At 43.4% G+C, this 72,089-nt stretch overlaps 1 protein-coding gene across 1 annotated transcript; it reads right to left on the bottom strand.

Annotated features, from left to right (window-relative positions):
• Positions 1–24,357: 24,357 nt before the first annotated feature.
• LOC133363360 (H-2 class II histocompatibility antigen, E-D beta chain-like) lies at positions 24,358–55,404 on the bottom strand. Its single transcript, XM_061582762.1, has 3 exons — positions 55,195–55,404; positions 26,314–26,371; positions 24,358–24,668 (listed from the first exon to the last, which is right to left on the bottom strand). The coding sequence occupies exons 1-3, from the start codon at positions 55,402–55,404 to the stop codon at positions 24,358–24,360; spliced, it is 579 nt and encodes a 192-aa protein (XP_061438746.1).
• Positions 55,405–72,089: the final 16,685 nt, after the last annotated feature.

Here is a 72,089-nt window from a genome sequence, read left to right as displayed (position 1 = left end):
ATCCCCCTCAGCCAGTTGGAGGGTGATCTGAGGTGATCTCACAGAGGCTATTGTTTGCTTTCTGATATTCTGTTGTTTTATATGTTTTGTTATGTACATCGCTCAGAGTGGCTGGTAAATCCAGCCAGATGGGCGATTAATAAATTGAGTAAAATAAAATAAAAATAAATAAATATCCAAGCATTTTAGAACCTTGGGAAATTAGAGTTCTACCTACAGGGGCTGCACGTTTGGCACATGAGAGGGACTTTTCAGTGGTGGCTCCCCATTTGTAGAATGCCCTTCCCAGTGAGGTATATCTGTCTCCAGTATAACTGACTTTTGGGAGGAATTTGAAAACATTTCTGTTTATCCAGGCATTTGATGGCTAAAGGAGACTGTTCCTGGCAACCCAGAAATCGCTGAATGAAAGAATGTTTTTAACTGTAAACTGCTGTTAGAATGTTTTTAACTGTTTATAGAATGCTTTTTTATTGTTGTTAAATTGTTGTGTTGATGTGTTTGCCACCCTGGACTCTTTCAGGGATGAAGGGCAGGATCTAAATTCAATAAATAAATCCTGCATGAATACAGGCGGCTCCCTACTTTCATACATTCACCCTCCAATTCATGGGTAGCAATCACAATAGCACTGGGGTGGGGCTTTTTTAATTTTAATTTTTGCAAATATGGTTAGTGTGTTGGACTATGACCTGGGAGACCTGGGTTCAAATCTCCACACAGCCATGAAGCTCACTGGGTGACCTTGGGCCAGTCGCTGCCTCTCAGCCTCAGAGGAAGGCAATGGTAAACCCCCTCTGAATACTGCTTACCATGAAAACCCTATTCATAGGGTCACCATAAGTCGGAATCGACTTGAAGGAAGTTCATTTCATTTTTTTCAACAGGAAAAGTATAGAAATAAACATCTGCCATTAACAATAAAAATATGGCATGGAGCGTGACTCAAGCCATGTAAATTAATACAGGTAGTCCATATATCCAAACAGGTGTCTAGTTGAGATTGAAGATTATAACCTATACATTCAAATGCAGAAAGGGCCGTAAGATCTTCAGACTAGTGAGTAGTAGATGACAGCCGCAGGTGTTTGTCTTTCAAGCCTTGCAATGTAAGTCTCTTTGCCACTGTAAGGCCTCACAAGATCCACTTTTGCTCTCCATCTTTTAGTCCCCACACCACAGGGATGTAATTTAAGAGTGTCTGAGCATCTGCAAATACCAAGGATTTCCCAAAACTAAGTGAATGTGAAAAATAATTTTTGACCAGAACAAAGACATCCCAGGGCACACATCGTATGAGGCATGATCAGCATTACAGTGCCAGCCCCACCCTTCCATAGAGGACCTCTATGCAAGCAGGGCCCCTTCTCACAGTTGTTAAATATGCAGCCAGTGGGCCCACTGGCTGCAGAACCCCTGGACCTTTTCACATGTGCTTTAAAAGTGCAAAGTGGTTGATCAGAAAGACTCCTGAACACACACACTATCCTCAGGCCAATTTTCAAAGCACCTGAAGGTTGCAATTGTAAACATATTTACCAGGAATAAGTCCTGCTGAACTCACTTCAGAGTAAACTCGCTTAAGATGGTGCTGTAAGTTAGGTTTCCAGTGCATGACATCAAAATATTAATAGGTGGAAGGACAAGAGAGAGAAGTGGAAAATTTGCATAGCCAACTTGATTTTCATTGAGACTTTTCCCTGTTCCTCCATCCCATCTGAAAGCTTCACTTCTAAACTTCTGTATGACAGGCTGCTTTTGAAAGGAATAAGAGCAAAAAAGAAGAAAAAGTTTCTGTAATACAGGGGACAGCTTTCAGGTCTCCGAATGATCTCTGATCAAGCCAGGATATTAAGGGCTCAGGCCTGGACCCAAGTTGTGTAAGGCTTTGTATTTTAACACAAGAGCCTTAAACATAGCCCAGTAGCATATGGGCAGCTAGTGCAGATGTTTTAGAAGAGGTGTTACATACTGCTGGCCACCTCTCTCTGTCAGCAGACTAGCTACTGCATTCTGCAGTTACACTCACTTAACAGATAGAAAGTGTGTGCCATGCATAATAATGGTTGGTTTTTTTTGGTCCCCTGGCACTTTTGTTGTCTTTATAATAAGCCAATGTCTCCCAGTGGCCATATCTCTCCATGATTCAGAACCATGTATGGTGACTGCAATGGAGCTGCTGCACGATAAATATGTCTATATCTTTAAGAGAGATTATAACCACCTCCTTTCTCCAGCCAACAATATAGATAGCCTTATTGGTAGGGTTGCCATATTGCCTGGTTAGCCGGGTTTTACCCGGATTCTATGCATGCCACCCGGCGCCCAGCTAGCCCTTTAGGTGGCCCGCATTCTCAGCTTTAATTTAAAAAAAAATTAAGTTTCTAGGTGGTCCGGTTCTCAAGATATACATAAAAACGTCAGCCGCCGCCCCCCCGACTGTTAAATCTTTCTTTAAACAGTACTGTATAGCACTTCGTAGCTTTAACCCTGTCCGTTCAGGATTGCAGCCAATCAGGGATTGTGTTTCAGTTTCATTGACCTTAGGCAATGTCTAGAAAACAAAATGGTGGTTTCACCCCCTGTTTATCTGAAAATCTCATAAATTGGGTAAGTATATACATTTCTGTTTTTTTTCCTCTTGTGTGCAGGAGTCAGATCTTGGGCAGTATTTTGAAAACCTTCCCAATGCTTGCTTTTTGTAAAAGCAATGCTAATCCCATATGCCCAGAGTAAATCCCATTGAATTCAATAGGACTTACTTTTGAGTAGACATGGTTATGAATGTGCTGAAAATCAATGGGACTTTGGAGTGAATGTAAAAAAGAATTGTGTTTGTGCCCTCCAGTCCTATTTTAAAGCAAGTAGGCAGGGCTTACTTAGGTATTACAGTTTTTATTCTGTAGGAAAGTAATATTGATTTTTTTAAAACTAATACTGATTTTTCTGCCATGACCAACTGGTTTGACAATAAACTATTATATGGGCTGTATGTATTTATACATCTGCAGTGTGTGCGTGTGCGTGTATGGAGTCTTTCCAACACCCCTGTGAGGTAGGGTTGGAAACCAAGGCAGCTCACAACAAGAAATAAAGCCATTTAAAATCCAATAACCATAAAAACAAGTATAAACAGTTGCAAAACAGCGTAAAGTGGCATGATTTGGAATTTTACACCACCTATCTTCTATCGGATCAATATACTCAAATCACGTGTAGTGTTGCAAGATTCTGTGCTATGGCAATCATCCATCGCAGAACATTGTTAGCCCAACTGCCTATACAGCCATGATTATAGTTAGCAAATGTATGATTTTTAACCAGTTTTATATGATGTTTGATATTGTGTACTGGTCTATGACCGCAAGAATAAATTCAATTCAATTGAATTCAGTAGTACTTACTTTTGAGTAGACATGGTTATGAATGTGCTGAAAATCAATGGGACTTTGAAGTGAATGTAAAAAAGAATTGTATTTGTGTTCTAACGCTTTCTGTCCCCCCTCCAGTCCTATTTTAAAGCAAGTAGGCAGGGCTTACTTAGGTATTACAGTTGTTATTCTGTAGGAAACTAATACTGATTTTTTAAAAACTAATACTGATTTTTTTTAAACTAATACTGATTTTTCTGCAATGACCAACTGGTTTGACAATAAACTATTATATGGGCTGTATGTATTTATACATCTGCAGTGTGTGCGTGTGCGTGTATGGAGTCTTTCCAACACCCCTGTGAGGTAGGGTTGGAAACCAAGGCAGCTCACAACAAGAAATAAAGCCATTTAAAATCCAATAACCATAAAAACAAGTATAAACAGTTGCAAAACAGCGTAAAGTGGCATGATTTGGAATTTTGGGTTGTGTGAATGAAGTTGCTTATCACTTGAAGTTGCATTTCTGTCCCTGTTTGCGTAAGCCCCACTGAATACGCTGGGACTTGCTTCTGAATAAATAAACCTAGGATTGCACTATAAATATCTTTACAGTTTGTGTAAATAATAAATATATTTGATAGTCATGCTTTTATATAAATATTTCTTCATTTATCATATTTTTGGTTGTGAGATGCTTACTTTTCTGCCTTACTCATAGGAATCTTGTTGTGGTTGGTATGGTATTACATTTAGGAAAGTGTTACTGCCTTTTGTGTGTTTTTTTCCTATTTGCATTTCACTTATCTTTAACCTCACTCCGTTACAGCCATAGAAGCAACAGCAGCATGTGCAAGATAATTAACTCCCATTAGTGATAAGAACAAGAATTTATAATTATTATTTCAATTAAAACAAGAGGCTTATCAATACTTTGAAGAGGACCAGATATTTATTTTCTTTCTGAGCCCAAGACTGGGTCTTTCATGATGCCCGGGGGGGGGAGCAGGAGAGTAGTCGATAAGACAGACATCCTGGCATTGGTAATCTAATTAGCAAGGTATGTGTGGGGTTGTTGCACACTTCCAGGCCCAGTTTCATTTTGAGTAGGGAGGTGGAACCTGTGTAGATGTGGTTGATCAAAGGGAGAAGAAATTTTGAGTTAAGCAAAGCTCTGCTTTTATAAAACCTAAGAAACATACAGATATTTTGAATGTCTGAGTGCCTGCACCAGTGGAATACTGGAGGAACTTGTAAAGCTTGCTGCAACAGTATTTACAACTGAGCATGTGGTGTGAAAGACTCCTTTTCCTAACATTTTGGCTTCTTGTTTTTCTCCACCCACTACATCTTTGAAATATATCGTATATGGTTAACCATACTGTTGCCCTGACTTACTTTATGTTTGTTACTATTTTGTGTTTTTATTATTTTTTTATATTGATTGTGTATTTTTATTGTTTTTATTATATTTGTAAGCTGTGCTGAGCTCTGTTTTTAACAGCAAAAGGGCAGGATATAAATTCTCTTAATTAATCAATAAATACTCCATAGTGTTGGAAACTAGAGTCTAGGCATTTAAGGCTAAAAATGTTGCTTTTAAAAAAAAGATTTCTCACATCTTTCCCCAGTTTTTGGTGGTAATTCCTAGGCACAAAAACAAAACAACTGGACAATCCAAGTATTAATATGCAAATATTTGCATAATATGCAACTACTTTACATAATATGCAAATTAACCTGCCCGGATTTGTGGAACTGGAATATGGCAACCCTACTTATTGGTGAACAAAGTTAAGTAATTTCAGTGAATGTGTATGTGCTTGTCTGATGTCTGGCCGTGAGAACAATTTTTGTAGGATCCCAAATATGAGTTGCCGATGCCTTCTCAATGCGCAAGCATTAAATGAATAGGAATGCAACGTAGGCTACTAGGCATAGATTTTTTTTCATTGTTGTTGTTGTAAATGTTCTCCTGTATACATTTAATAAAAACATAACAAGTTGGTTTTATTTACAGAGCAGAGTAAGGTATTTGCCATATATCTGGAGTCCTTAATCCTCCCCATAGACAATCAGGATAAACCCTACCCCAGCAGAATAGGACAGCCAGTGTGCACCAGAGTTTGCTTCCTCTATTATTTATTTAATATCCAGCTGTTCCTCCCAAAAGGAGCCCAGGGCGGCAACCAAAAACTCCAAAACCACTCTAAAATATCTTAAACACAAAAGACTTTGAAAGCATATTAAAAAGTCTTTGAAAACACATTTAAAACAAAAAAAGGTTTAAAAACATATAAAAGTAATTCCAACATAGCAGCAGACTGGGATGACTTCTCTACTTAAGAGTCTTGTTGAAAGAGGAAGATCTTTAGTAGACACTGAAAAGATAACAGAGATGGTGCCTGTCTAATATTTAAGGAGAAGGAATTCCAAAGGGTAGGTGCCACAACACTAAAGGTCCGCTTCCTATGTTGTGTGGATCATAAGAACATAAGAACATAAGAAGAGCCTGCTGGATCAGGCCAGTGGCCCATCTAGTCCAGCATCCTGTTCTCACAGTGGCCTACCAGGTGCCTGGGGGAAGCCCGCAAGCAGGACCCGAGTGCAAGAACACTCTCCCCTCCTGAGGCTTCTGGCAACTGGTTTTCAGAAGCATGCTGCCTCTGACTAGGGTGGCAGAGCACAGCCATCATGGCTAGTAGCCATTGATAGCCCTGTCCTCCATGAATTTGTCTAATCTTCTTTTAAAGCCGTCCAAGCTGGTGGCCATTACTGCATCTTGTGGGAGCAAATTCCATAGTTTAACTATGCGCTGAGTAAAGAAGTACTTCCTTTTGTCTGTCCTGAATCTTCCAACATTCAGCTTCTTTGAATGTCCACGAGTTCTAGTATTATGAGAGAGGGAGAAGAACTTTTCTCTATCCACTTTCTCAATGCCATGCATAATTTTATACACTTCTATCATGTCTCCTCTGACCTGCCTTTTCTCTAAACTAAAAAGCCCCAAATGCTGCAACCTTTCCTCGTAAGGGAGTCGCTCCATCCCCTTGATCATTCTGGTTGCCCTCTTCTGAACCTTTTCCAACTCTATAATATCCTTTCTGAGATGAGGCGACCAGAACTGTACACAGTATTCCAAATGCGGCCGCACCATAGATTTATACAACGGCATTATGATATCGGCTGTTTTATTTTCAATACCTTTCCTAATTATTGCTAGCATGGAATTTGTCTTTTTCACAGCTGCCGCACACTGGGTCGACATTTTCATTGTGCTGTCCACCACAACCCCGAGGTCTCTCTCCTGGTCGGTCACCGCCAGTTCAGACCCCATGAGCGTATATGTGAAATTAAGATTTTTTGCTCCAATATGCATAATTTTACACTTGTTTATATTGAATTGCATTTGCCATTTTTCCGCCCATTCACTCAGTTTGGAGAGATCTTTTTGGAGCTCTTCGCAATCCCTTTTTGTTTTAACAACCCTGAACAATTTAGTGTCGTCAGCAAACTTGGCCACTTCACTGCTCACTCCTAATTCTAGGTCATTAATGAACAAGTTGAAAAGTACAGGTCCCAATACCGATCCTTGAGGGACTCCACTTTCTACAGCCCTCCATTGGGAGAACTGTCCGTTTATTCCTACTCTCTGCTTTCTGCTTCATAACCAATTCGTTATCCGCAAGAGGACCTCTCCTCTTATTCCATGACTGCTAAGCTTCCTCAGAAGCCTTTGGTGAGGTACCTTGTCAAACGCTTTTTGAAAGTCTAAGTACACTATGTCCACTGGATCACCTCTATCTATATGCTTGTTGACACTCTCAAAGAATTCTAATAGGTTACTGAGACAGGACTTTCCCTTGCAGAAGCCATGCTGGCTCTGCTTCAGCAAGGCTTGTTCTTCTATGTGCTTAGTTAATCTAGCTTTAATAATACTTTCTACCAGTTTTCCAGGGACAGAAGTTGCTAACTGGCCTGTAATTTCCGGGATCCCCTCTGGATCCCTTTTTGAAGATTGGCGTTACATTTGCCACTTTCCAGTCCTCAGGCACGGAGGAGGACCCGAGGGACAAGTTACATATTTTAGTTAGCAGATCAGCAATTTCACCTTTGAGTTCTTTGAGAACTCTCGGGTGGATGCCATCCGGGCCCGGTGATTTGTCAGTTTTTATATTGTCCATTAAGCTTAGAACTTCCTCTCTCGTTACCACTATTTGTCTTAGTTCCTCAGAATCCCTTCCTGCAAATGTTAGTTCAGGTTCAGGGATCTGCCCTATATCTTCCACCAGAGCTTGGAAAAGTTACTTTTTTGAACTACAACTCCCATCAGCCCCAGATAGCATGGCCACTGGATTGGGCTGATGGGAGTTGTAGTTCAAAAAAGTAACTTTTCCAAGCTCTGTCTTCCACTGTGAAGACAGATGCAAAGAATTCATTTAGCTTCTCTGCAATCTCCTTATCGTTCTTTAGTACACCTTTGACTCCCTTATCATCCAAGGGTCCAATCGTCTCCCTAGATGGTCTCCTGCTTTGAATGGATTTATAGAATTTTTTGTTGTTGGTTTTTATGTTCTTAGCAATGTGCTCCTCAAATTCTTTTTTAGCATCCCTTATTGTCTTCTTGCATTTCTTTTGCCAGAGTTTGTGTTCTTTTTTATTTTCTTCATTTGGACAAGACTTCCATTTTCTGAAGGAAGACTTTTTGCGTCTAAGAGCTTCCTTGACTTTGCTCGTTAACCATGCTGGCATCTTCTTGGCCCTGGCGGTACCTTTTCTGATCTGCGGTATGCACTCCAGTTGAGCTTCTAATATAGTGTTTTTAAACAACTTCCAAGCATTTTCGAGTGATGTGACCCTCTGGACTTTGTTTTTCAGCTTTCTTTTTACCAATCCCCTCATTTTTGTGAAGTTTCCTCTTTTGAAGTCAAATGTGACCGTGTTGGATTTTCGTGGCAATTGGCCAGTTACATGTATGTTTAATTTAATAGCACTGTGGTCACTGATCCCAATCGGTTCAACAACACTTACATCTCGCACCAGGTCCCGGTCCCCACTGAGGATTAAGTCCAGGGTTGCCGTCCCTCTGGTCGGTTCCATGACCAACTGATCTAGGGAATAGTCATTTAGAATATCTAGAAACTTTGCTTCTTTGTCATGACTGGAACACATATGCAGCCAGTCTATGTCCGGGTAGTTGAAGTCACCCATTACTACCACATTTCCTAGTTTGGATGCTTCCTCAATTTCATATCTCATCTCAAGGTCTCCCTGAGCATTTTGATCAGGGGGACGATAGATCGTTCCCAGTATTAAGTCCCTCCTGGGGCACGGTATCACCACCCACAACGATTCTGTGGAGGAGTCTGCCTCTTTTGGGGTTTCGAGCTTGCTGGATTCGATGCCTTCTTTCACGTATAGAGCGACTCCGCCACCAATACGTCCTTCCCTGTCCTTCCGATATAGTTTATATCCAGGGATAACCGTATCCCACTGGTTTTCTCCATTCCACCAGGTCTCGGTTATGCTCACTATATCAATGCTCTTCTCTAAGACCAAGCACTCCAGATCGGACCTTCTGATAAGATGGTATCTGCAGGAGGCCCCCACCTGCAGAGCGCAGTAATCGACTGGGTATATAAGAGTTAAGATGATCTTTCAGGTATCCTGGTCCCAAGCTGTTTAGGATTTTGTACACCAAAACTAGAACCTTGAACTCGGTCCAGTAGCTAATGGGTAGCCAGTGCAATTCTTTCAGCAGCAGGGTGGCATATTGGTGATACCCTGCCCCAGTGAGCAGTCTCGCTGCTGCATTTTGCACCAGCTGCAGCTTCTGGACCAACCTCAAGGGCAGCCCCACATACGAGTGCATTACAGTAATCCAGCCTAGAGGTTGCCAGTGCATGGACATCAGTGGTCAGGCTATCCCAGCCCAGAAACAGCTACAGTTGTCTTAACAGGTGAAGCTGGTAAAAGGCACTCCTTGCCACTGAGGTCACTTGGGCCTCAAGTGACAAAGATGAATCCAAAAGCACCCCCAGACTACAGACCTGCTCTTTCAGTGGGAGTACAATCCCATCCAAAGCAGGTAACTGACCAATTATCCGAACTTGGGAACCACCAACCTACAGCACCTCCATCTTGCTAGGATTCAGACTCCAGTTTATTGGCCCTCATCCAGCCCACCACCAAGTCCAGGCTTAGCATTTATATACAGAGTGAAGTTTAGGAGACAAGGAGCAAAAGGCTGTGCTCAGGGTGATGATGAGGCAGAGCACCTCAGTAGCAAGTGTTAAGGACTTAACATGAAAGAGCTGGAACAAGAAGTTGGAATGAGAGTTTATTAATTCCTGTATTAATTGCCAGGCCAGCTTTTATGGATACTTGCACCCAGAACAGTAGTGTTTGTAGCAGACTGGTGCTAAATATAAAACTAATTTACGTTCAGTTGCAGAGAAATTTTTGTCTCCCATAGGAAGCTATAATTTCTCTGTATTAAAATGCTAGCTGTCTTGGCTCTAATTTTAATGAACACGTTGCTTAATTTTAGTTTATTAGCTGGAGCTGATGGGAGGGTGTTCAGGAGACCTTAGTGGGTAGAGCGATCATTCCCTATATCTGAGCAATTTAAATTGTGTCAAGCATGTTTTCTTCTTTTTTAAAGGAGATTATCTTGCAGCGACGCCCAGTTATATGAATCAAGTTCACCAACTACAGAGGGAAAGCACAATTTGAGGTGGATGCAGAACAGCAAAGAATCAGCATACACATTTTTCAAGCAGATCTGCATTGCAGTTTCTGCCAGCAAGAGAAGAGCAAATCAAGTTTTCTTTTTTAAAAAAACAACACAAAAAACTGGTAATAATTCTTTTGGCAGGCTGTACAATGGCTAGCAACCATTTCCTAGAACTCTTCTGCAGTTCAGATCTATTAGGTATGGAAAAGAATTCCTCAACATACTAAGCATGGTCTTTAAAAGATAAAACACTCTACTTTGTTAAATTTGTGGAAACTTTCTAATTCTAAATATGATGAAGTATCATTAAGTTTTCTTTTAGAGTGCAGTTCTAGGGTCCCTCTGAGGGTATCCCAGGGGGCCATAGGAACAGAGAGGACGATCTGAATTCACCAGCCTCCTATCGGTTGCTGTGGAAAGGTTTGCAGTCCATACCACTGCAACATCAGAACTCTGATGTGGGACAAAAAGGAGACCTGCCACAAAGCATCTCCCATTCCTCTGGCACACTCATGGAAGGAGGTGAAAACTCTATCAGCCCTGCCATGGGTGTGGGTTATATTCCCTCCCTTTAGGAGAATGGGAGATGTTTTGGGAAAGGACAAACAGTTATAAAAGGCCACAGGGAAAAAAGCTGCCTTCTGCTGCTGCAAGCCTGCAGAACACAGGAAAAAGTGGCTGTTCCTCCACCTCTCCGATAGGGTTGTTCACTCCCTGCCTTTGTACCTTCTCTTGGCCTGGAGTCTTTCTCAGCCCTACCTGAAGATGCTGGGGTTTAAAATGGGGACCTTTTGCATGGAAGGCAGATGCTTGGCCAGGGAGCAATGGCCCTTCCCAAAAGGAGGACTGCTTCTGCTGTCCTTAATTCTGCACAGTCAAAATACATCAGGGTCATGTGCCCAACTGTTCTTCACGTTGGTTCAGTTTTTGGCCCCTGGGATCTGGCATCAGGCAGGTTTACTTCCTCCACCTATAGGGTGAGCACTTAAAGTTTGCTAAAAGAAAGAGGCTGTGGATTTGCATAAAATGAGCATTATAATTTGCATATCCTATATGTATAGCTGCAAATGTAGAAGTCATTATTATAATTTAAAAAGAAACTTAGCAGGGAGGAGGATGGGGACAGAATTAGTTGGCTCTGGCTTCACATACTGTTCACCACCCTGCCTTCTGCCCTACTGGTCCCAATGGGCACCAGCCACTACTGGGGGCTGTTTCACACATAATGCTAAACTGTGGTTTGGTGCTATGTGGAGAAGTCTCATCCTGGTTGAAGCATCACACTTCAATCTCCTCCTCTGTGACTAAGAAGACTTTTTGCCAAGTTTTTCTCAGCCAAAAAAACCACAGTCTGTAAAAGCAGATCCAGAACAAACTGAAATCGATGCCAGCCTGTTAGGTCGACAGAATGTTTTTGAACCAGCACCAGCCAAAAGATCCCATTCTTAGTGCAAACCAGGAACCTGGGCTTACAAGAAGTCATGGTTAGTCAAACAAGTCAGTTTCATAATCCATGACTTGAAGCCGGCTTGTTAGTTTTTCTCAGACAGGCTTCTTAGTTCACACGTAATGCTAAGCCAAAATATTCTTTGAAACTGAAAGTAAACTGGGCAAAAGTCCTCCTAGCAAGGGAAGAGGGGATCCAGGAGCATGTAAGCCTCATGCTTGGCTTGAGCTCTCTAAGACTTGTCTATATAGCTTTAAGTGTGAAACAGTCCATTGTGTTTGCGTGGGCCACAATGGTTAGCACTAACTGCGGTTAAGCATGAATGTCTCTACTGGGTCTATATGTTTTAAAATACAACAAAATCAACCCTAGGGTCTTTTTGTTTTGTTTTTATATTTATACTGAAAAGCTCCTGTGTTTCTCTCTGCTGTTATAAAAGGCATGGCTTAGGTTTCAGAAATGCATTGTGCTTGGTCATGAAGTTATTTGATCTACTTCTCCAAAGCTGGAATCCCTTTAATCTTTCAATAACATAATTTCCATGTTTTTAGTCTATGAACTCTTGTAACTCTTAGAGGATCAAACCAGCTTCTCTTCTGAAGATCCATTATGGTTCAGATGTAAATAACAGTCGTACCAGGTAGCACTGAACTATGAGTATATAAGAGCTTGGCAGCACATCGTATGGAAGTTAACAGCAAATCAGAAGCTATATCTTCAACCACCAGGATCCAGGGAGGGGGGAAAAATGAAGACTCCAAATTTAATAGTGATCAATGATAGATGACTAATCTCGCTCTTGTTCATGAAATTGTGCTCCAGTCCACTTGTTTGTAAATGGTAATATGGCTTGGCATGACCTGATGAAACCATCAACGTACTTCAGGGCACATTACAGTGGGGCCAGATGTATTTGATGTTCTCTCTTTGATCTTGTGTGTAATCAATGCACTTTAAACGCAGATCTTGAATACACATCTCCAGTAAACAAGACTAGTTCCTAAACCTTTTGATCTGCAAAATGACTCATTCATACACAATTCCACACCATGTTAGCACTTAAGAAGTAAATTGCTCTCCTATTTTAGGGGGTTTCTTTGGCATTTGCTACCAGAGCAAAGCCCCTGCATCCCAATGGTGTTTTATTGTCATCACAGGATCTCTTCATGTAGACAGGTGGAGAATTGTAACCGGGCTTGGCTGCCTTGAAGCTCTGGGGACTTTTTAGGGGTTTTTTTGGGAGGAGGGGTAAAAATGTGATGAAGGGCAGAAGTTTATAAAATTCTAAATGGTAAGGAGAGAGGGAGAGAGATTCCCTCTTATAATAGTAAAAGTACTAATATAATATTTTGAGGGGGGTTCACCCCTGTAATTGACTGGTTGTACTTCTTCACACCATGTATAAATTGACTTAATGAGATTCACTGCCACAATTTATAGCAGTATGACTTTTAGCAAAGGATCAGGCACATTAATAGAGAGTAGGTTCTTCAGTGGCTATTAGCCATGATACCTAAATGGAGACTTTATGTTCAAAGGCATTGTTTTAAGAGTCCCAGGTAAGTGCAAACAGACTCTTGTGCATTGTGGATTTTTGAAGGGATATTTACTGAGACCTTTCAGGAGTGCTCTAGGTACTGATGATCACATTGGCACCTGTGGGCATCACTTTGTGGCAATGCCTGGTCTAAAGAAAGCTGGAGTCAACTCCACCATGTGCCTCCAGGGAAAGGAGAAGCAATGCAGAACAGAATGCAAACCTGATTTCATTGATAGGCCACCACCCACCCACCCATGTTTCCCCCAGAAAGTGAAAAATGGCTGCAGTATTTGCAATTCTCTCAGTGACTCCTAGGAAGCAGGGAGGGATCACAATAATCTCACAGGCCTTGTATTTTGCAGGTCTGCATACTGAGGGGGCTAATATATAATCAACAATGGAACAAGGAGGGCTCAGAGTTGGTTAGATACCTTTGAATACATTGCCTTTCCAAGCTGGGTACTGCATCACACATCAGCTTAAAAGCATAGGAGGGTCTTTTCTGTGTATTTTCTATGGAAGCAAGAAGATGGACCCAAGCCGGTGTCATACTGCTAAGACCTTTGGTGTGATGGAGCTGGAGCAACCAATGCCATTGTGCTGCACTAGTCCCCTGCCACAATGTTGCTGTGGTTTGCCTGTCTGTACTTTACATGCACTCACACAGAGATGTGGCAGCCACATCTCCTTGGTGAGATACCAGGAAAGATGTGGTGTGTGTGAATGAGTGAAACGAAATCATGCCGATAGATCTAGTTGCATGAGTTTTCCTGTGGGACTGGTGTTGCACCAGGATGGAGGGCAACGATCAAGAAGGAAGAACACAACTTCTCAGCAGCATGAGATTGTGCAATGGGGGAACAGCTCCCCCATGGTTGTATGAATAATAATTATATTAATTAATTAATCAATTAAATGTATTAGTCACATTTCTTCACAGAAGTGAAGCCAAAGCAACTTACAATCAAGTAAAATATTATAACCAGTATAAAAAGCTAAAATAAATAAAAAGTTAAAAACACATAAATATAAATGGCAGTGGAACAGCCCACTCTCTAAAAGGAGCTACATTCAAATTCAAGAGCTGAGTGCCTGAGAGGACAGAAATGTTTTTGCCTGGCACCTAAACATAAATAATGATGGCACCAGGCGTGCCTCCCTGGGAAGAGCATTCCATAAGTGGAGAGGCCACTACTGAGAAGGCCCATTCCATGTGAAGGAAAGATCAGGGAGAACGTAAGTGCCTGGTGGATCGGACCAAGGCCTATTTAATCTAGCAGTCTGTTCCTACATGGCCAACCAAATACCTATGGCAAGGGTGGGGAACCTCATGCCTGGGGGCTGAATGTGGCCCTCCTGGTCTCTCTATGTGGTCCTTGGAACTCTCCCCAGGCCATATCCTTCACTGCTCCACTTCGCATTCTGAATTTTTTTGCCTGGCTGGAAGGTGTCCTTGAACGCGGATAATATTTCTTCTTTGGGTAGAGGCGATACAGAGGGGTGCATGACTGTGTCTAGAAATTATTCTTCTGGACAAAGGTAAAATTTACATACATTGCTTCACCCGTGTTTGCCTCTGGCCCCCACCACTACTGGCATGTGGCCCTGGGAAGGTTGCGCAGAAGGGAATATGGCCCTCAGGCCAGGGCCGGATTATCCATTAGGCTTAGTAGGCTGAAGCCTAGGGGCATGGAGCTCTTGGGGGCCCATGGGGCACTGGCCTGAGGGCCCCTGGAGCTACAGGGGGCCCTCTGCTCTCCTTCCGCGATCCACAGAAGCATCCACAGACCGCCATCCCCCTGCTATCCCCCCGCCTTACCTACCTTTCTGTTGTTTTTGCGGTGCGCAGATTTGCCATCAATCAAGATGGCGGCCGAGGTTTCCTTAAGGGGCTGAAGCCTCTGCCGCCATCTTGGCTGATGGCACACATGCGTGCTACACGCGCGCATTGCTGCCATCAACAAAGACGGCGGCAGAGGCTTCAGGTCCTTAGGGAAACCTCTGCCGCCATCTTGATTGATGGCAACCTGCGCGCTCCGCAAAAAACAACGGAAAGGTAGGTGAAGCATGGGGATAGGGGCCCCCAAACACCAATCAGCCTAGGGGCCCTCCTAGCTTAATCCGGCCCTGCCTCAGGCTGAATAAGGTTCCCCATCCCTGTGCTGATCACTCTGTTGTAGTTGTGGGTTATAATAAGAAACTGCAACAAATGTTCTTCAATTCAACACTTGAGGTATGTATGTCTTTCTTTACTTTTGTCGTTTAATCTTTAACATATCCAGGAGTGGGCCTGTGAAATTTGCCTCCCCCTGCTGAAAACCCTTTGCTGTCTGCCAACAACCCACTGACGTGTGAAATTGCACCCCTCTCAAAAAGGTGTCATGTCAGCAGGAGGAGCGTGGTGACTTTTCATATCGGGAGGAAAAATTGGTCCTTTTAAAAAATAGCTTTAGAAGTATTGATCAGCCAGAGTTTTCATTAGCACTGTTAAGCTAAGTAAGCTGTCCTTTGTAAAAGTAAGTAAGATGACATTTTCTGCTTTCAAACAGAAAGACAGAAATGTTAGAAAAGAGTACAGTAGAGAGAGACTTTGTATTATTTGTTCCGACAAGAGGCTTGGCCGGCAACCAGTGCTTCAGACTTGATTGTTGGCTTACATCAAGGGTGAGGAACCTGTGGTCCTCCAGATGTTATTGGACTCTAGTTCCCAGCATCCCTGTCTGTTGGCCATGCTGGCTGGGGCTGATGGGAAATGAAGTCCATCAATGTCTGGAAGGTCGGTTTTCCCACCCCTGCCATATGTGGATGTCTCCATATTTCAAAAGAGATTGCTACAGAATTTCCACTCTTAGAATCAGGTCAGAATTCCACACTTACAGCTCAAACGTCAACTGCCGCTCTAGTCATGGAGGCTGAGAGCAACGGCAGATTCAAAAGTCTACTTCACATTGGACAATTGAGGCTAACATTGGTTCACACAGGAACTCTGGACATGGCCAGAAGCATATGCTTTTTTCTTCTTGGAGGAAAGAAATGCTGCACATGCTCAGAGGCAAAATGTTTGAAAACCAAACTTGGCCACCCTGGCAACATATCTCCTTGTGTTTTAAAATGGAGAGCCAATTCCAATTTTGTAGGCAACATCCAATGATGTAATCCTATTTGTGCAATAGAAATCCTCTTGTGCAATGAAGTTTCCAGTTTCTATACTTGTCCCCTCCGGTCCCTTGTGTGTCACAAAAAATCTGCTGCAGGAGGTTCCCTGACCCTTTAAATGGATTTGGGGTGTGGGTGGGGGCTCGGGGTGAGGAGAGGAAGAAGAAATCCCACTGTGTAAGCAGATGCCCACTCACACCACATCAGATCTTACCCAGTGCCCGTCACATGTGGTCTAGCTATTGTGGTGCACTGGCTTGAACGTGGGAAATCATGCTTTGGGAAACTAAGTACACATTTGGCCAACTGGGCTCCTACTGGGAGGAAGGGTGGGATATAAATCCTATAAATAAAAGATGTGGAAACCACTTTCAATTACTCTGAATGACAGCTGGTACCACATGGTGAGCTGTGTGTGGTCCGCAGCTCATCACAGGAACGGGCAAATTGATGCCACACCATTACAAACAAACATAAAGGAATAAGATGATGATGAGGTGAAAATCAGCTGATCAGAGTGGTGAGACACAGTAGCCCTGCACATGGTGGAAGTTGGAAAAATAAGCTGGTCTTTACTCATTAACCTTCGGCCACCGTGGGAAGAGAGCCCTTTGTCTCTCCACAGTCCACTTGTGGCCCAGTATGTTCCAGATGGACTATTACTATGAAGTTACAGCGCATCCTGTTTATGTGTAGGGAAGTCAACTTTCTTATCTCTTCCATCCCTGTTTCTGAAAGCTAGGATAAAGTTTTGATGTGCTAGACCACCGTGAATTAGTGAAGTGACTCTGAAGAAGCAGAGGGTGACACAACTGATGCGAGAAGAGCAAGAGCGATGATGGCGGCAACAGCAGATTCTTGGACACAGCCGTGACAGCTCATGAATTCAAAGAGGTTTCAGGATTCCATGTTGATCCATTTTTCTTAGCGTTGTAAATATTTCTCTGGTTCAACAGCATTCTAAAATGAACAAAGCTATGAGGACTAAAATAACTTGGTGGCTGTCAGGCATGTGGGGCTCCATGCAGGAGCCCTGCGCATTGTCAAGTAGCCACTTCCTGCTTTCTGCACCACTGAGGCTACCGGTCAGAGCAAGAGGGAAATACAGCTGGTTCCAACTGGAACACTTAACACAACAGCCCAGAGTCCTCCTGGCTGAAAGAGTTAGGCAACAACTGAGGGTTACCAGGCAGGCACTCATCCTGATTTGTAGGCAGGGAGATTCTATGGCATTGGTTATTTAATGAGCATTCATTCTGATTTGTTTCTGGAGAGGTTAAATGACATCAACACAAGTGTTACCCCACACTTCCGGTGCATTTTCCCATTACTAACTGGGTTTGTTGTGCAAGATCTCCCAACCTGAATTTGCTGGTATGTGACTGAATCCCACCTGAAAATAGCAACAGCGCCAAAGGTTCTGCTCTGCACTGCTAGACATCTACTCAATACATATTGAGCATACTTATACCACTTTAACAATTGTGGCCTTCCCCAAAGAATCCCGGGGGTCTGTACTTGTTACAGGTGCTGAGAGTTGTTAGGAGACCTTCACAGAGTTTAACCAACACCAGTGATATCACTAGGGGGGTGCGGGGGGTGCAGACTGCACCAGGTGACCCTTAGCCAACTGCAGTTCCCAGGATTCCTTGGGTGGAGCTGTCACTATTAGTACTATAAGAGTGCTTTCAAGGTATGGTGTGGATGTGACGTAGCCAACTTGTGCCTGACTGGCTAAGACTCATCTATGGCTAGCAGCCTGACTAGCTACTGTTTGCTTGCCTGGACATTGCCTATCCTTGGACTTGTGCACAGTGATTTTTTTTAAAACCCTCTCTACATTCATGTAACAAGGGCTGGGGAACTCCCATCAGCTCCAGTCAGTAGTCAGGGATGATGGGAGTTGTAGCCCAACAATGTCTGGAGGGCCATAGATTCCCCAGCCCAGTTATGAATGGTGCACACAAGGTCAATGAGATCACTGGCTGCTCTTTTCCCAAGCTCATTAATACATTTCAGAACCCTTTATATGGAGTGTTGGAGCAGAATGACAAGACACCAAATAAAATTCCTGCATTGGCTTGTGCTTGAATTAGCTTTCCAGGAAATCCTAGCATTCTCTGGAAGCTTATTTAAGGTTTCCTCAGTGGGAAGATTAGTAGCAGTAGTACAGCAAGGAGACAGAGATTCAAATCCCCATTTAGCCATGACGCTCACTGGGTGACCTTGGGCTCGTCACACTTTCTCAGCCTAACCTACCTCACAGGGTTGTTGTAAGGGTAAAATGGTAGGGGGAAGTTGCCTTGGGCCCTTTAGAGGAGAGGCTGGATATAAATATAATAAATGCACATATAGCATCCCTGAAAGAAAGCTTCTTCACATTACTCATCTTCCTTGGCCATTTACACTTACAAAACAGGGTTGGCCTCGTTTTAGGTCAGCCTTCCCCAATTGGTATCCCTCAGACAACCCCAGCCCAGATGGCCCAATGGCCAGGGCTAATGAGAGTTGGAGTCCAGAGCACCAGGTTGCAGGAGGCTGGTTTAGTTTATGTTCCACATAGGGTGACGGTAAGGCCAGAAATGCTTTCTGTGAACCAAGACTATATTTCCCAGAATGTGCCTCTGGATCCTTTGCCAACAGAAGGGAAGGGGATTGTGGCAGACAATTTAAATATATTTGAAGGGTAGGGGAGAGAGGGGGAGAGAGAATCACCCAGAAAAAAAATTCCAAACACATCCAAAGGCAGTGACAAATTTTGCATCTGACTGTTCTTCACAGCTTTAAAATAAGCTATTTTAAACAGTGCCATTGAGAACAGTAATTGCATTTTCTTTTTTCTTTTCTATTTTTTAAAATGTCTGGTTAATTAGACTAATATATGAGGGTAACATTTAAAACAAGAAGGCAGACCCTTAAAGTCTGTAACCAGCTGTCACTGTGTCCAGAAGGGTGTGAAATGTAGACAAATGTGCCATCTGAAAGAGATGCAAGTAGAACCACAACAGACCGTGAACATCTGTACTGTGAAGGCTGCATGTTATACAAAGAAAATTGTGTGGGGTAGAACATTTATCTACAGATCCCAGGGTTTGGGTTTTTTTTTTTAAAAAAATGTGGTCATTCTATTTATAAATTAACACATCTATGCGCATCATTAAAAACAATGTATATCTCAAAATATTAATATTATTATGCTCACTCCACTTCTCCTGTCCTCCCGGCACTGCACACCTGACCTCCCAGCAGTAGAGTTGCTGCCACTTACTAGGAGAGGGTGAGAGGTAAGTTGGCAGGGACAGTGGTGCTGTGCAGGCACACCAGTAGGAGCGGATCCACTCTGCCCCTTTTGAAACATGATAAGATGTTGCACTCATCCTGTTTTTTTTATTATTTTAAAACAAGGCGAGGATGCACAGTTACACAAATACCTGTGTGAGTGCTGTGACGTCCTTCCCTGGCACCACCTGTGTCGCTCTCACTCGTGGCTACCAGCAGTCAGGATCGCCGTGTTTATTTTTTACCTCTCTCCACTCTAGCACAAATCTCAAAAGATCCCCCTGCTAGGCCACACTACCCAACACTCTGTGTATCCAATATAACCTCTAGACTGTGCCTTAGTCTCTTCCTGGTTATTTTGATACCTTGTGTCTGTGTGTATAGGTAATTCCCAACCACCCTGAAGCCTCTTGCCTATGAAGCTCACAGCTCTGGGTTGCTCTGTGGTACTGAATGTTGATACAATATCTCTTCCTTCACTGCTGCCACCATTCAATACTATTTCTTCTTCAGCCTTGGTTACTCTGCCTCCCCCCTGGTCTGTGCCCCCCCAGCTGAGGAATCAGGCTTTAAGTAAACCAAGAAAATATTTATTGATAACACTAAGAATAACTAGATTACTAATAGATTTCATTGACAAGCATATGGTTTCATATTTAATTAATTAATTAATTAATTAATTAAATTTTTATACTGCCCATAGCCTGGGCTCTCAGGGCGGTGTACAACAGGGAAAGCATTTCATATACAATTTAAAATCTAGTCATCATAATCAGCAATATAGATATACATCAGTAAAAAAGTTAAAAAACATAATTAAACCCATAAAGAAATGCAAGTTAATAGATAATTACAAAAAAAGTGTGGCATACAAACTAAGTTTTATTTTTTTAAAAAATACCAATACTAAAAATACTAAAATGCCTGGGAAAAGAGGAAGGTTTTCACCTGGCGCCGAAAATATAGTAATGTGGGCGCCAGGCGTACCTCGTCAGGAAGCGTGTTGCATAGTTCGGGGGCCACTACCGAGAAGGCCCTTTTTCTTGTAGCCGCCTTCCGGGCGTCTTTCTGAGTAGGCACCCGGAGGAGGGCCTTCGATGTTGAGCGCAGTGTACGGGTAGGTTCATATTGGGAGAGACATTTCATCAGGTATTGCGGGCCCGTGCTGTGTAAGGCTTTATAGGTTAAAACCAACACCTTGAATCGGGCCTGGAAACATATAGGCAGCCAGTGCAGGCGGGCCAGAATCGGTGTTACATGTTCTGACCGCTTGGTCCCAGTTATCAATCTGGCCGCTGCATTCTGCACGAGCTGCAGTTTCCGAACCGTCTTCAAGGGCAGCCCCACGTAGAGTGCATTGCAGTAGTCCAATTTTGAGGTTACAAGAGCATGAACGACTGAAGCAAGATGTTCCCTGTCCAGATATGGGCATAGCTGGGCCACCAGTCTAAGTTGGTAAAAAGCACTCCGTGCCACCAAGGCCACCTGCGCCTCAAGTGACAAGGACGGGTCCAAAAGGACTCCCAAGCTGTGCACTTGCTCCTTCAGGGGGAGTGTAACCCCATCCAGAGCAGGTCGAGCATCCATCATCTGGTCAGGGGATCCATTTACTAACAGCATCTCAGTCTTGTCTGGATTGAGCTTCAATTTGTTCGCTCTCATCCAGTCCATTATCGCGGCCAGGCATCGGTTTAGCACCTTGACGGCCTCACCTGAGGAAGATGAAAAGGAGAAGTAGAGCTGCGTATCAGCATACCGATGAAAACGCATTCCAAAACTCCTAATGACAGCACCCAGCGGGTTCATATAGATGTTAAAGAGCATGGGGGACAGAACTGATCCCTGCGGAACTCCATATTGGAGAGCCCAGGGCGTCGAGTAGTGCTCCCCAAGCACTACTTTCTGGAGACGACCTGCCAGATAGGAGCGGAACCACTGCCAAGCAGTACCTCCAACTCCCAAATCCTCAAGCCTCCCCAGAAGGATACCATGGTCGATGGTATCAAAAGCCGCTGAGAGGTCGAGGAGAATCAACAGGGTTACACTCCCTCTGTCTTTCTCCCGACACAAGTCGTCATACAGGGTGACCAAGGCCGTCTCCGTGCCAAAACCGGGCCTGAAACCCAATTGAAATGGATCCAGATAATCGGTCTCATCCAAGAGTGCCTGGAGCTGGGATGCAACCACCCTTTCCAGAACCTTGCCCAGGAATGGAATATTTGCTACCGGCCTGTAGTTACTAAGATTTTCAGGGTCCAGGGAAGATTTCTTCAGAAGTGGTCTCACTACCGCCGCCTTAAGGCAGTTCGGGACCACTCTCTCATATAATGAAGCATTAATCAGTTCCCTAGCCCAGCCGGCAGTGCCATCCCTGCTAGCTTTTATTAGCCAAGAGGGGCAAGGACCTAACACAGAAGTGGTTGCATGCACCTGTCCAAGCACCTTGTCAACGTCCTCAAGCTGTACCGATTGAAACTCATCCAAAAAAACATGACTAGACTGTGCTCCGGAGACCTCATTTGATTCAACTGCTATAATATTGGAATCTAAGTCCTGACGGATGCAAGAAATTTTGTCCTGGAAGCGCCTAGCAAATTCGTCACAGCGTGCTTTAGAAAATTCAATCGCGTCCCTAGGGCCAGAGTGTAATAGCCCCTTGACGGTTCGAAAGAGCTCCGCCGGACGGCAGATAGAAGATTGAATAGAGGCAATGAAATGTTGTTTCTTTGCTGCCTGCACTGCCCCAAAATATGTCTTATTATAGGCACTCACCAGTGCAAAGTTGCATTCATCAGGAGTCCGTCTCCATCTGCACTCAAGCCTTCTCCTATGTTGTTTCATCGCCCTGAGCTCCGGAGTATACCATGGAGCCGTGTGAGCTCTACAAAGGAGAGGGCGCACAGGAGCGATCATGTCAGCTGCCCGGGTCATTTCCGTATTCCACAGATCAACCAGGGTGTTGACAGGAGCGCCAACCTTATCAGCTAGAAAACTCCCCAGAGCCTTTTGAAAACCATCAGGATCCAGCAGCCTCTGGGGGTGGACCATCTTAATAGGTCCCCCACCCTTGCAGAGGGGGAAAGTCGTCGTGAGTCTAAACTTCAACAAGCAGTGATCTGTCCATGACAAAGGAGCTGATGTAAGGCTCCCTATATACAGATCACTATCACCATGTCCAGTTGCGAAAATCAGGTCCAGAGTGTGTCCTGCCACATGGGTTGGGCCGGTGGTATATTGGGACAGCCCCATGGTTGTCATGGAGACCATGAAGTCCTGAGCTGCCCCAGATAAGATGGCCTCGGCATGAATGTTGACATCGCCCAGTACTAGTAGTCTAGGGGATCTCAACAAAACCTCCGAGACCACCTCCATCAGCTCAGTCAGGGAGTCCGTTAGGCAGCGGGGTGGGTGGTACACCAACAGAATCCCCAATCTGTCCCTCTGGCCCAACTCAAGGTGCAAACACTCAAGGCCAGTAATTACATGGACATGGTGCCTGAAGAGAGGGATAGAACTCCTATAGACCACAGCAACCCCCCCTCCCCGGCCCTCAGATCTACCGTGATGCTGAACTGAGTATCCTGGTGGGCACAGCTGGGAGAATCCAACTCCTCCCTGCTCACCCACCCAGGTCTCAGTTATGCATGCCAGATCAGCTGCCTCATCCACAATTAAATCGTGGATGAGGGAGATCTTATTGTGTACCGATCTGGCATTAAGAAGCAGCATCCGGAGATCCGAGAGCTGGCTGATAGGACATCCCGCATACCTGTGAATGTGTGGAAGACCGGAACACGGCACAGCCATCAACTGCCTGGGCCGAGTTCCCCTCACCTGGCCAGTCTTCCACACAACGTGATATCTCCCTCTACCCGTCACTACGCCTATTGGGGCCCCCACAAATTCTTCCTGACTTTGATTCCTCTCTCCCAGGCACATAGTGTAAAACGTCACCACACACACTTATAGCATACACCAGATATCACACACACACTCAAAGCAAACACACCCACAATCCAACACACACAAAAGAACAGCTAAAAACCAGTCCATGACTAACAAAGCCCTTGGTGATGGAAAGGTGGAAAGATGTATCAACCAGTGTCGCCTCAGCTGTTTCTTACTTCATCGAGAGTAGCCCCTCCAGTATCCATCCCCAAACAAGCACCAAATTGGAATTCCTGCCCACAGCTCACAGCAGCTCACAGCTCGCAAGTCCAGTCCCCGCTGGCCGGAAACACCGTTGAAAATCCACCCCGAAAAAGATGGAACTCTCGTTTCGAACTTCGAGTCATCAATAATTGCAGGGGACAAACGAAAAACGGAGGGCAGGAGACAGGACGAGAAGCAGAAACAAAAGGTCCTTTGTCCGTCCAGCGACCCCCCCCCGCAGGCGTGGAACATCCCCCAGTTGGTACTCCTCGACTTCTCGACTCCACGCAACACCAAATGGAGGCAATAGACGACCATACAATCCAAAACCGGGCGGGAGGTGCCTCTCGGCTGGCCCCCAAAGCGGTCCCCGGAACCATGTCATCCACTAGTGGCTGGAGCGGCCGGAGCGGGGCAGATGGAACAGCCAGCGGAAAACCCCAAATGGAGAAATCACGCTGCAGCCCAGGCAGCGAGGCTCATGCTCCACACAGTCCAAACTGGCCCAAACCGGCCCAAACCGACACAGGGGGCACCTCACCCGCAACCGCAGACCATCTCCAGCAACAAGGTAAGTTCTTCATCAATATTTTCCAGTATTTACTGAACAATTATCCATTGTTATTTGTCAGCAAGCGGAGCTCCTGGCTAGGCGTCTTAGTCAGTCGCCATCTTGTTAATTCTTGATTTTCGTCTTCCTGCGGGAGGAGAAGCCCTCGAGGATACCGTAGTTGGGCCGGCAGAAGCTCTCCACGGCGGCCCTCCTGTCGCGCATGAAGGCCTTGTCCTTGTTCCAGTATTCGGCTTGACGCTTCCCCAGCTCGGCCATGGCCACGAACCTCCCTTGGTCGCTGTCGAAGTAGAGGAGCTCCTGCCAGTCCCAGAAGTACCTCTGCAGGTAGTGGATGCGCTGCAGCGTCCCGTTGGTGGAGGAGGCGGAGAAGTGGCACTCGGGCTTCGCCTGGAAGAGGAAATGCTCTTGCACTTCTGACAACCAGGTGGTTGTATTGCTTCATCTACTTCCATTATTTACTTGGCAGCATTTCAGGGGGATGTTTTCTTTGAAAATTGTGCAATGCCTTAACTCTCTTTCATCTGAAAGCTGGTTCGAAAGCTCTTGGTACCTCTTGAAAGTTAACTTGTATATATGTTTCTCTTATGTTCCTAATTCCTACTATTTGCCTCAGAACTCCCAATCCAATATCTCAACAGCCACCTCTTACTCTCAACATCAACCTCCCTGTCCACAACCACCCTGTCCAACCCACCAACACGACTCAACTGTCATCCTCTCATTTATACCTTCAGCCATTCAAACACACAGCCAATCATCATCCAGCATTCTACAGTCCATCTACTCCCCCTTCTCACTCACTCCACTTACCATATTTCCTATAATAAACCTGCACTTACCATATTTTCATTACATTCACATACAGGAACATCACATTTCCCCCCCTTAAAATAAAAGCATAGTATTACTCCTGTATCCAGGACTAATAAGACACGTTAATTACACTAGTGAGTCACTCAGGGGTAGAGTGTCCTTTCAGTCCCATGTCTGGGTCATGTGACTGCGGTCATGGCCACCTGCCTCGAAAGTCCATCCACCAACACATTGTCCTTTCCTTTATGAAAATGAAGTCCACCTGGTATTCCTGCAACACCCAGGACCACCTCTGCAGCATGGTATTATTGTTTCACAGGGTATCCAGCCACAGCAACGCGCAATGATCAGTCACGACTGTGCATCTTTGTCCCCACATGTATGGATGCAGCTTGCTCAAGCCCCACACGACTGCTAGACATTCCTTTTGCACAGATGAATAGTTTTTCTCTCTTGATGTCAGTTTGCGACTTAAATATGCTATAGGATGCCTGGTGCCTTCTCTGTCCTGCATTAAAACGACTCCAAGAGCTAAATCTGATGCATCCGTGGCCACGATAAAAGGCTGCTCAAAATCTGGCACTACTAACACAGGGCTTTGACACAATGCTTGTTTTAATGGGTCAAAAGCCTTTTGACACATTCCAGTCCATAGCACATGCTCAGCACACTTTTTCTTTGTCAAATCATGTAATGGGGTTGCTATTTCCCCAAATCCTTTCAAAACTCAAAAAATGTTCCTTCCTCCTCCACCTCCTCCGACCATTCCAACTGATTTACCCCTCCTTCTGCTTTGCTCTCCTGTACCAAGTCTGGTAATTCGCGACCACTCCCTTCAGGGAACAAGGTAACCTGTAAAACCTTGGCATCCCTGGTGTGATACGGTTTCAGCATGTTCACATGCACCACCTTATGTTTTTTTAATTTGTCTGCAGTGATTACATAGGTCAAGGTGACAAGTTTTTTCCTAATAACATAGGGTCCCTCCCAGCTGGCTTGCAACTTATCATGTTTCCTGGGGGTGAATGCCATGACCATATCCCCCACCTCATACACACGTTCTCTCGTAGTTTTATTGTACCAATAACTCTGTTTTTTCTGAGCTTGGCTTAGATTCTTTTGTGCTGTTTCCATCATTGCTTCTAACTTACTGCGGAATTCTATTATGTAATCCACCACTGATGTTTTATATTCCTCTAGGGACCCTTCCCACGAGTTACGTAATAGCTCTAATGGTCCCCTCACTTTCCTGGCAAACATCAACTCGAAGGGCAAGAACCCAGTTGACTCCTGTGGGACTTCCCTATAGGCAAATAGGAAACACCCCAAGCATTCATTCCAATCTTGTGGGTGATCCTGCACATAACTTTTTATCATTCCCTTCAACACACAGTTGAATCTCTCAGTTAACCCATTAGTTGCTGGTCGATATGTGGTCGTTTTTAAGTGTTTTAACCCACAGCACTTCCACATACACTGCATCACCTCGCCCATAAAGACACTGCCTTGATCGGTTAACACTTTGTGAGGAAATCCCAACCTCATGAAGATTTTTAGCAGAGCCTCTGCCACTACAGGGGTTTCCACCGATCTTAGGGCTTCAGCATCAGGGTATCTAGTGGCAAAATCCACCACTACTAGTATATATTTCCTGCCATGTCTCATAGGTTTTGAGAAAGGACCCACCAAATCTATTCCCACTCTATAGAATGGCTGTCCTATTATGGGAAGGGATTTCAAGGGTGCTTTTGTTTTTACCCCACTTTTTCCCACTTTTTGACAAATGAGACAAGAGGAACTACTGTTTTACATCCTTGGAAATGTTCGGCCAATAATAATGTGTTGTCAGCCTTTTCTTCGTCTTTTTTATTCCAAGGTGCCCTGAGCAAGGAACATCATGTGCCATATCCAGCAATCTAGGCCTATATGTGCTAGGCACTAACAACTGTTTCACTGGTTCACAGCAGTTCTCTCTCTCAGCAGGCAACCACAGTCTGTACAGTACCCCATTCTCACACACTATTTGATCCCTCAGATTTCCGTAAAGGGGATTCTTTGTGGAAGGGCTTGTTCCTTTATTTGTTTTAAACTTTCATCATTCTCCAGCTCTTTTCTGAACTGTTGTGCCTCAGCCATAGAAACCATTTGAAACAATGTCTCACTCATATCAGGCTCACTAGGGGTTGCTATGGCGACCTCAGGCTCAGCCACAGATTCCACCCTGTTTTGCTCACAGCCAGCTAAAATGGCTTCAGTTCCATTGCTCAGTTGATTTCGGGTCACAACATATATTTTTCCTTGTGCTCCCATAACATCTCTTCCCAGTATCACTGGTTCTTGTTGCTGGGCATTGATACCCACTTTACAGGTCTCCTCCTTTCCTCTCCATTTTAATTTTATAAGGGCCATTGGAATGCTTTCTGGTTCACCCCTCACTCCTTGGATTATCACCTTTTCCTGAGGTAAAATTTCCTCAGATTTGACCACATCTGGCCTCAGTAAAGTCTGAGCGGCACCAGAATCCAGCAAAGCCCAATATTTTGCCCCTTGCACACTCACTTCCTCTCTCAAACTTGAATCATTTGTCCAGTTTATCTGACAGAACTGAACTTTTTTTGTTTCTCCCTCTCTTGGTTCTGTTTTCACTGCTCTTCCCTGAGCAGGATTACCAATAGGGTTGGCGACTTCACATTAGAAGCGGAGATGTCCTGGCCTACCACATTTATAGCATAGTTTTTCCTCCATTTTGGGGTACACAGACCCACTCTGAGGTGTCCTGTGCCCTTTTGATTTTATTGGAGGGCTCACTCGCTGTGGTACCACATCCCTTCTGCCATTATTACTTGGTCTGGGTTTAAACTCTCTTGATGTTTTTCCCACCCAGCCAGTTCTATTTGAGGCAAAGTGATCTGCCAACTCTGCTGCCTCCTGCACCGACTTAGGGGAACGGTCTTTAACCAGGAGCCTTATTTCTGGTGGTAACTGATGGTATAGTTGGTCCAGTATCATGAGGCTTTTCACCTCTTCCACTGACTGAGCCTTTGCACTCCCCATCCACTTTCCAAATATGTCCATCAATTTTGCTCCCAATTCTACAAAAGACCCTGTTTGGATCTGGCAGTTTCTAAATAACTTCCTAAAGTAGTCAGGTCCCAGTCTGAATCGTTTGAACACAGCCTCTTTAAATTTGGCATATGTTACTGGCCTGTCTGAGGGGAAATATTGGTATATCTCTGCCAATTCCCCTTTGATTAGATTGGATAAATATTGCATATATTTATCTTCCGGTAGCCCCCACATCTGAGCTGCCTTTTCAAATGTGTTGAGGTAAATTTGTGGGTCTTGTCCAGGCTCATATACAGCAAAGTCTTTTGGAGTGACTTTTATTTTTGATCCATCTTTCCCTTTTCTTGTTTCATCAGAATGAAACTTCTCTCTTTCTAATTTTAACCTTTCCACTTGTATCTCAGCATCCATTCTCACTCTTTCAGCCTCCATTTTCACTTTCACGATTGAAATCTCTCTATCCTTATCTTTTTCCCCAGCCTCCATTCTCAATCTTTCAGCCTCCAACTTTAACTTCTCTCTTAAATACTCTATATAAGCAGGATTACTTGAGTACCCTTCTAGGGTCTCTTCTCTGACAGGTTCTTTGTGTTGGATTGATGTGAATGTTATCAATGCTACCCGCAATTCATCTACCCCTTTACGCTCGTGAGGTAAATGGAATGTTATGCATTTATCCACCAGCTCCTCTCTTGTCATTTTCATATATTCAGCCATGTTTTTTGGAGCTCACGCACTCTTTGTCAGTCACTCTCAGGTAATCTTATCTGTTATTCCTTTTAACCACACCACTTTTAGGGACTCTCTGTTGTTTGTATCCCACCGCTATAGCCACCACATGTGACGTCCTTCCCTGGCACCACCTGTGTCACTCTCACTTGTGGCTACCAGCAGTCAGAATCGTTGTGTTTATTTTTACCTCTCTCCGCTCTAGCACAGATCTCAAAAGATCCCCCTGCTAGGCCACACTACCCAACACTCTGTGTATCCAATATAACCTCTAGACTGTGCCTTAGTCTCTTCCTGGTTATTTTGATACCTTGTGTCTGTGTGTATAGGTAATTCCCAACCCCCCTGAAGCCTCTTGCCTATGAAGCTCACAGCTCTGGGTTGCTCTATGGTACTGGATGTTGATACAATATCTCTTCCTTCACTGCTGCCACCATTTGATACTATTTCTTCTTTAGCCTTGGTTACTCTGCCTCCCCCCTGGTCTGTGCCCCCCCAGCTGAGGAATCAGGCTTTAAGTAAACCAAGAAAATATTTATTGATAACACTAAGAATAACAAGATATAGATTTCATTGACAAGCATATGGTTTCATATATGTTTCTCTTATGTTCCTAATTCCTACTATTTGCCTCAGAACTCCCAATCCAATATCTCAACAGCCACCTCTTACTCTCAACATCAACCTCCCTGTCCACAACCACCCTGTCCAACCCACCACCACGACTCAACTGTCATCCTCTCATTTATACCTTCAGCCATTCAAACACACAGCCAATCATCATCCAGCATTCTACAATCCATCTACTCCCCCTTCTCACTCACTCCACTTACCATATTTCCTATAATAAACCTGCACTTACCATATTTTCATTACATTCACATACAGGAACATCACAGTTGCCCAGAGTAGGAAAAAGTAGTGGAAGGTGGGGGAATAGCTACTGAGGGGCAGGGCATGGAAACATTCCATCAAGAACTGCCCACTAGTGTGGATGGGAAACAGTGGTATAGCTATGAAAAGCATAGGATGTAAATCATGTGCCAGTTGTGCACAATCTGAATGACCCATTTGTGAGATATCGCCCGTCTGGAAGCACCATAGCAGTGTGATCCTAAGTATGATTATTCAGAAATGTCCCATTGAATTCAGTGCACATAGGATTAGGATTGTGACCTTCATTGCTCCCTACCCCCACCCAAGTATTACACTAAACATCCTCTAGGGTTTAAATTTTTTTTTTACACATTTATAAACCGCTTCATCGCCTGAAGCCATCAAAGTAGTGTACAACAGGATAAAAATAAGATAAAATACAAATAATATAAATTCTGAAAACAAAACCCTTCCTACAAACAATAAAACCTTATCTACAGATGTATAGTTAATATTTCAGAAATGACAGTTACACTTCTGGGAAAGCCTTCTTAAACAATAATGACACCAGTAGGTACCTAAACATCTTGATGCTGGGCACCTGTCTAATTTCAGCTGGTAACCAATTCCAGAGGGCTGGAGATGCAGCACTAAAAGCCTGCTCCCTAGTACAAATGAAGTGTACTTCTGGAGCATGCAGAACTCTCAGCAGTGCCCCATTTGAGGAGCGCAGCTGCCAAGCAGGGCTATATGGGGCGAGATGGTCTCTTAGGTAACTTGGTCCTAAGTTCAGCCTTGTTAGTTCTGTTGTTTTCAGCTTTTGTCTCTGTGGTATTCTTTAGAGGTCTCATATAAACAATGGTTGTGATTTTGGCCTAGAATAAAGGTCAGGAGATAAGTTCTGGGCTACAGCAAACAGATGAGAAAAAGGTCGGTTCATTCATTATGTCAGCATATAAAAATATGGTAGTGCATCTAGTCGCTGGATTCCAAATCTAGTTGATTTTAAATTATTCATGTTTTTGGTCAGCCTACATTTATCTGGGATATATTTTATATTCCTAACAATTTGATTTCTTTAAAAAAAAAATACGTATAATTCAAAGGATTACGTTTCCACTGATGGGCCAGGAATGGAATGGCCTGCTTTAGATAAAAGAAACCTGATAGTATGATAAAAAGAAACTTGGATGTTTCCTTGGAAAACTCATTAACCAACTCTAGGAAAGCTTCTTTGCAAAGTTTCTTTTATGGAAGCCTTTGTCAGCTGTTTGGACTCAAAGAGCCAATGTAATGTTTCCTATTGATCATCTTCACATCTTCACTTCTTAGTGGTTGCTCCTGGAATGTTGCCATCTTCTTTTAAGCTTTAAATACATTCAGATGCAAGGGGAAATTTTCAGCATAATACAAATGACCTAACAGGATAAACATTTGTGTGTGTGTGTGTGTGTGTCTACACTATAAATAAAATGTCAGCCTGACACAACACATACACATGCAGAGAGAAATTTGTCATGCTGTCAGAGAATTATAAACTTGGAAGATTTCTTGTGTCTCATCCCAGCCATGTTGCATCCCTGGCAGTCAGTGGTCCAGGCCTCTCGGGCAGAAATGCACATTTTGTGTGGCATGGGGCTATCGCTGGAAGTGCCATCCCCATGTCAAGTTCTTCCCCTCTCCCCTGTTATGGGGTAGGGTCTCTTTCTCTGGGCTGCAATAGGAGCACAGGAAAATGCCTTCTAACAGGCTGTTTGTGGAATTAGCACAGTATCGTCTGCTCTGACTGGCAGGGTCTCTCCACGTCTTTCATATCACCTGTTACCTGACCCCTTTGAAGATGCCGGAGACGGAACCTCTCACCTTCTGGGTCTATGACTAAGCTATGGTCCCTTTCCCACTTTCTTTTTTTGAAGCCCTCTTGTCTGGGACTCATGCCTGAACCCTCTCACACCCACAGCAGGAGTCACAGACCTACATCCACAAGCCAGGCACTTGATGCCATTATATTGTACATTTCCCCATCCATTGTCCACATCATTGACTGCCATTGGTGGTGGCAGCAGGACTGATTTTACCCCATCCCCTTTAGTTTGACCTCTTCAGTCCCTTTTAATATCACCCCTGTAGATTTTATGTAGTTTTACCTATTTTAATGTGTTTTTTTAACTGTGTATGATTTTATTGTGAATCACCCTGAGTGCCCTATCGTAGGGGTAGAAGGGAGGGACAGAAATATTTTAAATAATTAAATAAATAAAATAATTGTCACGTGCAGTCCTGTCCTTATCCTCCTTGAAAACAGATTTCATTTCTGCCACGGGCCACCTTATTGGTGAAGCCACTGTGGTGTAGTGGTTAAAGGGTCAGATTGGAACCTGGGAGACCAGGGTTCAAATCCCCACTTGGTCATGAAGCTTCACTGGGTGATCTTGGGCAAATCACTGTCTCTCACCCTAACCTACCTCACAGGGTTGTTGTGAGGATAGAATCATATTTGTATGCCACCTTGTGTTCTTTGGAGGAAGGGTGGGATATAAATGTAATAATAAATAAAAATGATGAACATCCCTTGTGGTTAGTAATTTCTTTAACCAAAATCTCCCAGTCATCAAAATGAGTGTTGGTTTCCCTTTCTTTAGTAGATGAGAATGAACAATTGTTGTCCCTGTTATTTTTGAGGTTCTTAGAATGTTTGACTATTATAACTATTACTTCCTTTGTAATCTTTTTGAAAAAGAGCCACCACAACAACACAAAAAGGTGCCAGTTCATACAATCAGGCTGCAATCCAAACACCACTGTGCTAGGCTGGGGTGGGGGAGTTGGGTTGGGTTGGAGCGTCCCTCCACCCAGCACAGTTGGCCTCTGCCTGTGGAGTGATGTCAGTGTCACTCTGCCAGTGCGGAGCTCCCTGTTCCACTGCCAAATGTGTGAGTGGGTGGGAGTGCAACTGGTAGGATCCTCGCTGGCAACAGCCCACAGAACACCCCACAAAGGGGCATTCCAGGGGCAGGGCAGGGCTGAGTCAGCCCGGGATTAAATTGATCTTGATCACTCAATGGCATTGGGCCCAATCTGAACCCAATCACTGCACCAGTTCCAGGCTGGCACAGGCCTCAGTGCAATGCCTTCAGGCTATGAGCCTATTGGGAGCCCCACAGATTCCCGCCAATAAGAGTTTGAATCTGCCCTCTAACAGTTGTTCCTTGTTTCTGGTTTGGAACTTGAGCATCATAACTGCTGGAGAAAGAAGACTGTTCCCTCCCCTAAGAGCTGAAGGTACTATGGATGAAGGTTTCTGGGCTTTAAAAATGGAACAGAAGGGAGATTTTCAACAGATACAGCTGGGCTGGGGAACTTCACTTGGTTTCCACAAACTATGCCCACCCGCTGATCAGCTGAGATCACTGGGCGAGGGTTCAACCCTGAGAAGAGTGGGGAGAGGTTCAATCCTGCTGAGTGCTACTTGGTCAGCATGTTCCCTGCAGGGAATGCCTTTGCAAAGCACACCCCTGCAGCCAGCAGGATTGAACCCTGCACTCATCAGCCGGCGAGTGGAGGGTTCACTGCTGCTGGGTGCTGCTACGCCAGCACATTCCTCTGCTCATCAGCTGGTGAGCAGAGAGTGAAATATTGCTGGGATCTGTTATGCCAGCAGGGGCAGCTGGTGGCTCCATGTCAGTAATGGAATCTGCCTTGGGTTTTAGTCCGAACTTTCAAGGAGCTGTCCAAGGCCACCCAACTGTCAAAGGTAGCCCACAGAGGTGTGGGGAGATAAGCATCTTGCCTGCTGGGCCAAAAGATTCCCCCACTCCTGAGATACAATTTCTCTGAGTACAGAAGAAAAAGGACTATCATTATTTGTCAAAATTCTCTTCTTCTGTGCACCAAGATGTTTTAAGATGGTGGAATGTCACCCCTTGGAGCACCATAAATGGTGGACCACTATATTGAAACATTAGTGAACGCCCAGCTACTGTGTGGAACTATTACAAATAAGTACTTTGTAACATACAAATAAGCTACTGCTTATTATTACAAATTAATTGTTACAAGGTACAAGTAATTATCAGATGTTAATAATTGCTAGGTATTTCTACAATTTCTATAGAAAAACCATACATTCTGATATAGATCAGCAGTTCTCCCGAGAGTGTCTCTGATAAGACCACTTCTCTGCAGGTTTGCAACAGACAGAGATCCTATCTTTTATTATGCCCAGTTAACATCAAGTTGATTTCTTTAATTACAATGCAATAGCTAGTCAAAGCTGCATAGCACTTCTGACATGTAAGTGCAGACTCAATTAAAGAGAAAGTTTCCAAGGCTAAAATCCTTATACCACGTACTTGGAGTAAGCCCCATTGAATTCAATGGGACTTACTCCTGAAAAGACATAGTTAGTATTGCACTAAAAATTAATTTCTGATTGGTTGCAAAACTACTGACATCAGAGCTAGTAGCTTACAGTTGAACCAAATTACTCTCCGTCTCTGTGAAGAGGCTTTTTTGGGTTGTTGTTGTTGTTGTTTTACTGGTGTCAGACTCCCATAAATGAGTGATACTTTACTGTCAGTCTTTGGCCTCCTGGAATCTTCCAATCCAAAGATGCTCTCTCTCAGAAATTCTGTTTTGCAAGCACTGAAACCAAGGGTAGCGATACACTTACTGTTGTGCCAGTTCAAGGGCATCTCCACCTTTCTTTTTTGAAAATGAGGGCACACCACACCAGTCAGACTCCATCCCTTTTTACTGTAATACTCTGGTCGAATCAGCTTGGGTGTTGTTTTAATTCCACTTCAGGCAGATTTCGCAACTGATTGGTAGATCAACCCGTTTGTCTTCCAGGTGTGGCCAATAGAAACACTTTGCTGTGGGCTTAGGCAGTGGTTGGCCCAACACTTTGCTGTGGGCAGTCCTGAAGTCAGAAGTGGGAAAGGGAGATGTGGCCAGCAGAGGGCAGAGTCACTTCAAAATGCAGTCATAAAAACTATTCATGCTGCTTTTGAAGTGACTCGTGTGCCCATAGCCCAAGATTCTGCTCAAACTGGAAACACCATAACCAGCTAAGTAAGTTTTTTAAAAATCAGTTTAGTTCTCTGTGTGAGATTGTAGCCTTCTCTTTTTTCTTCTTTCCCCAAATAAACTTCTTTCTATAGTTGGGCATTTGGCTTGATTTTTTTTTTTAAAAAAGGAATTTCTCACTAAAATGTCCCCCATGTACTAAGACTGCCTGGTTGCTAAAGCTCCTCCTTGAGGTTTTAGAATATTTTACAAAGCTTGGTTAAGTCTGTTGCATTGAGGGGAGTGTGGTTGCGTTCATGTCCTGCTTTCACGTTTTCCACATGCACTTGGTTGGCCACTGCGAGAAGAGAATGCTGGACTAGATGGGTCATTGGCCTGATCCAGCAGGCTTTTCTTATGCTCTTTAGCTTAAGTGCTGTGCCCTCTGGGCCTTGGGAAATTAAAACAAGAGCTCCTTACTGTTTAATATTTCTAGAGCTGGGGTAAAGGGACCTTTACATCACAACTGTAGTATCTCTCAAACTTCAGGAGCACCTCTTGTGTGTATTTCTCGATGAGGGTTCAGTGGTGGTAGGAATGGGTATCCCCAAAAAGGCAGTGGTGCTATCATGCACTGAATACCCCTTGCCCCTTTCCTCCCCATAATCACATCTGTTTTTGTACTGAGGTTACAATGAATGAGCAATATTTAACAGAGGGATGGGAAACTTTTTTTCATCTAGGGGGCCACATTGGCTTTGGGGCAACCTTCCGGGGACCACATGCCAGTGATGGATGGGCCAGAGAGAAAGCGGGTGGAGCAAAGGATGTGAATTTGACCTTTGTGCAGTAGGCTGGTTTCCACACCCACTCACCCACCCCCTCTATCCTTCAGCAAGCAAGCAAGAAATATTATCAGAGTCCAAGGGCACATTCCAGCCGGGCAAAAACACCAAGGAGACTGCAAAGCAGGACCAGTGAGCAATGAGTCCTGGAGAGAAAGGATGTGGCTGGAGAGGGGGTGGGGCCCAGGAAGAGTTCGGAGAGCCAACTAGAGAGACCTGGAAGGTCACATTTGGCCCCCAAGCCTGAGGTTTCCCATCTTTGATTTATAGCAAGTTCAGGACTAGAGCAGCAGATTCTCTCAAAGCCACCAGGTGGCAGCATTGCCCTTACATTTTTCTATCTGAGGGTTGCAACGCTCTTCCAAACAAGCTATCACAGCTTGGTGCTAACATTTTCCCTACAGGGTCTGCCAAAGAAAGAGGGGGAAAGGGGTGTGTGTGAAGTGTTGACTTGCCAAAACTGCTGAGTGCAGGTCACCGAGTACCCTTGGGTTTCAGCAGGCTTTAGCAGCAGTTAGTGTGACATCTGCATTTTCATGGATCAAAAAAGCAAGTCCCAGATGGATCACACGTCCTGTCTGGTTAGATTTCATTGTCACACCAACCGACTGCTGTCGAAATGCCTGCTGTTGCAGACCTGCTCATGAGAATGAACAGCACCCTCAGGGAGGGTTGGGAATGAATTGAAAAGGCTGCTTTCTTTAAAAAGAAAGGTAAACAAACGTTGAAAAAAATCCTGCAATGTAATTATTAAAAGTATATAGCAACACACAAGTAGCTAGTCAGTTAGCTAGGCAAATAAACATGTATACCTGGAAAAATGGTAGCCTAAACATGGTGCTCATGGCAAGAAGAAGGAATTTTACATATGTTGCTTCTCAAAAAGAACTAAGCAAACCTTCACCTGTTGAAATTCTGCACAAGAATTAAAGAGATATGCTGTCATGTTTTCATCAGGTCACCCTAAATCAAGGATAACCAGTATGAATAGCCAATCTACTGTGCCGCTTATTCAGGATGATGGTTTGTAATACACACACACACATACACATACGCACACACACACGTTCCCTACATATAGAACACATTTTAGTAAAATCATATGAAGACACTTTTCTGTGCTTCATTTTCTGCACTGCAGTAGTTTTCAAACTGTGTCCAAGAGAATGATGGGGTTCTTTGGAAACTTCTCTGAGTATTTGAAGATGAATTTCCCTTAAAAACAACTTGCTCACACGCTGTCAGTCTTCCCCTGCAATATGCAGCCACTAGGGTGTGTTGTAGAGAAAACACTCAATGCATGGGGAGCACAAGTGTCCCCATATGAATGGAGTGCGCACTGTAGAGATGCAGCCACCAGGATGCTGGTAGGAGCACAGCAATCAGATCATGTAACACCACTGCACCGCTTGCACTGTTTGCCAGTTTGTTTCTAGAGCCAATTTAAGGTATGTAGGCGTTTTATCTTTAAAGTCCAAAACCAGCAGTGGGAAACATGCTTCAGCCTGAGGGCCACATTCCCTTCTAGGCAACCTTCCAGGGGCCACATGCCAGTGGTAGGCAGGACCAGAAGCAAAAGTGGGTGGAGCAATGAATGCAAATTTTACCTTAATACAGTAGGGCATTTCTACACACACACACCTTTTTGGCCTCCATCCAGGCAAGGGAGAGGCATCATCAGTGTTAGCCAAGAACACTTGAGGAGGAGTGTGGCCTGGGGAGAGTGGGTGTGGATAGACAGAGAGTATCACTTGGGGAGAGTCCCATGGGCCCAACAGAGAGGCCTGGAGCACCACATTCATCCCCTGACTCTGAGGTTCATCCATCCCTTCCCTAAATGGTCTGGGATCTAGCGTTCTAAAGGGTTTCTGAAGGTGCCGTACTGGTAAATGTTGAACTGGGAAGTTCATGATGATGTCCCTTATATCAGCACACCCTCAGAGTCCAACCTATATATATACCCACCCAACTATGCAGCATAATACCCAACTTATTTGGATCAGCTGGCAGTCACACAACATTGAGCTGGCAAAGGGTGGTGTAGCATTTAACATGTTGGAATTTGTTGCAGAGACCTGGATTCACATCCCTGATCAGCCACGTTCCATAACTGTAATACTATCAGGGATGGAATGATCTGTCCATTTTGGTTCTCTCAGTTTCTCATTTTGCTAATTTTAAATTCAGTTCTCTGCAATTCTGCAGCAATTTGCAATTTTTTAAAAAACAAAATCCTCATGAAAGTTCTCCAGCATTTTAGAGTGAATGTCTCCTAGTGTGGTATAGTTAAGGTGCTGGACTATGACCTGGAAGACCAGGGTTTGAATCTCCACACAGCCATGAAGCTCACTGGGCGACCTTGGGCCAGTCACTGCCTCTCAGCCTCAGAGGAAGGCAATGGTAAATCACTTCTGAATACCGCTTACCTTGAAAACCCTATTCATAGGGTCACCATAAGTTGGAATCAACTTGAAGGTAGTCCTAATAAATACATGTTTGTAAGCAGTTTTGACTAATGTACACATTTTTGCAAGCAATGTATCCTAATATAATGCATTTTTGTATGTTATTTTCACAAATATATTCATTTTGTGTACACTTTCCCCTAATATAGCATTTTTAAAAACATTGCTTGGTTGGAGAACTGCATTGCAAAGTTCAGATAAGTGCAAATTTCAAAGTATGTTTATGTTTCAGTTCTCACATTGTTTTGGATAATGTTTAGCTCTAAAAGTGAACTGAATCAAATTTCTCCACCATCCCTAAATCCTATGCATGTCACCTGGGAGTAAGCTCCATTGAATTCAGTGGTGCTTACTTCTGACTGCATAGATTCCATTATTAAAACACCTTGAACTCTAGCAAAAGATCTTCATCCATCTGAAATGCAACCTTTAGCTTTTGATTAGAAATGCACACAATCTTTCACAGAAGTGTTATCATTGAAACTTCCATGACTGGAATCCCATCAAATGAAAGAAGCATGTAACCTTGGCTTGATTATGTTCCTCATTCTCTGACATTCTCTGAACTAATCTCTCACAAACAATAGTAAAACTTGTAAGCCTTGTTATTATCTCACTCACTTGCCAGAGCTGGGAGCCTCCATCAGTTACCCTGGCCCTCTGGCAGATGATTTAATAGTTCCTGCACTGGAAAAAAAAAATCCCGGAGCTGTGCTTCCCCCTGTTCTAGCTCTACTACATCACCGCCTAAAGCAGTGGTGGGAAACATGTAGCCTTCCTGTTGTGGCTGGACTTCAAATCCTGTCACCCCAGCCAGCATGGCCAATGATAAGGCAGGGTGGGAGTTGTAGTCTAGCAACATCTGCAGAGCCACAAGTTCTCCATCCCTGGTCTAAAGGACCACCCCCACCCACAGTAATCTGCATTGTAAAATAATCATTTCAGGCCCTGCTCTTTGGTCCCAGAGACAATGGCCTCTTTATGGAATTCCCTCCCTTGGAAAATCCAGTAATTCCCCTCTCTTTGCACTTTGAAGTACACTCTCAAAACATTTTTCTCTACTGAGGCCTTTTATGATTGATTCATGCCGATTAGTTTTTAGACATTTTCTTAGCTGTGCAGTTTTTATTTGAATGTTATTGCTATTGATAGTCTACTGTATGTAAATCTTTTTAAGTTGCTTTCTGAGATTTTCCAAAATCTGGGGTATTGATCCATAAAATAAATAAATAGAACATGGCCCCAGAATAGGGTTGCCAGGTTCCTGGCCTGAGACTGATCCTGTATCTTTAGCAGAAGAGAAGGTGAGCCAAGTGCAAGTGTTCTTGCAACTCTGTAATGAGAAAAACCATAAGGTGGAATTCTTCCTTCCCCCTGCACAACTTTTAAAGATACAGAAGACCTCTTGGTTGCCAGGCCCGGCCTCCAAGAGGTCTTCTGTATCTTTAAAAGTTGTGCAGGAGGAAGGGAAAATTCCACCTTGTGTTTTTTCTCATTACAGGGTTGCAAGAACACCTGCACTTGGCTGACTTTCTCTTCTCCTAAAGATACAGGATCAGTCTCAGGCCAGGAACCTGGCAACCCTACCCCAGAATCATGTGCAATGCAGTGATTTCATAGTAGATGCTAGCTGTGTGCCTGATCACAAGAATCAATTCAGACTCCGATTCAGTGCTTCAAAAAACAGCCCACCTTGGTTGGAAGTGCTTTAGATGCTTCTCTATTTGGCTTGCAATCCAAGGCTGAGGCCACTTCAGAAAAAAATAAAAACCAAGACTTCAACTTCCCCATTACTAACAGAAAAAATTAAAAAATGGCTGTAACTACTTTTTGACAGAAATAGATGAAATTTGCAAGCTTAATATTGCCCTTCCCATGTGAATAAAACATGTGAAATTACAGGCAAATAAGTCCAGGGGTTTTTTTCTACTAGGATCCTTTCAAGATTTATTTATTTATTTGCAAAAGGAATGGTGTATAATTTTTTAAAAACAAATTGCCAGAATTGGATGAAATTTGGAGCCATGATAGCCCTCCTGAGGGGATGAATCATGCCAAATTTTAGAAGGGCAGCTGCAGGGATTTCCCAAAAAAGGCAGCATTTACAGTTTGAGGTGGATAAAAAAAAGAATAACTTAATCTCCCCTATTGTTTTGTGGTCTGAAACAGCAGATACAAGACAGGTGACCACAGGTAAGAAACCTGCTAATTGCAGATAGTTTTTGTGCTAGGGACCTTTAAAGTTTTTTTTGGGGGGGGGAGAACTAAAAGGAATTTTCTTTTCTCCCCCAAAGCAATGGAATTGGAGAATCTGGGTAAATCATTCCATTTGATTTCAAGCTTACTTGTCAGTCACAACCTCTCCTCCCTCCCTCCCCCATGCTGGCATTTACTCTACCTCGACTATTAGATTTGCTTTTAGCACTCACTTGCGTGGAACATTGTGTGTGTGTGAGTCACTGACATGCCCTGAGCAGGGTCCCTGACTTGGGGCACCTTGTACGGATCCCACTTTACCTTGGACAAGCCCAGAATCCTTCCAAAGCATCTCACTTCTGCTTGGGTTTTATCTGAAGTCACTGCACAGCCCTAGTAGATGTGGAGGTGATTCTCTGTTAGTAGAAAAAGTCTGAAAACCACTGGGCTGTTTTAATACTCACTTTGTTCATTTCAGAATGCTCCTGTGTAGAATGAGACAAACATTCACAATGCCAAGAAAAATGGCTTAACCTTGGAATCCTATCCTCTCCAAATTCATGAGCCGTCACAGTTACATCCAAGAACCTGCCACCACCATCATCAATCTTGTTCCTCACATCAACTGTGTCACCCTCTGCTTTCTTCGAGTCACTTCACTAATTCCCAATTGTGCTGTTCATCAAAACTTTATTCGGGCTTTCAAGTCTGTGCATCAGTGAAATGCTACATCTCTTACTCAATGAATGTGATTGTTCTTGTTTTTTGCTATATGCAGAGCTGGGAAAAGTTACTTTTTTAAACTACAACTCCCATCAGCTCCAGCCAGCATGGCCACTGGATTGGGCTGATGGGAGCTATAGTTCAAAAAAGTAACTTTCCAGGCTCTGGCTATATGCCACCTATGGCAGATGGAAAGGTGGACTAAACATATTTTAAACAGGCAAATAAAAATACCATGGCCAGGTATAAAAGAGTATATGGAATTTCAGCAGGTGTAGCTTGTTATGAATTTGAACCCTGGGAAGATGGAGCCACTGTAGTTGGATGGGTCCCATGTCTGGGAGATGGGCCAGTTGCCTGTTCTGGACAAGGTTGCACTCCTTCTGGAAGAGGAGTTTCACAGTTTGGGAGTGTTGCTGGATACAACTCTGTCACTTGAGGCTCAGATAGCCTCAGTGACTAGGAATAGGAGTGCCTTCTACTATGACAATTCTTGGACAGGGATAGCTCATGGTGATTCATGCACTGGTAACCTGAAGACTAGATTATTGTGATGCATTCTATATGAGGCTACCATTGGGCCTGGTCTGGACGCTCCAGCTGGTGTAAAATGCTGTGGCTAGACAATTGGTGGGGACAACTATCACCAGCACATCACTCTGGTGCTTAAAAATTTGCACTGACTGCCTATATGGTACTGGAGGTTCACGTTTCTTGTATTGATTGACAAGCCCCTTAACAACTTGGGCCCAGGATATGTTAAGGACTGCCTGATTTCTTATATCCCTGCCTGATCACTGAGGTCTTTGGGGGAGTCACTGTTAGTGGTCTCCCATGGTTCAGAAGATACATGGCTCATATCCACTAGGAGCTTTACATTCAGTGTTATGGGTCCAGTTCTGTGGAACTCCCTCAAAGGTGAGATCAAACAGGTCCCCTTCTTGTTGAACTTCCAGCACCTTTTTATTTTGGTAGGCATTTTAACTAAGTGTTCTGATTTTATGGTTAGTTTCAACTGATTTATTAACTCTTTTTAACCTTACTATACTATACATTGCAAGAAATGGAGCGTATCAACATTACAATACTTGGCGTGAGTGAATTAAAATGGACTGGAATGGGACATTTTTAATCAGGCAACTACAAAATATTTCATGCAGGAAATGAGAAATCAAGAAGAAACGGGGTTGCTTTAATAGTGAGAAGTGATGTAGCAAAAGCAATTAGGAGCTACAACGCAAGGTCTGAGCGAGTGATATCAATGAGATTAAATGGGAAACCTATTAACATAACGATCATCCAAGTCTACGCTCCAACATCAAAAGCAGAAGAAGAAGAATTGGAGAGATTTTACGCAGAAGTACAGGAGGAAATTGATCACACACCAAAACAAGATATGATGATAATCGTGGGGGACTGGAATGCAAAAGTAGGGAACAGAGAAGAACTAGGAATTGTGGGGAAATGGGGCTTAGGTGACAGAAATGATCAAACCATTTCCATTAGCCACACCTGGAGGGGGAACTGGTTCATCTGCTGCTCAGCTAAAAATAACTTAGAAGCGAATTAAACACACACACACTCAAGCAGCTCCACAAAAAACGGGTGGGGGTTGAGTAGCGTTGTGTGCCCTGGCTTTCAGAAGAGAGAGGCAGACACACACTAGAATCAGCAGAACAGTGAGTGTGTTTCTACCCTAAGTGCAAAAGCTAGATTGTAAGTCAGGAACAGGGTTGGAAGAGAGAAGAACAAATAAAAGTGGAAATGAAAATCATTTGTCAGGGATATGGAGGAAAAAAGGAACAATGGGCAAAGGAGGGGGGTTTGAGAATGGAGGAACATTACAAGTAGGAGTTGTAATGTGTCCACACCAACACATCCTATATAAAAGTGCTGTAAATTAAATAGGAAAAAAGCCACCAAACTGGAAAGTAGTAAATTTTCAACTCTTGAAGAAGCTGAGAGCAATGCCGTCAGGAGTCTAGACCAAGAGGCTAGACTCCTAGCAGGGGCACCCAAGGCGGAATGGTCAAAGCTGAAACACCAGACTAAGATGCATCCAAACTCAGAGGAAGGAAATGGTAAACCACCTCTGAATATCTCTTACCATGAAAACCCTATGAACAGAGTATCCAAAATGCAAAACGAGATAGTGCTGGAAGATGAGACCCCCAGGTCAGAAGGCACTCACCGAGCTACTGGGGAAGAACAAAGGACAAGTACGAGTAGCGCTGTAACTAATGACGCAGCTGGGTCAAAGCCGAAAGGAAGCCCAGAGGCTGATGTGCACAGTTGCGAAAGGAGAGTCCAGAGTTGTATGATGCACACAATAGGAACATGGTATGTGAGAAGCATGAACCAAGGAAAGTTAGAAATTGTCAAGCAAGAAATGGAACGCATCAACATTACAATACTTGGTGTGAGGGAACTAAAATGGACGGGAATGGGACATTTTAAATCAAGCAACTACAAAATATTTTATGCAGGAAATCAGAAATTAAGAAGAAATGGGGTTGCTTTAATAGTGAGAAGCGATGTAGCAAGAGCAATTAGGAGCTACAACGCAAGGTCTGAGCGACTGATATCAATGAGATTAAATGGGAAACCTATCAACATAACCATCATCCAAGTCTATGCTCCAACGGCAAATGCAGAAGAAGAGGAATTGGAGAGATTTTATGCAGAAGTACAGGAAGAAATTGATCACACACCAAAACAAGATGTGCTGATAATCATGGGGGATTGGAATGCAAAAGTAGGGAACAGAGAAGAATTAGGAATTGTGGGGAAATGGGGCCTAGGAGACAGAAACGAAGCAGACTTATTCAATTCTGTGAAGCCAATAATTTGTTTCTTGCAAACACATTTTTTGAACAACCGAAAAGACGACTATACACGTGGACATCACCAAATGGTCAATATAGGAATCAAATTGATTATATAATTGGTAGCAGAAGGTGGAGAAGTTCCATACTTTCTGCAAAAACAAGACCAGGAGCAGACTGCGGTACAGATCATGAACTGGTCGTATCGAAAATCAGAGTAAAGCTAAAGAAGACCAACAAAGCAATCATAACGCCAAAATACAATTTAAATAACATCCCAGAAGCATATAAAGATCAAATAAGGAACTGGTTTGAGGCTTTAAACTTAGTTGACAGAGAACCAGAAGAACTATGGAATGAAGTCAGGGACATTATCAGGGAGAAATGCAAAAAGACAATACCTCTTGTTAAAAAGAGAGAAAGACCTCAATGGGTGACTGAAGAAACTCTTAAAATGGTTAAAGAGAGAAGGAAAGCAAAAGCAAAAGGAGAGAGAAACATGGTCAGAACCCTAAATGCAACTATACAACGACTAGTACGTAGGGACAAACAAAACTATTACAATAGTTATGGTATAGAAATAGAAAAGGACAACAAAATGGGAAGAACAAGAGCCCTATTCCAAAAGATTAGAGAAATGAAAGGGGAATTTAAACCAAGAGTAGGGAAGTTGAATAATCAACAGGAGAATACACTGACTGACTGAGATGAAATAAAAGGAAGAAGGAAGCAATACACTGAAGAACTCTAAAAAAAGAGATGACAGGATGACAGATTCATTCACAGAGGAACCATATGATGAAGAGCCAGAAATTTTAGAATGTGAGGTGAAAGCTGCTCTTAAACTTCTTGGAAGAAACAAATCACCAGGAATAGACAGCATACCAATAGAGTTGCTACAAGCTACTGAGACTGAATCTGTCCAAATTTTGACAAAAATTTGTCAAGAAATATGGTAAACTAAACAATGGCCCAGAGACTGGAAGCGTTCAATATATATCCCACTTCCAAAGAAAGGGGATCCCAGAGAATGCAGTAATTATCAAACTATTGTCTTAATATCCCATGCAAGTAAAGTAATGCTCAAGATTCTACAACAAAGGCTCTTACCCTACATGGAGCGAGAAATGCCAGACGTCCAAGCTGGATTTAGAAAGGGAAGAGGCACCAGAGATCATATTGCAAACATACGTTGGATAATGGAATGGAGCAAAGAATTTCAGAAGAAAATCACCCTGTGCTTTATAGATTACAGCAAAGCCTTTGGCTGTGTAGATCATGAAAAACTATGGAATGCTTTAAAAGAAATGGGGGTGCCACAGCATCTGATTGTCCTGATGAGGAACCTATACTCTGGACAAGAGGCTACTGTCAGGACAGAATATGGAGAAACCGATTGGTTCCCCATCGGAAAGGGTGTGAGACAGGGTTGTATTTTATCACCCTATTTGTTTAATCTGTACTCAGAACATATCATACGGAAAGCGGGATTGGACCAAGATGAAGGAGGTGTGAAAATTGGAGGGAGAAACATCAATAATTTAAGATATGCAGACAATACCATACTCTTAGCAGAAACCAGTAATGATTTGAAATGAATACTGATGAAAGTTAAAGAGGAAAGCACAAAAGCAGGACTACAGCTGAACGTCAAAAAGACTCAAGTAACGACAACAGAAGATTTATGTAACTATAGTTGACAATGAGGACATTGAACTTGTCAAAGATTATCAACACCTCAGCACAATCATTAACCAAAATGGGGACAACAGTCAAGAAATCAGAAGAAGGCTAGAACTGGGAAGGGCAGCTGTAAGAGAACTAGAAAAGGTCCTCAAATGCAAAGATGTATCACTGAACACCAAAGTCAGGATAATTCAGACCGTGGTATTCCCGATCTCTATGTATGGATGTGAAAGTTGGACAGTGAAAAAGGTGGATAAGAGAAAAATCCACTCATTTGAAATGTGGTGTTGGAGGAGAGCTTTGCGCATACCATGGACTGCAAAAAAGACAAATAATTAGGTGTTAGAATAAATTAAACCAGAACTGTCACTAGAAGCTAAAATGATGAAACTGAGGTTATCATACTTTGGACACATCATGAGAAGACATGATTCACTAGAAAAGACAATAATGCTGGGAAAAACAGAAGGGAGTTGAAAAAGAGGAAGGCCAAACAAGAGATGGATTGATTCCATAAAGGAAGCCACAGACCTGAACTTACAAGATCTGAGCAGGGTGGTTCATGACAGATGCTCTTGGAGGTCGTTGATTCATAGGGTCGCCATAAGTCGTAATCGACTTGAAGGCACATAACAACAACATACACTGCTTAGAGACTATGGTGTTAAGCAGTATAAAACTTGTTGAAACAAACAAACAAAAATAAATGTTGGAAATCACCCTTAATCTTTTACCCCTTTCCTCATCACCACTGACTCTCCTCTCATCCTTCTCACCTTTTCCTCTTGTGTCCTTTTGCTGTCCTTTAATGCTGCTGACAGCCAACAAAACTAGTCATAATGGTGACAGGCCTGTGGGCCAGCGTCAGATTGCCACCAAATGCTCACAAAGGCACCACAACAGATGCATGGGTGGGGTGCTTTCTGGGGAAAATGCGGCCTGTAAAGACAACCAAATGGCTTGGTTGCCTACATCATCCTGGCACATGATAAAGAGGATTTCAGTTGCAGTCCATGCAGGAGGGGTGGCATTGCACCTCTGGTTTCCCGACACCGAGGGTGGCTGCCATTTACAGAGAGGGAGAGAGGCAAGGTGTGGGGAGCTTAGCGCTGTGCAAGCACAGTGATAGCGCCAATCTGATGCTCCTGCTGCTGTGCCCGCACTATGCTGAGCTCTCCCGGCTTTGCTCCTCCTGCTCCCCTTCTCAGTAAGCAGCAGCAGTGTCACCCAGCTGACCTCTACTGATTTTACCACATGTCAGATGCAGATGCGTGGTAAACTCTGGGGTGTGATGTGAGGTCAAGTGCTTGTCTCTAAGGGTACATTATAAAAGAAGGAAAGTGTCAGAAAGCTGAAAAGTTCAACAGGATACTTGAGCTTTGGAACCCCATTGAATGAGAAGGCCACAGAGTCACCAGTGACTGGAAGTAGTTGCAGAAGCAGCACCTCTAGCTCTATGTCACAAGAGTCGTGCCCTTCAGAATTTTTTAGCCCCAGACTCATTAACAAAGAACATCCAAACGGATGTTGTTTTTTTCTGTTTTGATGACATGCGAGACTTGAATGTATTATTATTATTATTATTATCATCATCATCATTATTTATTGCATTTATATACCACCCCATAGCCAAAGCTCTCTGGGGGTTTTCCAACAATTAAAAACATGAAAAACAATTATACAAATTTAAAAAACACTTTTTAAAAAAACAATTTAAAAACACATGCTAAAATGCCTGGGAAAAGAGGAAAGTCTTGATCTGGCGCTGAAAAGATAACAGTGTTGGCGCCAGGTGCACCTTGTCGAGGTAATTGTTCCATAATTTGGGGGCCACCACTGAGAAGGCTCTCTCCCTTGTTTCCATCCTCCGAGCTTCCGTTGGAGGAGCCACCCAGAGGAGGACCTTTGATGTTGAGTGTAGTGTACAGGTGGGTTCATGTTGGGAGAGGTGTTTTGTCAGGTATTGTGGTCCCAAGCCGTGTAAGGCTTTATAGGTTAAAACCAGCACCTTGAATTGAGCTCAGAAACATACAGACAGCCAATGCAAGCAGGCCAGAATAGGTTTTATATGTTCGAACCATCTGGTCCCTGTTACCAATCTGGCCGCTGCATTTTGCACAAGCTGGAGTTTCAAAACTGTCTTCAAAGGCAGCCCCACATAAAGTGCATTGCAGTAATCTAACTTGGAGGTTACCAAAGCATGGGCCACTGAAGCCAGGTTATCCCTGTCCAGATAGGGGCATAGCTGGACCACCAACCGAAGTTGGTAGAAGACACTCCGTGCCACCGAGGCTACCTGAGCCTCAAGTGACAGAGAGGTTCTAGGAGAACCCCCAAACTACGGACCTGCTCCTTCAGGGGGAGTGCAACCCCATTCAGGACAGGTTGGACATCCACCATCCAGTCAGAAGAACCAACCATTAACAGCATCTCAGTCTTGTCTGGATTGAGCCTCAGTTTATTAGCCCTCATCCAGTCCATTGTCGCAGCCAGGCACGGGTTCAACTCATTGACAGCTTCACCTGGAGAAGATGAAAAGGAGAAATAGAGCTGCGTGTCATCAGCATACTGATGGCAACACACTCCAAAACTCCGGATGACCGCACCCAACAGTTTCGCTCACTACAAAAGAGTCTTGAAAGGGCACACAAAATTAAGAGCCAAAGACATTGCATGAAAACAAAAAGAATACATTACAATAAAACCATTTGCAATAGCCCATAATCCAGGGGTGGGGAACCTTTTGACCCTCCAGATATTGTTGTTGGACTCCAACTCCCATCAGCCCCAGCTAGCATGGCCAATGATAAGAGGTGATGGTAGCTGGAGTCCAACAGCATCCAGAGGGCCATAAAGTCCCCTTTTCCTGCCATAATCAGACCCAACAGAACTGCAGTAGCAGAAGACATTTATCAGTAAACATGTCAAGGTGCTTTGAGACTTTTTCATTGTATAATGTGACTGGTTGGTTGGTTGGTTGGTTGGTTGGTTGGTTGGTTGGTTGGTCAGTTAATTAGTTAACAAAGCCTATCAAGTCCCTGGTGCTGAAAGAAGCAAAACAATGGATGGGAAGGACCCATGCTTTCTTTCCATTAAATGCTGCAGGAGATATCCAAGCTCAGCTAAATCTCTTCCACTTCAGCGCAGTAAACACTTGAAGAGAAAATGAACAATCTATTACGCCAGGAAGAGAAGAAACTGGTTCTTATTTCAAAACTGTGGTTTTACAGAGAATGAGATAGCAGTGACTTAGCCTGTCTTGCGGATTATAGTGGTGGAAAACACCAGTGGAAAATGACTCTGCTCCCCATCACAGCTATATGACAGATTCTTCCTCTTTCTTTGGTCAGGGCTACAGAAGTGATTGATAACTGTAGCAGTTAATTCTTTAGCTTCCTGTCCTCTGAGGTGTCATTCAAAGAACTTCTCTGGGATTTAGATATATTTCAGTAAACAAATCCATGGCAGTGACGGGAATAGGGTGCAAACAACAGTTCTCTTATGTAATGCTGGTGAATTTGCTGTTGTTTCAAAGCAACAGTTGACATCTGGGAAGGTCTTTTCAGACAAAACAGAGGTGGGACATTTTAATGCCTAAAGCTTGGTAAGACACAGCTAGATTGACATGAATTCTGTTGTGTAACTCGCCACATGATTCATGTACCAGCAAGGCCAAATTCAGCAAGTCCTTGGAAGATGCCAGGCACTTCCAGACAGCAATCAATGACACTTTTTTTTCTTTTCTGGGGGTGGAGTGGGGAGAGAGAAACATTATACAAGTGCAAGCCTCATTCAGTGCTAATGGCACAAGATATATATAGTCCCCATGCAACGAATTACCTGCCAGCCCCTCCCCTCTTAATTTGATTGTCTACTACAGGAATGGTGGGCCTTGTGGCCGTCCAGGTGTTGTTGGACTACAACTCCCATCAGCCCCAGGCAGCATGGTCAATGATAAGGGCTGATGGGAGTTGAAGTCATATTGTATATTTGTTTTTAACATTTTTAATTGCTGTAAACTGCCCAGAGAGCTTTGGCTATGGGATAGTATATAAATGTAATAAATAAATAATAAAATAAATAAATAAGTCCAAAACAACATCAGAAGGTCCATAATGTTCCCTATCTACCACCACTGCTGGGGGAACTTCAAATGGCCACCCCATTTCCTGTAAACAATAACCTGTCTTCCCTGCTGCTACTCCTGGTAAGGACCAAGTCACTTTCTCCTTAACTAGAGTCCTTGCTAGCCAGCACTGCTGCTGGCGGAACTTCCTCCACCCAGGTCCACACACACCTTACATTTAAAGCACATTCAATGCATATTTAAAGTACATGGCTTTCCCCAAAGAATTCTGGGAACTGTACTTTGTAAGGATGCTGGGAATTTGTAGCTCTGTGAGGAGGAAACCACAGTTCCCAGAATTCTTTGGGGAAAAGTCATGTGCTTTAAATGTGAGTTGGATGTGCTTTAAATGTATGATGTGAAGGGGGCAAAAATGAGGGGAAATGGACACGCCTGTAACTGTTGTAATTGTACCAGGAATTAACCTCACACTGCCCACTCCAAGTATATGGGGGCAGCCATCTTGAAGAACAGAGGTGGAGAACTTTTAGCCCTTCAGATGTTGCTGAACTACAACTCCCACCATCCCTGGCCATTGGCCATACTTGCTGAGGTTGATGGGTGTTGTAGTTTAGCAACATCTGAAGGGCCAAAGGTTCCCCACCCCTGTTGCCGAATTACCCTGGAAGGGATAGCACACCACTGATTCCAGGACATTTTTAGACACATTCTTTTTCAATGAATACAGCAAACACCATACTTTTTAGTTGTTCCAAGCAACTTAAAACTGTGAAAAAGGCAGGCAGACAGGCGGGCAGGCAGGCAACTCTCAGGTCACCTTGTAAAAATGTAGGTAGGTAATCCCTCAAATTATGTCATGGAACAGTTTGTAGAAACTTAGGGCTTATCCACATGGGAGAATTACTTTGTACTAAAGACACGTTTTACCTCCGTTTTCTATTTGCACTGTCCACAGTAAGGGCTCGATGCCAGCTGTAAACATGGTGTTTTCTATTCACTCTGAGGGGAAGGATCAATCATGCAGTTTCCTAATGACCACACCCTATAATTTAGCATTTCTACTCCCTCTGGTTACTTGGCAACCGAGCATGCTCACTTTGTTCTACTGCTAAGTTTCATTTTAAAAACAACAATCTGGAAGTGCGATTATTTGTATTTTCACTGGTACAATATTGCTGAAATGCAAATCTTTGTTTGAGCAGTGTTATGCTTTTGTGCATAAGTTAGGAGGTAAAGAAAAATAAGGCACCATTTGCAGCAACATAAAAAAGGCAAGCAGAAGGGGGAGAGCAGCCAGAAGTTGCTTTTCATCCTAGAGGAAATAAAATGAACGAAGGAAGGAGGAGGGAGTGGGCATAGAGAGGGGAATGATTGACATACCCACCTAAAAGCATCAGAACAAAGTGTCTGCAAGCATTAGAGATACAGAGTGAAGACTTTTTTCCTTTCCTTTTTGTATTATCAGAGGATTGAGTTACTATGGATTTACAGGGGGGAAATTGCATGATAGTTTCTGTTTGCCAGTAGTGTCATGTGAACCATGCGAATTAAAAGGAGATGTGAGTAGCACTGAACACACACTAAACTACCATGTAGATAAACCCGCAGTCTAATCTGCATTCTGATTTGATAAGTCAGTATTTCTCAAGCAGCAGGCCAGGATCTACCACTGGGTTTTGGGGCCACTTTCAAGTGGGCCTCAGTGCCACAGCCTTCCCCGTGCTTCTTCTCACTGGCTTGTCACCCCCACACCACCCCAGCTGTGCAATAGCCCTTTGGTTAGATCAATGCCAGCACCGACAATTCCTTGTATGTTGAGTAAATGTGGCTGAGAGAAGTTCGGGGAGGGAGGAGGGAAGGAAAGTCTCCTTCTCTGAGGGGAAAGGGTAAGAGGAGACACTGAAGGACATTAGAAAGTGAGATAAAAGGTTAATATTTATTAACAGCAACACCACAATCTGGGAACAGAATGGAAGGGGATAAGAGAGAAATGTTATAAAAATGAATGTAAAAGGATTAATGAGGAGGGATGAAAGAAGCTGGCAGTTTATGATGTGAGGAAGTAAAGTACAAGTTGAGGGTGAAAGGAGAACGGGAAAAGAAATTATAGGAGATGCATAAAAATTCTTGGAGAGACGTGTGGGCGTGAAGGTAATATATATATATATAAACGTAATTGTGATTAACCAAATAGAGGTTTTTATTGTATTAAGAAAACGTTTCAGCTTCCACCTTCATCAGCTGCTAACATACAAATGCTGTTACCAAGGTGGCAGTTATAGAGCTTTGAGGATGGAATGCTCAGAGGGGCTTCATTTGCAGAAGCTAAGTAGTGGTGGTACTGTCCTCCAGGTTCAGGCCATGTGGTGCCAATGTGTCCAGAGAGTAAATCCAAAAGTTCTCCCTTTTGGTCAATGCTGCTGGATCTGCTGGCATCTCTATCGCTGTAATGGAAAAGTCCAACAGGCTGTGACCCTCGATGTTAAAATGCTTTGCAACTGGTTGCTCCACTTTTTTTGTCAAAATTGCTGACTTGTGGTTCCTGAAGCGCGTGCGTAGGTCAGTTGTGGTCTTTCCTACGTATTGGATATGACATCCTGGTCTTTTGCAAGTCTCTTGTTTGTCTGCTCTTGATACACCATAGAGGGAGAAATTCCTGCGGGGGAAAAGTCCAGAGATAACTTGGGTCAGCTGAAGGAACCAGCAATGCATTAAATGACCCCCCCCCCATTTTGTTTTAATTCATTACTTACATTTACACCCCATCTTTCCTCCAAGGAGCTTAAGGTGGGGTACGCAGTTCTTCCCCACTCTTCATAATATCCTCACAACAACCCTGTGAGTTTGGTTAGACTGAGGTTAGACATGGTGATCCGTGGCCAAGTGGGGATTTGAACCCTAGTCTCCCAGGTTCTAGTCTGACACTCTAACCACTAGACCACACTGACTTTGTCCTTGAAACAGCTGGCAGAGTTCCTCGATCTTGGCAGAATTACAGCTGTCTATGAGCACTTGTTGAGGGAAAGTTCCCTATTGCCTATGTTGTATTGGCCTAGGAGGCACTCCTTGCAGCAGACAGAGGGATCCATGAGCAAATAAAGAGGGGGCTGATTGCCTAACCTGGACATTTCCATCCCTCTCTCTCCCTATGTGTGTTTGCTTATTTTGGCCATTTACTAAGGGGAATATGGCATGAATGTTGGGAAGCAAACTGATCTGGTAACACTTGAGCTAGCACGGTTGCCAGCCTCAGTTGCTTGGATGGAACATTCTGTTGAGCCTTCTTCCAAAAACAGTTCCCAGGGCATCATAACATTGGATCGTTAGGCCAGGGTTGTTCCCTTGATGAGAAATGGCAGGAACTGCCAGGGCAAACACCAGGTTGGATTGCATATTCTGCCTGAATCCTGTTTGCACAGCACTTGCTGTGAAGAGAGACAATGAATTTAAACAGTCTAGTAAGAAGAGCCCTGCCTTGCCTAGTTCATGATGACGACTCTACGCAGCTTCAAGCCAGGCTTGGCTTGCAAATCTGACAGAGTGTGCATCATTTGTGTTTGATTGAGAACTGTCTCTTCTCGAGCCCTCTCTCATTGGCTGCATTTCCTGGTTAATCCCTACTAAGCTCTGAAGGCCTTTGGAAAGGTTCCCATCCTTCTTGATTTCTATCTACTTTTCCTCAGCTGTCAGCCAGGCCTCCAAGATCTCTCTCTCTCCCTCTTCCTCTCTTCTATGTTCTAAGAGTAGGAATCAGGTGCAAGACAGAGCTGATTCTTCTTCTTTTTTATCAACTCTTTTTTCTGTTTCCTTTTTTTCTTTTTTGCCTTTCCCTGGCAAAATAATAGCCCCTAAGCAGCATGTTATTTTCTGTGTTTTCATAGTTTTCATTTTTTACTTTCGTGTCTTCCCACTACAGCTTCAGTTGAATGATTTCCCCCACCGCTACCGTCTCTTAATTCAGTTGTGTGTTTATATTGTGCCATAATCTCCGTGTCTGGAAATGAAGGCTTGAGTTTATTTTCATAGGAAAATTATGTAACAAATTTACTCAGTGAACTAACAACTTGACTTACAAAAAAACTTGTCATGCATCGTTGACATTGGCTTAGCTTTTTTTTGCTAAAATAAGAAAAAACTGACAGGCCCATTGCTTAGCAAAATAGATGGGGTTGTACTTGGACCATCTGTAGTAGTAGGGTAGAAACACACTCACTTTTTTGCAGGTTCCAGTGCATCTCCACCTCTCTCTTCTGAAAACAGGGGCACATGATGCTAGTCAAACCCTGCCCCTTTTTACTGTAAAACCTGTTGGGATCAGCTTTGGTGTTGGTGTTGTTTTAAATCAGCTTCAAAGAGATTTCCAGCTGATCAGCACTGTGGGAGTCTTGCCTTCCTCATAGCAATACAGGGGGTGAAAGATGAGTATGTCACTAGGCAGGGGAGGCACTGAGCTGAATCTATAGTAGGGTTAAGCATGGAATGGGCACCCCACTTCCCACTGGGAGCACCTCAATAAGGGGTCTTGAGGTGCTGCCTTCTATTTGCAGCCTTAGCTCAGAGGAATGGCACAGCCACTGCATTCCCAGATTACTTGAGGGCCCCACAAGAGCAGTTCACACTGTGGTGTATCCAGGGATCATACAACTTTCTGCATGTGGCCCCAGCACTTGGGCTGGGGCCAGGGCATTGGCTAGTGGTTGATGCCTGGATCCTAGCCTTGTGCCAAACTCTACATAAGAAGAGCCCTGATGAATCAGGCCAAAGACCCAGCTAGTCCGACATTCTGTCCTAACAGTGGCCAACCAGATGGGAAGCCAACAAGCAGGAACTGTGTGCAACAACACTCTCCACACTTGTGATTCCCTGTGATTGGTATACATAGGCATACTGTCTCCAACAGTGCACAGTTTGTGCACTGTAACTAGGGTTACCAACCGTACTCTTTTAAGAATACATGTACTCTTTCTGAGATGGTGCAACAGCATACTCTTACTTTTCACTTATCGAAGCCAAATGTACAAATGACAAAATGATGGTAACCCTAACTGTAACCAATAACATTATAGTCTTGTTAACCTGACATAAGTCTCTGTATTGTTAATCGCTCCCAATCTTCACATCCTTACTGTGTGTGGATACACAAACTTGTCAAGCTAAAAACAGCAGCAACAAGCAAAACACAAAAGCAACACTCACATACAATTCCTTAAGCAGCCACAGAATCAAAAGTATATTTAAAAATAGAATGTCTCAGTTGCTGATGAAACACAAATAAACAGGAAGATGGCCTCACCTCTTATAGTAGGGAATTCCACCACAGGGCGCCACCACAGAGAAAGCCCTTCAATATATTGCCGCCAGAAGACAATGGCATACACAAGCAACAGCTGATCTCAAAGAACAGGCAGATCCTCATAAGAGGAAATGTTCTTTCAAGTAGTGTGGTCCCAAGGTGTCTTGGTACCAGAGGTAGGAATAACATGGAAAGTATAGGGATAGGTTCCTATACCTGCTCATCGATGGTGAGGGCAGTGGCGTCACTAGGGGTGTGCGGCAGGTGCAGACCACACCGGGTGTCACCATCAGAGGGGGTGACACCCAGAGCCGCTGCCCCTAGGCACCGGGAAGCGGGGCAGATGGCAACTCCGCTTCTTCTCCTCGCCTTTCGCCCGGCTGTTCTTTGCTGCTGCCATGGCTTCTGCCCGATGCCCAGCAAGCTTGCCCGGCAGGGCCTGGTCTTGGAGAGCTGTGGTGCCTTTGCCCAGGCGCACCGCCGCCGCAGGGAAGAGCCGTCGGGACAAGGCCAGCGGTCTTCGCAAGGGCTGCCGCATGGAATGATAGTGCGGCCACAGCAGCTGTCTGCAAACTCCGCCACGGATTGGGGTGGAGGTGACTGGCGCCCGTTCCTCCCCAGCTCATCTCCCATAGAAAGAAAACACCCCGCCGCCCCGTTGTTCTCCCTCCTCACCCTTCGGCTGGACTCTGGACTTCTCCAAAGTGCACTTTGCGACAGAGTCCGAGCCGTGTTTACTAGGAAGCAAGGTCCATTGTGTCCCGCGGGCTTGCTCCCAGCCAGGTGAAGTGTGCCTTGGCCTGCACCTGAGACGTGGAGGGGCGTTCGGGCCTCCTGTGTGCTGCAAGCCATGACCTTCAGCATCAGGGTGACACCTAGGAGAAAGGGAGCAGGCGGTAGATTGGCCACGTGAGTGTGGTGGGGAACCTTGACCCAAAGGCCAAGCAGGGAGCTGGGGCCAGCCTTGCAGGCGAGCTCTGTGGGAAAGCTACGGAAGGGCCCAGGGCAGCGGCAGAGGGTCTGCAGATGGAGCTGGGAAGAGGCCGCTGCCTGAAATCCTGGAGAGATGCTGCCAGTCTGTGTGCAGCTGGACCTGATACAAGGCAAGTTCCTATGAGCCGTGTTTGACTAAGGCCTACGCAGAGTCGAGCCATTGACATTAATGATCCTAACTGAGTTAGGTCTGTTAACTTCAATGGGTCTACTCTGAGTAGGAGGTGTGCTCCTATACAAGTAAGCCTTTGGCTGCAGAGCTGTTTAATCTGTTTTTTAACTGATCTGTATAGCAGCTGTTAGCCAGAGCTTGGAAAAGTTACTTTTTAAAACTACAGCTCCCATCAGCCCCAGCCAGCATGGCCACTGGATTGGGCTGATGGGAGTTATAGTTCAAAAAAGGAGGTCCATGGGGGTGACACCATGAGTTACCTCACTGGGTGGCACCAACCCTAGTGATGCCACTGGGTGAGGGAAGTTTCAACATGGGTTTTAAAGGGTGCCTATTCCACACACCCTCTCCCTCCTCTGAATCGTATTGGATCCTTTCCTCCTCAGCCCTGGGAGAAAGCAAGAGATGACTCTAATGGAAAACAAACACACAGGCCAGTCAGTTTCACCCTAGAAAGCAAAGGCATGGGCTTATCAGTTTATTGATACCAAAGCAAAGACACAAACTGGTCAATTTCATCTTAAAACAGAGGCAGGGGTTTGAAAGTTTATCAATAGCAAAGCAAACCTAGTCAGTTTCGCCTTTAAAAGAGGCTTTTGTTGAAAGGAGCTTAGTTCCTGGAGGATTCATTAACTGAGGTATTACTGAAGTCTAATGGAGATCTAACTAATGTATGTAGCACTGTGGCCAAGCATAATTCCAATAAGAATAGGCACAGCTGGTATTCCAGCCACAGCTGGGTGAAAGCAGTCCTGGCTAGAGTCAACACCTGAGCATCTCATGACAAGGCTAGGTCCAGGAGAACTCCCAAACTATAAACCTGACCTTTGCAGGAGAGTATAACCCCATCCAGAACTATCCCTGAACTGGTAGGCTTCCTGACCAACAGCACCTCTGTCTTTTCTGGATTTAAGTTCAATTTGATTACCCTCATCCAGCCTACCACTGATTGATGCAGGACCTTCCCAGCCTCCCACCATAATACTGGCAAGATTATTGCCATTATCAGCATACTGATGAAAACCCACCTCCAACACACCTCCATTCCAGCAGCTTCATGTTAATGTCGAAAAGGGTAGAGGTCAGAATTGAGCCCAAAGGCAAAGAAGTCAAGCATTAGTTCCCCAGAACCATCTTCTAAGACCTGTCTACCTGCAAGAAAGGTCTGGAGCCACACAAAAGAGTCTCCCCCATCCCTATTTCAGCAAGGCAGCTCATAAGCATATCATGGTTGATGGTATTGAAAGGTACAGCAGAACCAACAGGGACATCCCTGGGCCAGTTCCCAGCAAAAATAATCTAGGGTGACAAAAGCCATTTCTGTCCCAAAATAAGACCTCAAGCCAGAATTATTTATATCTCTTCTTTAAGGAAAAAGAGGTTTCTTACAAGGCAGCTTATAAGAATATCTAAGTTAAGCGAATGTATGACATTATATGAAACATCATAATTAAAGCTAAAAACACACAATCATAAGAAGTTTAATGGAAGAGCAACCAGTGATAACATTAAAGTAGTGCTCAAGCCCATAAAACCATAAAATCACAACATAAACTAGCACAGCCATAACAGAAGATCCTTTAAATTATGGGAAGACCAATTTTATTTATTTAATAAAATAATGTATTCCTCTGGCTTTTTAATGTTTTAAGTACAAGTTAATGTAAATGCTTTATAGTGGATGTAGAGAGGAGAAAGGGTTATTGATGATAAGTATTTTGTGGTAATGGAAACTAGGTCTACTAAGCAAAATGATGTTCACTTGAAAAAAGATCCCAGAAAGGGAGAGAGTAGGATTCAAAACAGATAAATAATAAGGTTTTTGAAGGCACTTAAGGCTGAAAATTAAGGGCACACTTATTTTTTACTCTATTTCTGGTGTGTCACTGTAATAGAGGATGAAATATAAATTAAGTAAGATTGTATTCCTCCTTTGTTTTATGATGTTTAATTGCATAGCTGATTTTATGAGGTTTTATTGTACATTGCCTTGCTGATACATTTCTTAAATAACAGTTTATTTTCTTTATTATATTGCAAATTATCTAACACAGTACTTCAACAGGGTCCCTATATTGAGGTTTTGGCAATATGTAAATTTATCTAAAGCAGACTGATGTAAAGCAGTTGAAAGCAGGCAACTGAAGACTTTTTAGCTGATTAATAGGTTGACACCATATTTGCTAAGTAGATCCATGACCTGACAAGGCTCCTCCTGGTGTCATGTTTGCTTCTGTTAACTGCTCAAAGCACACCATCATCTAGATCAGTGTTCTTCAACTGTGGGTCTCCAGATGTTGTTAGACTACAAGGTCCAGCATCTCAGTCAGCTTAGGCTACTTCTTTACACAGTTCATAATATGGGATTCACTCCCACAAGAGGGAGGGAATTTGTATAAAAGAGGATTATACAAGTTCATGGAGGGTAAGGTTATCAATGAGTACTAGCCATGATGGCTATGCTCTGCCTCCATAGTCGGAGGGGATATGCTTCTGAATACCAGTTGCTGGAAACTGCAGGGGGGGGAAAGGGCTCTTGCTCTTGCACTCAGGTCCTGCTTGCGGGCTTCCCATGGGCAACTGGTTGGCCACTGTGAGAACAGGATGCTGGATTAGATGGGCCACTGATCTGATCCAGCAGGCTATTCTTATGTTCTTAGACAATGGTCAGAATAATGGGAGTTGTAGTCCAACAATATGTGGGGACTCAAGGATGAAGGACACTGGTCTATATCCTATATCCACTGATCTATAACCTATCCCTCTTCAGATGTTGTTCAAGTTCCATCAATTCCTGCCAAAATGGCCAATGGTCAGGGTTTATGGGAGTTGTTGTCCAACAACAGCTGAAGGGACACAAGCTCCCAAACCCCAATGTAGATTATGTCATTTATTGCATAGAACTGGATAGTCTCCAGGTCTCGTGTAGGTCTCTCTGTTTCTATCATTTTTCTTCAATAACATAATTTAATCAGGCTAGACTCACAACATTTCCGTGCCCCTCTCCCAGAAGTAGACATATAATCCAACACATGACTGCCAATTCTGTGCTCTTTTAAGATACATCCAAATCTACTATCATAGGTGGATGCTTCACTGCCTACAAGCAAGGGCTGTTTTTGAAATGCATGACCCAAAAATACTTTTGTGTAAAACACTTAAAATAAACAGAGTCAATTCAGGTTAATGAATGCTCAAAAAAATGGGGTGTGATTTAAAACTTTACACCAGAGGTGACTAATCTGTGGCCCTCTATATGTCCATCATCCCTGACCACTGGCCACACTAGCTGGGATTGATGGGAGTTGGAGTCCAACAGCCGTTGAAGAGCCACAGGTTAACCACCCCATCTTACCTTGTCTCTTAAATAATGGGGAATGCTTGACTTTTCCATAGTGAAGTTCCATCCTGAGTGCAGAGCATTCTCCTATGTGCAGAAGAGAATGAAGAAGCCCCTGTACACATGGACCTTCATGCATGTACATCAGAGTCACTGCATCACAATGATTGGTTTGTGTCTCTAACTTTGCTTTCATAAGCAGTTCAGTGGAATTTCTCATATAAACACAATTTAAACATACAAGATCTATGTCCTGACAGACCAAATTCTTAAACATCTAAAGGCATCTTGAGATGTTAAATGGTAAAGCAGTTATTTACTTCTTAATCCCTTTTTGTTAGGAATTCCTTGGATCTCAAACTCCATGCGTCATAGTAATCTTAACAGCAATGTCTTAAGAAAAATATGGCAGCAATTTAGTAATTCTCAGTGCCAAAAGTATGCTGCCGTACATTACAGCTGAGAACAGTAGGAGGAAAGATGGTTTGATTTATTATTAAATAACATAGAGCATCAGGCTATGATAGAAAGGTTTTTTACTTTGGAGCTGGAAACTTCAGTTAGCTTTGATGTCTAATAGCATGGTCCACTGTTCCTAAAAACAGCATCCTGACACCGCTTAATTTCTGTTAGAGATAATAATTTTGTATTTGTATGGCATTTCCAGAAACAGACCTGACACAACCCGGCATTTGCAATCATCAGTGTAACTTGGAACCATCAGGTAGCTAACTAAACACTTGCTGAGGAATTTAATCAATATAACAGCACAGCTTTGATTTGGCAGCTGATTCTAATTACAGAGATGTAGTGTTTTTAAAAGGTTGTTTTGCCCTTCCAATTTTTCAAATGATTGTTTATTAGGAGTTGAATTTTATAAGGCTTATCTGAATGTAGCTTTTTTATGGTTGCCAGGGCAAGACAAGATCCACATGCTGTCAGTGAAAGTCAAGATCCACATCCACACAATAGTTAAAGACCAAAATGACTATACACATAGAGCTGTACCAAATATTTTCCATATTTTCTTTGCAGAAATATTTCATGAAGACCCCTTTAGTTGTGAGAACTTTTACCCCTTTTTTTCAAAAATCCTGCTCACCGCCATTGCTCCCCTATCTGTTGTTGCTTTTTTCCTAATTCTTCCCTCCTAATTGCTACTATCCTGTGGTGTAGTGGTTCATGTGTTGGACTGGGACCTGGGAGACCATGGAGCTCACTGGGCGGCCTTGGGCCAGTTACTGTCTCTTAGCCTAACCTATCCTACAGGGTTATTGTGAGCAGAAGAACCATGCATGCCATCTTGAGCTCCTTGGAGGGAAGGTGGATCCAAATGTAACAATAAAAATAAATACTTCTTCCTCAATTAGTCACATGGGTGATCCTAGTCAATTGTGATAATGAAATGAATGAGATTATGTCAGAACACTACATAGTAGTAGTGGCTATGTGATTACTTCCTTAACAATTAATGAAGTCAACTGATAGTCACATGAAAAATGACAGCTAATCAGGCAGCACATACCAAACAAAATAACATCATTATGCTGTGTAGTAATTGGATTGGGCTGTGTGCTGAGGGCAGACTAAAGCAAAAGAGAGAGAGAGAGAAAGCAAGAGACGGCAATGTAAATGCAGTGGTGACTGTTTCTGCAATTACAGAAACTATTATCAGAAGGGGGAGATATATGGATATATTCTGTCTAGAGAAAACCTTCCCCATCATAATGAGGTGTCAAAGAACAAAGAACAAGGGATTCCATTTGTGCTAGATTTCCATCCAGCATCTCCTAACTATCACCGAACAATCAAGGAGAGCTACCCTTTGCTGGCAAACTCTGAACATCTTGCTAGAGCCATCAACAAGCCTTTCTGTTGTAGCCTTTTGCCAGTCTCCTAATCTACTCAGTGAGACCTGTGCTTAAGCCACCCATCAGCAATCCTGGGTCTCATCCTTGTCACTCCAAATGCTGTATCACCTGTGTACACCTCAGGGAGTCAGCTACTTTCAAATGCACTAGAATAAGCAGAATATATTACATCAAACAGAACATCACTTGCAGGTCCTGCAATATAATTTATGTCATTGAATGCAAAAGACCAGAATGTCATATCAAATACGTAGGAAAAACTACAGCTGATCTACGCACACACTTCAGAAACCACAAATCAGCAATCTTGACTAATAAAGTAGAGCAACCAGTTGCAAAACATTTCAACACTGAGGGCCACAGACTTTTCTATAACATCTATAGAGATGCCAACAGATCCTGCAGCACTGACTGAGAGGGAGAACTTTTGGATATATTCTCTGGACACATTGGCACCACATGGCCTGAACCTGGAGGACAGTACCACCACTACTTAGCTTCTGCAAAGGAAGCAGCTCTGAGCATTCCATCCTCAAAGCTCAAAACTGCCACCTTGGCAACAGCATTTGTATGTTAGCAGCTGATGAAGGTGGAAGCTAAAACTTTTTGGTAGAACAATAAAAACCTCTGTTTTGTTAATCACAATTACATATATACACAATTACAATTATATATATTATATATAAAGCAATTCAACCAGCTAAAAAGACCACAATCTTTTCAATGCTGTCAACAATGTTCCTTACATGCATTGAGTAGTTTTGGTTCAGCCCTAATTATACTATGACTATTGGTACATCTAACTCAGGATTATCTGCTTTGGATGACGGTGGCTTCCCAGATACTCAGGCAGAGGTCTTTCCAAGACTTGTTACCTATCTGGAGACTGAACACTGGCTATTTATGCTCTGTCACGAATCTGTGGGTCCTTTGGCATAAGCCACTGAAACTACGAAGGCACCAACTTGAAGTGTTTAGGCATAGGAAACTGGAAGCCCAATGTTTGGACTGAGCCAACCTACCCATGGGTTTGGTGAGAATCTCATATGGAAACATACAGAAGTAACAGAGAGAAACGCAGACACATTTGAAGGAGGACAGAAGGAAAGAGAGACCACTAACGTGTGGGAAATCCATGAGAGTTATAAGAGAACCCCCCCGCCTTCTGTTGCCAAGAAAAGATATCACCAATAGATGGTCCTTTGTTGAAAAGTGCTTCAGCTGATGAGAATGGATGAGCAATCTGGGAGGGGAGAGCTAAGGAAATGGGTGTAAAGTGTATCCACAATGTGGGGTCGGGAATGGGAGATTTTAGTTGTGGTATGAGGCAATAGTCTCTGATCATCTAGAGACATTGAGTTTGGCTACATGTTACACTTGCCATGTGAAAAACAGGTATGGGTAGCCAAGTTCTGTATGTTGAGAAATCTGAATGCTCCTTTGGAGATGGGTAGAAAAAGCTCGAGGGGACTTTAGGCATACATCCAGGGAATAGGAAGCTGCAGCTTACTTTCACCTGCTTTTTATATCTTATTAGCTACTTTATCTCTCTTCTTAGTGGCTAATTTTCTCTAGCTGTTGCACACCTAGGAGTTGCCCAAGCTATAGGTGTGCAAATTATAATGATGGAAGTGCTGTGATGAGTGAGTTGGTCCAGCTGCTGCCTCAACTCTAAATAGTCTCAATGTGTGTTTGTTATTTGCTATTTCATGAAAATGACCAAAGGGTCTATCTGTGGTTTCAGAAGGGCCCAACTAAGGGGCCTTTGTTCTTGGACACAACATCTTCCGAATGCATCACATGCCATGAAGATCATTAGGTTATACCCTTTATGCCTGAACTGCTGGCTTTCAATTTTCAGGAGTTTGTCTGGATTATATGTCTGTTTAGATTAGATATATCTAATTCAAAAATGCAGTTCCCAATTTCCAATATGAAGTGCCTGAAGTGGGCTGTACCACACAGTATTTCTGAATGTGTAGTTCAGTTCTGTGTTGTAGAAAAGTCCAATATGTTGAACACTGAAACAGTTTTCATGTTTAATTTCTTCCTTAATGATCAAAATGCTCAAAACCAGGACTGAGGCTGAATACCAAAGCCAAACACCCACCTTGAGTCAGTCTTCTGTGCCAGTCTGGTGGGCTGTGTTGTCATTAATTCAGGTTCTGAAAATAAATAACGCCATTAAAACCTATGCCTTCCTTCACACAGCCTTTCAAGAAGTCATTTCCTTAATGGCATGTTCGTAAAGGAAATTAATAGCAGTCAATCAAACAAGAGCATACAGCATTCTAATTGTTATGTATTATTAACCCTGCCATTGTCTCTGAGCAATATTAAAGAGTGTTGTGTGTGTGTGTAGGCAGACAAGAGAGTAAGAAATCTAAACCTGCCAGTCTATGTATCCCTTAGCCAAGTGTAAGAATGAATGTTTGTAGATGTGGCTTTTTCATGACCAGGATCATGAGACTCATATTAGAATGTTAAACATGCATTAAGAAATCACACCTGCAAGAATCATTTTTTGGGGTGGTGGGGAAATCTTTCAGCACATCTGAACTCCATGAACCACAGGGCATGTGATCTACCAGCTTGCCCGATAAACAGTGGAGATTCATAAGGATGAATGAATAGCCTGTAGCACCTGAAATGTGGGCTTTTTTCTTTTGCTACATCATGGCCAGGGCTGGCCAAAGACAATTTGGTGCCTGAGGCAAAGAAGAAGATAGTGCTGTCTTGCATTCCATGCACAAAAGCCAATTGGACTGGCAGGTAATCTTATTTCCATACTGGTAATAGGATAGCATCCCCCAGCACACCTCAGGGCAGCAGGCTCAATTAGAGGGTGGAGGATTGGCCGTGTGGTACACACAGCTCTATCCTCCAACAAAGGGGAATGGCCGAGGGGTCAGGAGGAATCAGGAGGCTGCTTCCGTTACCTCCACCCACAGCATCTGCCACCTGAGGAAGTTGCCTCACTCTGCCTAATGGTAGGGCTGTCCCTGATCATTGCCTATTTTTTTAAAGTATATTTTGTATCAGCACCTCCCCTTTAAAGCACCATGCCAGATGTAGAAAATGTGCTCATGAGAATGTGTCCTCTTTTTATCCTATGAATAGACACAGCATTGGTTCACATTCTTTCGTTTGTTTATGTGTAATTTTATTAACAGTCTTTACAAGATAAAATAAAACAATTTAAAATTCAGTAACAGTGCAGTAACAATAAAAATATAATTCAGCATTATAAAACAATCACAGAGAGTAATATTAAAGACAAGACAGGTTAAAAGGTCTGGGAGAATAAAAGGTCTGGTTTTCATCTGGTGCCAAAGTGACACCAAAACAGGTGCCAGGTGAGCCTCTCTACAGAGAGGCAGTCCATAGCCAGGGCACCATCACTGAAAAGGCCCTCTCTTGCATAGCTGTATGTTGCATCTCACTTGGTGTAGGCAACAGTGTCTTGCAGGGGAGAGAATGGGGGCCATGCCCCCAGAATTCTAATGTAACGGTGGATGGAGTGGGTTGTGAATGACCTGTAGTAACAATTAATAGACCTTGTCCCTTCCCGCTACCCCTAAATATTTCTGTGGAGTTTTTAAGGATTATAAGGAAGAATCTCTTTCTATACTCCATGAAGATGAAAGTCTGTTTGTGATTTGCCTGGCGAATTTGAAAGGAGTAAAAGGAGTCAAGGTTTTTCAAGTGTATTATGTTGACAATATTCTTTTTTAACGTTTTTGAGTTGTCTCCTCTGTGCTTCATTATTTGTGTGGTTAGCATTTGTCAGTATGTTTATATATAAGGTGTATCTAACAATATGTGTTGTTGGTTTTGCAGTTATCTAAACTTTTAAGGATTTATTGTTTTATGGTGTCTAATTTAGCTTTTAATCTATTACAGATTGCCGTCGACGGGACTGCATAAATATTTGAGCAGCTTATATCCACACTGTGTTCCCCTTTTTGTTTCACCTTTGCACCTTGAAGGTTTTCCTCTCTGGGTTCTCTGCTGTTGGGTGCTTTCCTGTTGTTTTTGCTGGGTACTCTGAGAAGGGCCTCTGAGGAAGATTGCAGGATCCAGGTGGATATATGTGGAGAGAAATGGCCCTTCAGGTACCCTGATCCCAAGCAGTGAAGAGCCTTAAAGGTCAAAATCATGTTTATTACTTGATGATTGTACCATCATGGTCACTTGAATGTGTGAATGAACCATTGCAGATCCAACATAACAGAGAGGAGTTTCAAATCTATTACATCATTAACTGCTTTATAAATGGTGGTTCTTATGGACATGAATAGCTAGTGTTTACATAAGTGTATCCAATGATAACTGTCCACTGATGGAAGGGAATTTGTCAGTGGAACAGGGAAGAAGGCAAATTTGAGAAATCTCCCCTCCCTTCTACAGGACCCTGCACCCATCCATCCATCCAACCCCCCCCCCCAAGGGCAGGCAGATTTAGAGCTCATCTACATGGGAGCATTTCTTTGTAGGAAATACACTGCAGTTACCTTTACTTTTCATTTGTGTGGTCCACAGTTCATGCTCAATGTTAGCTGCCAATAGCTTCTTCCCATTCACGCAATCAGGCATTCCTCTGGGGAGGATTAGTCTTCCTTTTTCCTTGTGACCCCACCCTCTCATTCTACATTTTCACTCCTTCTGATTATAAGTGACCAAGTATGCTCAGGCTGTTTTTCCAGCTGCAGTAGGTTCCTTTAAAAAAATCTGGAATTGCAAATATCTGTGTTTTTCCTGGTAGGATACAGCTGAAATACAAATCTTTCTTTGAGCAGTGTTATGCTTTTGCGCACAAGTTAGGGGAAAAAGAAAAACAAGGCACCATTTGCAGTAACATAAAAAAGGTCAGTAGAATGGAGGGGAACAGCTGGAAGTTGCTTGCCAGCCTAAGAAAAAAATGAAGGGAGGAGGAGGGCGTAGGCATGGAGAGGGGAATGATTGACACACCCATCTAAAAGCATTGGAGCAAAGTGTCTGCAAGCACTAGAGATATGGAGTGAAAACTTTTTTTCTCCCCTTTTCGTATTATCAGTGGATTGGGTTAATACGGATTTACAGGGGGAAAACTGTGTGATAGCTTCTGTTTGGCGGTAATATCATGTGAACCATGCAAATTTAAAAGAAATGTGAATAGTACCAAACACACAGTAAACCACCGTGTAGATGAGCCCTTAGAGGGGATGTAGAATGCTACAGGGGGGAGGAGGATCACCAAAAATTGCCTCCCTCCCACTCCCATTGATTGTTTCCCTTCTGTCAGAGAATCACCATTAGATACCATCCCTTATTTTCAGTGGAATCAATTAACAAATTCATCAGCATTTCATCTAATACTGAGTAATCAGATAATGAAAAAAACAAGAAATATACATATGTATATATCAGGAGAGGACATCAGTTGAGTCAGTAAACCCTGCTTGGTGTCTAGCTATCTTTGGGGAGGACCTGGTGCCCACGTTTTTTATGTACCTGACATTGTGTTCTGCCTTTTAAAATGGGGAATGTACCACACATCCCATTTCTCTGGGATGCAAGAACTTTCTTGGGGTGCATTTCTTTGATCAAGTGATTCCAATTTAAAATAAACAAACAAAAAACTTAAAAACTGGCAAAGAAGACCATGTGTTGTGAGGCTCATAGTGTAGCTTCTAACTTACTAAGCTTTTATAATCACAAGGAGCAGTCCTGAATTCGCTTGTTTAGACCCTGTGCGTCACAGCTTTAGAGGCAACTGAAGGTTAGATTCTGCCATGTGTGAGAGAGTGAAAGAATGTATATAAATAAGTTTACGATTTAAGGATTTAAATGCAGCATTAGAAAAATATGTCCCTGGTTTATAATTTCCACAAAGATAGTGTCAATATATATATGTTTAAAAATCCTTTGTTTTGTTAATCAACATGCCAGGAAAGGCTTATATAGCTATTATAGTATTGTGAGAACTTCAGTGATAGCTGTGCTTTAATATGTATACTGTATATTTATTTTTCTCTAAGGAACTAGTGGGGATAATGCTATCATCACTATTGATGTTCAGCACTGCCTGGATTTTATTCCTTGTGTTTCAAATATTCACTGCAGATTTAATTTTATTTAACAAGAAGCCCTAGATGATATGATGATGCTGATAATGATGATGATTGCTGCTGCTATTACTATTTTATCTCTTTTCACACAGTTTCCTAAAATGATTTACAGTTTAATAACACAAGAAACATTAAAACCACATATAAAAACAATCATAAAACAAAATGTCTAACAATGCTCACACATTACTTTTCATAAAAAAGGACAAATCCTACCTCCACTATAAGATGAGCACAATAACCAGGCCAAGAAGCATATCTCAATACCCTTCAAATTAAATGGACCCCAAACCTAAGTGAAACTAAATGTTTAAGCCTGGTGCTTAAGAATAGACAGAGATGGTGCCAACTGTGCTTTCCTCAGGACAGCATGCCACAAATGCAGCCACCACTGGCTAGGCAGGACCAGTTCCAGATTTGAAGGGGTCCTTGACAAAGTGTCCTCTCAGGTCCCCCTTCTGTGTCAGTTGGAGCGCTCCTTGTAGGTCTACTTGGTGGTGGCAATAGCTGAGTCTGGGAGCCACCCTTTTAATTCCCCACAATGCTCTGGGCCAATGCTATGTCAGGGCACAAGGAGGACAGCACATCCCCTCTGCTATTCAGATTTTTGTGGCCAAAGTAGTCGCACAATTACTCTATGGTGCGCAAATTGGTGCCTATGATAACTATGCACCTTTTGAAACGGTCCAGATGAAATTTCTAAGATCGATCTTTGGCAATCCATCTTGTGTCTCCAATGCGAACCTTTGTTTAGAAGCAGAGGTTATTACAATAAAAGCTCGCATATGGATGCGTAAAATTAAACTGTGGTTAAAACTGCTGTTTATGCCAGTGGGGTTGGCCCCTTTAACGCTCTCTGATGTTTTCTGTTCCAAATGGAAAAAGTCTTTAACATTTATATTACAATCCATAGAGTTTTCTCTCCCTATGGTTTTGTCATTGGGTTATTTTAAAGCAAAATCTTATATTCTTCAGAGAATTTATGATATCGAATTACAAACTCATCTAACTTGTGCTGCAGCTAACCCTGGACTTAGATATAATATAAAGCCATTTGCCCATGCTTATTATCTAACTGATTTGACGGCCCCTAAACTTAGATCAGCGTTCACCCTTGCGAAATTGAATATACTACCCTCTGCACTTTTGGAGGGCAGGTATAAGAAACTTGAATATGCTAAACGGGTATGCCCTTGCGATAATAGTACAGTGGAGTCGGTTGATCATGTTTTACTTCACTGTCCATTTTACTGTGATTTCAGAACTGCCCTAATTACTCCAATTCTCCAAAGATTCCCTAACAGAGATGAAATTTTCTATGTAGACTATCTTTTATCAGATCGTAACCCCTATGTAACAGCTAAGATAGCCTGTTTTTGTGCTGCTGCTATTCGTTTCAGGAAGTCCCTACATGTTTCTCAACTTTTATAAGATCTATGTATTTATAGAGTGTAGATACTCTAAGCTGTAGGAGAAACTTACTCTTATACCAATTTTAGGGATACAGTGCACTGCTCTCTATTGATAGCTTAACAGCTAGAGTGTCTGTTTTTTAGATTGATAACAAATTTTAATATTCGTTGGTTTTATCCTTTTTTTTTAATTTGAACTTTTTAGGATCTTTGGATTTTAAGTCATATTCTAACGATAATTGATGTTTGTACGGATGTAACATTGTATTTCTGGTCTATGACCATAATAAAGTTGTTGTTGTTGTTGTTGTTGTCAGGGCACTGTGGAAATTTAAATGGGAAGTCTCAGACCCAACTGCTTGGCACTGAATGGAGGCCCACCAAAAGAAGAACTGTTGAAAGGAGGGCCCTTTAAATTGATAGGTGTCAGCAATAGACCTTGCCAGGGTGCTGGGGCTCCAGCAACTGCTTGATGATGCTGATGCCAGGCCTCAGAGTAAGGATTTGTAAAACTTGAATCCTCAGATGCCCCCAAACTGCAGTTCCTATAAAAGTGACATAAGTTGGGAGAATAGATCGTGTCAAAGTGAAATCGGGTAGGATAATTTCAAAGCCAGATTTTCAGATTATTCGTCCCAGTGCATTCCAAGCATAAACGTTCTTCCTTGCAGGAACCTAATAAAGTATACCATTTGAAATAAGTCTATAGTCTGGTTTTATTCAATCTCCTTCCAGTTTACTCTAAATAAATTCTTGTATGATTGTAAACACTACTCGGGTATCCTTCTCTTAACACATTTGCTAAGCAATGTGTACAGTACACCTGTTTGCAAATGTGTTTTGCTAAACTTTTTATTTATGTTTGTAGGTGTACATCTAAACCAAAGGTGGGGGAGATGGGGATCCCACCTGTGGACCTGTAAGTCACCTTATAATCACTATGACATTAAGTGATCAGTTTTAGCCACTGTGGTTTGAAGTCAAACCCCGTAGACAAAAGCACAGTCTTGTGCTTCACAAGTGCCAAGGATCAGGTGAAGACTTCTGCATGGTACTCTGTAAGCACCAATCATCCTCAGGGCTTGCAAATTGCTGTGTAGGGGCTTTGGAGCTACCTTGTACTACAGACTCACCAAAGTGTGGTCACTGTGAGTTTCAGGAAATGCTGTTAGACAGGGGTGGGGAACCTGAGGAGATGTTGTTGCACTCCAACTCCATCAGTCCCAGGCAGCATGGCTAATGGTTAGGGATGGTGGGAGTCATAGTCCAGCAGGTTCCCCATTAATGCTATGCAAAGCCTCATTTGGCGCCTTGTTTGGAAGTGTTGTCACTCAAGGAAGAGGTTAGATAAATATTCTTCAAAGGTAGACCAGTTTTCGCTTCTCGTGGATTGAACTCCCTGGGGTGAGAAGACAGATGTTAATGATCAAAAGACTTCAATAACCAAAATGTACAAAATAAGCCATGGCCCATCGATCACATGGGTCTAGTTTAGTTATTGTAGCCTGAAGCTTTGTAGAGACCAGAAGAGCCAGGCCTCCTTTGGCTCCTCCCCGCCTTTCCCCTACTGTGGCCTGGAGATCGATTGTAATAAACCCACCCAGTTCGCGTCCAGAAATATGTTGTCATGGAAGTATTAAGTGGACAGAAGGAAGTCGTTTTTGAAGAAAACGTCACAACCTAAGCTATTATGTTGTTCTTTTGGTTCTTGGATGGATGGATGGATTAGGAATGTAAATAAATAAACCTTTCTCCTATTTTGCCTCATTACAGACTTTGCTATCGGATCATCCTGAGGCCCTTCTGAAAGTCCAGCGGATTGCTGTTCCTGATTTGTCTTGTGTCTCTCTCCTCTTCCTCATGTGACCGAATGCCCCGTCTTCTGTACAATTAGATTTTATGACCTGAATAATTGATGACAGCTTTTGTTTTGCCGTAGCGTCTCTGTTGCATTGCTTCCTTTATTGCTGCACCGCGGAAGCCCTGAGAGGCTCCGAGGTTTTGCTGAGGACCACATTTTGAAAGGATATCAGCTGACCGCCTTCCCCTCTGCATTTTGTTGCTGTTTGATACCATTTCAGAGGGGGAAATGTAATTGAATGAAGGGTCCCGTTCTCTTTGTTGGCAAAGGTGATGACAAGATATGGGGGGAATTTTGACAAATTTGTAGGGCAGTACAATATCTCAGAGAGCAGGTCTCCTGCTCCCCTGGTGATTCACTATAGCTGCCCAGTTTCCCTGCTTTTTAAAGTTTGATAGAAATATCTGTTGGCTATAGGTATGTTCTTAAACTGCAAGGTTTTTTTTTTGCCTATTAGTGAATTTCTCTCATGACCCTCCGTGGCGCAGAGTGGTAAGTGGCGGTAACGCAGCCGAAGCTCTGCTCACGGCTGGAGTTGGATTCCAACGGAAGGAGGAAGTCGAATCTCCAGTAAAAGGGGTCGAGGTCCACTCAGCCTTCCATCCATCCGTGGTCGGTAAAATGAGTACGCGGCATATGAGTACCCGGCATATGCTGGGGGGGTGTAAAGAAAGGCCGGGGAAGGAACTGGCAATCCCACCCCATATATAAGGTCTGCCTAGTAAACGTTGCAAGACGTCACCCTAAGAGTCAGAAACGACTCGCACTACAAGTGCGGGGACACTTTTACCTTTTTTTTAAGTGAATTTCTCTGCTTTTGAATCCTGGAGGTAAGAAATGTGCAAGTTGCTGAGAATGGATTGATCATTTGCATGCCTATTGAGTTCAATAGAATTTTACTGCTCTGCAATCGTGCTTAGCATAGGTGAAACTGAACATGGGGGGAGGAGGAGAAGAGGAGAAGGGAGGGAGGGCTGGAGTGGGCAGGGGAGGAAGAAGGAAGAAGGGAGGGGAGGGGAGGGGAGGAAGAAGGGAGGAGGAAGGGAGGAGGAGAGAAGAGGGAAAGGAGGGGAGGGGAAGGAGAGAGGGGAAGGAGAGGAGAGAGGGAGAGCAGAAAGGCAGGTCTGATCATTTGCATGCTTATTGAGTTCGGTGGGATTTACTCCCATGCAATCATGCTTAGGATAGTTAAGGCTGACTATGGGGGAGGAGGAGAAGTGGAGAGGGGAGAGGAGAGGGAAGGAGGAAGGGAGGGGGATTGGAAGGGGAGGGGGAAGAAGGGCTGAAGGAAGGGGGAGAGAAGGAGCAAAAGGAAGGGGATAGGAGGGAGGAGGAGAGGAGGACAGGTTTGATCATTTGCATGCTTTTTAAGTGCAATAGGAATTGCTTGGGATAGGTGAAAGTGACCTTGGAGAGGGGTAGGGAGGGGGAAGGGGGAGAGAAGGGGAGGAACGATGGGGTAGG

Source organism: Rhineura floridana, chromosome 8, assembly GCF_030035675.1.
Source record: "Rhineura floridana isolate rRhiFlo1 chromosome 8, rRhiFlo1.hap2, whole genome shotgun sequence".
Lineage (NCBI taxonomy): Eukaryota > Metazoa > Chordata > Lepidosauria > Squamata > Rhineuridae > Rhineura > Rhineura floridana.
The sequence above is the reverse complement of the archived record's forward strand: the minus strand, read 5'-3'. Positions and strand labels throughout refer to the sequence as shown.

Excerpts from the sequence above, each read along its gene's own strand:
- LOC133363360 (XM_061582762.1), bottom strand. The coding sequence starts at position 55,404 with ATGCGGCAGCCCTTGCGAAGACCGCTGGCCTTGTCCCGACGGCTCTTC. Across the intron at positions 26,372-55,194 it reads GCCATCTGCCCCGCTTCCCG|GGAAGTCCCACAGGAGTCAA; the intron begins GTGCCTAGGGGC and ends ATTTGCCTATAG. Across the intron at positions 24,669-26,313 it reads AGTTGATGTTTGCCAGGAAA|AAGTGCAAGAGCATTTCCTC; the intron begins GTGAGGGGACCA and ends CCTGGTTGTCAG.